Source organism: Argopecten irradians, chromosome 12 (genome assembly GCF_041381155.1).
Source record: "Argopecten irradians isolate NY chromosome 12, Ai_NY, whole genome shotgun sequence".
Lineage (NCBI taxonomy): Eukaryota > Metazoa > Mollusca > Bivalvia > Pectinida > Pectinidae > Argopecten > Argopecten irradians.
Genome location: NC_091145.1, coordinates 19,462,665 through 19,518,327, shown reverse-complemented (window position 1 = coordinate 19,518,327; position 55,663 = coordinate 19,462,665). Strand labels below are relative to the sequence as shown.

Below are 55,663 nucleotides of genomic sequence, written 5' to 3'. Positions count from 1 at the left end.
TTTTCTTCAAATGATAACACCGCGTTTCATATCCTGCTATTGACCCCATCTGACAATGTACTTGCCAATGAAATTAGCGGAAAACCAAAGAATACTCCATTATCTACTATATTATAGTGGTCCAACCCTATCCCAATTGCCGATCGCGATCGCCAAACCTCGCCCACATTCTTTATCAACAAATTAAACAACTCATGGTCACCCATCGTCCTCCAAGATCTGCTGTTGGTATGTCTGTCAAGCGCACGGTTGCTAGTAGATATCATTGGTTAAAGTTTTCTTGAACAGATAGTCATGGTTTAGTGTTTCTAAATGATCAAAACCCTGATAGCATCGGTTCCCCTAACTCATACAGAGAGGGATGTGTGGATTAAATTATTCAAGAAACAAGTAGAACTAAAACTTACATCAAACGGGCCGAGACATTTCGTACCTGCACACAATAGATGTAAACAAACATGTAGACGAACACGTTGTGTTAGTGATATTTCGGACTGAAGAAGGCCCTATAGTGGCTGAATATATATTCCATAGAAATGATTTTGATTTTACTTTGAATTTATTTTGGCCTTTTATTTCGGATTATTAATATACTAGCTTTATACCGTTTTTCCTCATTAGTGTTTCTTAATATTATCACTATTCGTTGTCTCTCTAGCCAGTTGACTATAATTTGTGCTCAAACACTATATTGGATGTAATTCATGACGGAGAAAAACATGTTTTATGTTTTCTAAATTATTCTTTTTCGTCTTTGTTAAGGAGTCTCCCTACAAGGTTACATTTTTAATTTGGATTTTGGCCTAGTAATCATATTGGTATTAGTACTATTTATTTGGCAAATCATGAAGATAAGGATGAAAACATAAATGATACGAACAAGCATGAAAACTACATGATGTGTTGTTCCATATCCCAAAATTAAAGGGACAATTCAATAGAATAGTTTGATAATATTTCAATATTTTATGTGACATGTTTCATAAAGATGCTCCATCGCCGACAGAGCATAAATGATACTCGTCATTTGAACAATAACTGGTGTTTAATCGTGTACATATATGTATAAAATAATGTATTTTGCTTTCGGTGCATGTGCAATCAGTACTTCATTCCATATAGGACATAGTGCAAAGAGATATAGAACAAGTCATTTATGCCATGTTTTGTTTCGTTGTAATGTAACAAAATTAGGCTGACTTGTCCCTTTAGGGTAAGATTGTGATTATTTGAGATCATTCTGTCTACTATTTAGTCTTTTTGTAGTAAATAAGAAACATTATGTTTCCATTATTCTGTACAAATATTTTTTTATTGACAATTTGTCGACATCTGTCACACTAAATACCACGCTAGTGATTAGGGCCATAGCATAACTTTAAAGGTACACACAATGATGGAAAACATTTTTGTTCATTCTAAAAAAAATTACCTATAAATCGAGTTTTTGATAATTTTGTAGAATTCCAAAAGTTATTAACTTACTGCTAATAAAACACATAACATCACTTCCTTAACAACTTAAAATAGATTAAACAAATGTTAATTTACATTACGCGGGTAGCTTTATGTTTGCCGAAGTCGCCCTAATTAGCGCATAGTAGTTGACTTTGGCAAATGTACATGGGAATATATAACCAAAAGATACGAAAAGACAAAGAGACTACTAGACTAAAACATCAAATGATAACAGGAAGGCGGAGGTCAATAGTCTTCAGAAAACAAAGGAATTATTTAAGTAAATAATAGGAAACGTTCTAAGATACAGCGGCGAATTTCAAACACAAATACCATATTCGACCCAATAAGTGTCCAGGGCGCTTGAAATTAAGTAAGTCATGATCAGGGGTTGCTTAATTGTTACAAATTTGGACTAGCCTTTCATACAATTATTTTACAAATTAAGCCATAAATCAATTTGTAAAAGAAATCGGTAAGAAAACCAACAAAGTTTTCATATTTTCAGTCTGCATTTAATTAAAAGTAAGTAAAATTGAAGCCTAAAGGATTAAAGGATACATATGATTACACCATTTCAAATTTCCGCGATCATAGCAATGTACCGCAAAATCGCGAAAATCCCATTCCCGCAAAAATATTTATAAGGTATGTATTCATCAACAACAAAAAAATGGATAAAAAAGCAGCGCAGCATATACAAAATAAAAAAAGAAGTACAGAAAATGATTGACGACTGTGTATTTTGCTGTGTTTGCTTTGCTTTGTATCTTCAACTGAATAATTACTTTTGATCAAATAGGTACGAGCAGTAATTTTGACGTTTATCCTTTCCATAAAGTATTATTCACGTTTGAACGTTTTTATATAAGTCTACGACAAAAGGCTATCATACTTGTATTGAATAGGGAATTAAAGCCTAAATCGATATTATGCAACATATGATATATATAAGTTACTATAAGAAGATTGGCAGATAGTTTTTTTTGGTCGTGAAAAGGGTGAATCTGTTTGAGCTATCGTGTCGGCATGCAAAGTGTAGCGATTTGTTACATCATTCAATGATATTTTATTTTATTTCTGAAACACCTGTTACAGGAAGTCGTCGGAATTAATTACACGAATCCATAAGGGCATCTACCTGCTTATATCCAATTGTGATTTAATGCTAACGAGTTCCTGGTTTGATATTTAAACATTACAAAAATATAATAATAAGTGAATAGATAGATATACAATATTGATATACACCATCTGTTGGCTTAAGAAAAAAAGAAAAAAACAATAAATATATGAAAGGCTATCGGCTGAATATTTTTATTCAAAGATGAATCTTTAACAAATGGTATTATTTTAATTTAAAATTTCATAAGGATATGACTACATGCAAAGTTTATACAATCATACTGTTTCCTTATGTTGAAATTATACATCTTTCAAACCTTATTACGTGTACAGTAAGTAAACTCATGTTGGAAAATTCTTAAGAGCTATTGATATTTTGACAGTTAATGTTAAATATTCCCTTTTCAGAGCAAATTTCTTAGAGAAAACTTTGGATCATCTATATAAACAAGATTTAGGACAGAGTAAGTGAACATCAAGAAAAAAACAGTCATCACAATGACTTGCATATTCTAAACTCTATGAGAAAATGTCTTTATCAGTTAAGTTTGATTTTTGAATTGTATATCAATACCTGAATTCAAAATTGTAAAAGTTATTGCATTAATTTGAAAATGATATTGATTCATTAAACAAAATTATTTTTGACTTTTTAAATCATTATTTCTTTACACTCCTAAGTCCGCCCCCTATATTTTCTATTTTTTTTTTCTTTTTTTTTTTTCATTTTCTTTTCATATCTCTCATTTTACCTTTTTGTTGTTATGGAATGTACTGTAAATATGGAACGTCAGGGGGAAATTTACGCTTACTCGCCTAATTACAGGAATGCCTTTTTACACGCGAATTTCCCCTCTCGCATAACATTTTGTTTCTATATGAAACTATGCTGCAAAAGCTTAATAGTAATAGTTATCGCGAAAATAACAACGTCGCAAAATGTTTACACACGGAACACGCGAGATAAAACTCGCGAACATATCCACGTTTACAGGATTTAACATTATTGTCATATGTTTTGAGGAGATCATCTAATGTCCCGATGACTGTTTTATCTTCGTAATATGTATAAAGAAATAGAACAATAACACTGCCACATAGTGAGTATCGTGCTATAACAATGATTGAACACGAGTATACTACATGTATGAACTATACGGGAAGATTTTGTGAGTTAATTTCGTCAACCCTATATTCTGATAGTCAAGTTGATTTAAGCATTCATTGGTTTCACTATCCTTAGAAATAACACTCCTGATGTTCCATTTACACTGATGGTTTAGGTATTGTCAAATAACGCACCATGACGACAGATGTATATTAAAGAGGTTCTGACTTTTTCTTCTTCGGAATAATTTGTTATTAATGCTATATGACCAAAGCTTTTATTGGTTTTCTATAAAAAATACCTTAATTTGTATTTACTTCTAGTCATATTTGCTATGATTGACGGCCTTACATTCCCTTCATGCACAGAATAACAACGCATATCAACTTCAATAATAAATTAGTGATACGAATTATCCCAAATAACACGTAACAAAACACTTGACTAATTGATTGTTGTATATTATCCAAAAACACCTGTTTCTAGTCAGTTTGTACATTACCTGGTAGATCTATTGGGTTTTTTGCGTTTTTTTATTTATCAATTGTATAATGAGAGTGTTCGTGTTTTGTAAGCAATGTTGTAAACCATGATTTTTGTTTATTAATTATCGATTTTTATGCTCGTTAATTGTTGTTCCTCCGATATCATTTATAATTATCATGAAGTTCATTTACATTATATTTATGACGAACGTTTATAAGCCTTGTTGTTTCCATGTGAGTTGTTAGAATCACGGCTGCACTTTTAAATATCTGCTTTTATCCTTATGTTGTTTACGATAAAAAAAATGTAATTTTGTTTTCCTTGAAGTTTCATTCATAGTATGCCTTAGTTCGATTGACTGTTAGTTATTTAAATTCTTAATTATTATAATCCCTTATTTTTCCACAATTCAATTTCGATATCTTTTGTTTTGTAGAAGACGTGACGTCATTCTTTTATTTCTAGTAATCACCTTGTGATGTTTCAGAGATAAAGATAATTGATCCATTGTTATCTGATTCCCCGATTAAGATATACATGTATTGGGGTTGATGTGGCTCCGTCGCAGCAGCTGTGGGTTTCCATGGCGATGAGAACTATTCAGTTATATTTTAGGAGTTTAATTGACCAGTGGCCTAATTTGATTTATAAAAAACCTATAACAATACTGCAGTCTCATGTCTTATCATCAGATATCTAAACGCTAGTAATGACCTGTAAATGAGTTTGTCCTGGTCTATTAATAAACAACTTGACATTCCTTATTATGTTCTTACAATAGAAAATAATTATACTGTTGGTATTTGATAATGTTTCCAAATGCATGGATTTGCCCGAATGGGAAAAAATATACAGAATTAAAATATAATATGATAAGTATAATAAAATATAAATCAATAGTAAGACCCTCCGGGATACTATTTCTAGGTTTACACTCAATATATATAGTTGTTATACATTCTGATGGTAGGCTGTATATTTCCTAATGAACGATGAAATACTGATTTTAAAAGGAAATCTAATCAGAGAAAGCGGAACAAAATGTAAATGAGATGTATATCTAAGTTGAATGAAAATCGTTAACTGTTAAAGGAGACTGTGAATTGGGATATATGTACACACGTTCTTTTTGACGATCACTTTCATCAAACATGGACAAAATCAGGGTACAGTCTATAATGAGAATCTGGTACTTTTGGTAGAAGTCAGTGTCCAACGAGAAAAAAAACCATCTGATTAAGACCATGAACTCGCAACCCAGATGTGGAGTAAACGGTAGAATACAGGCACGCGTTAAACGCGCCCATGTGGACTCATGTAGAGGTGGAAAATAAGTGGAAGTATGTACAGGTATGTAGCATCTTTAAAACAAAATGGTATTGGAGATACGGTACCTTAAGTCCAAGTGACTAGACCACTTCGAGCTAGAGATGAATTGTTTGTAGCATAATGACATAAGTCCAAGAGGCTAGACCCCGCGAACTAAAGGTACGACATCTTGACCATTCGACCACCACCATATTCCGAGATGGCAGGCCAATTACAGAATGTTGGTCACCTTCACCTGTTTTTCACGCGTAGATGTAGTGGCTTTGAAGGCTGTGTGTGCGAAATAGATGAAACGGGTAATATCGTCCGTTGATGTAATCAAAATAATCAAACTACACTATGATTGACTGTGTGGTCTGAAGTTTGGCGTCGCTGTCTCTGGATTCCCAAAGGAATTTCCCTATCTTCACGGTCTAGGAAATTTCCGCGAACTTAAATACTCGCGTATAAAATGGGAAGACTGACAAGTATTTTTTTATTATTTGAAATTGACAAAGTCACTAATATTTCTCTGCAATTTTGCTGGTACCGATCATTTTCATTGACTTAAAAATCTCTGTATCAGCCAATAAAGGAAAAAATGGCATCGGCGTTTGTAACGTCGCTTCTAATTGACTGAGATGACGGCGTTATGATTTCATAGACACAAGAGTCCTAAAATAAATTTTGAATTTTGAAGAGAGTATCTTTAGTAAATTGAATTATAAGGATTAATTTGAATAGATTTTGTATGTTTTGGAGATATAAAAGAACAAAGCTGAGTGTACTCTCATAATAAAACTCTCAGATTTTTGTTTTAAATCTCCATAACATAACAAAAATCAAATTAATCCTTAAAGCTGACAAAATGAAAACATTCGTGTTGAGATAAAAAAAGGGAATTCTTTGTAGATGACACCTATATTTATCGTCCATCGTTTATTTGTTGGCGGACATTTTTTTCTTTTAGGGCACCGAGATTTCATCTCACAGCGAATGTTTTAACTTACGTTGTCAGCCTAAACCATTAGCGATCGCTGTTTCTATATCCATATCAACGCTCCAGAAGAAACAAGGTCGCATAACGCATGTCTTTTATCTGGTTGAAACCTTTCAATAAAGGACTATAATTATACCATGCGTTTCTATTGAATGTGGACCTCCAGTTAGAGAGTAAGCCCATACATCAAAGTGATCATTTGATACCGTAACTGGTGATGCAGAATAAAGATCACAGTGTGATAACACTAAGTTGTAGACAGAGACAACAATAGGTCTATGTACTGTACACAGTAGAATCGATTAATCGTTAACTTTCAGTGAGAGAAAACGAACAAACTGAGCTAAGGGTGGATAGTTTGTATTAATCCGAGAGAATACATTATTCTGCTATACATATATATCAAAATAATATCATTTATATGATATACGTTCAAAATGAAAAGGGAATAAATGTTTGAATACTATGTGTTAATTTTTTCATCAAAAATAAGTTTTATTAATTAAGGCTAACGGTAAAATGTGTCATATTACAAAAACCTGTTGTGGACTTGGTTCATTCCTATTGTAGCGACACCTGGTGCATGGTTCTCTGACGTAGTGCATATATTTTGATATAATTATGCTTAATTATAGTTTTACAATTAATATAATGTGGCTATTTTATTACATTAATTAGTACTTGTTTACACGATTTCGTCTTTGCATATTACAGAGTTAGCTCCCTTGCGGGTAGGTATCACATTGTTACGTCATTATTTTGTGAACGAATTTCACATCGTTCCTCTGAAACATATGACGTTAGTTCGCAAATCCATGACGTCACAATCAATTCCTACCTGCAATGGCAGATAAGTCTGCATGGAGTGCTAGACGAATAAAATATGTAAAATATGCATATCTATGTTTCTATACATACAATTTGTATATATTGCCACATAAAATGTTAACATGTTCGCCTTTAATGTTAACGGTACACGATGTTTATGGTAAGTGATATACGTCAATAAAATATCGAAATAGACCCAAAGATTGAACAAAACCAATCCAACAATACGGTCAACAAATGTTATCTTTTCACAAAATACACAAAAAGGGACTATATTAGTATGCAAATCAAAAATATACTGTGCCATACAAATGCTTCATTGTCCCATCGACAGCCAGGGCCATATAAAGCCACCTTGTCATTCTAGGACGTTTTGATAATTATGTAGACAAAAATCATACAGGGAGATGCTAATGTTCCGTGGAGAAGTTTCCCGCACGTTGTACCTATATCTATGCATAATTTTGATTTTAGCTGCCTTCAGGAATTTACAGCAAGCAATATGTACTCGAGGATACGTATGTGGATAAAAAACACATGTACTTTTCAAATTCCAACATATATATCTATAGTGTAAATGAATCTTAAACATTATCATTAAGTACTTGAGATATCATGTATTTTAATATTTGCGTTACTGTAACATGAAACTGTAATTTCAATAGAAACGGTTAAAAGATCTCCAGACCAATAGAACTTAACCTTCAAAGAAATGTTTTGATATATGCTTTGAAAAGCACAATACAATTGTAGTTGTAGTGTAACAATTTGGCACCATAAACCTAACGATGAAGGCTACATATAATACATATGAAGTAAGATATATAAAGAAAAGATTAAAAAGGGTACAGTAGAATGCATTTTATGCAAGATGTAAATTGTAAAAGTTGATGTATATTAGCTTAAAATATTTCAATGATTTGCTATCGATAAATGTTACAAATGTAAACTTTTTCATTCATATCCTTAAAATTCAAATTAGGTTTGTGCCAAAAATAGTGTCAAGCAATATATGTGTGTAATACAACATATTTCATGACATTCACATCATAATCAAAAGCGTAATATACAAAGATTAAAAACCAAACACAGCATTAACAAAATATTGGTATCCATGTATGTAGATTTATGAAACTATATCATTCTCACTTTGATTTTAAATTACAAATTGTATATTTTGATTTGACAAAATATGAATATAACTATTAATCTAATTACTGAATATTGTTATATCTGATATTGAAGTCTAGTTTAACGTATACTCTCTCCAATCCGGACGTGTACATGTACAATATAAGAAAAGAATAACATAGTTATGACGTCGAAAACGAAGAAATAATTACTTCTATATAATCCGTCTCGTCAAGTTAGGAAACTAGCTGACAAGATAAATATATAATATTTATATGTATCATACAAATATTATAATTGTAGAAAAATCAAAGTAAAGCAAAATGAAGGTGAAAGCGTTATTTTCTGTAATGATACGAATGTAATAATAAACAGAAAGGAAGGAGAAAAGGTAGAAAGCAGAAAGTTGGAGGTAAAAATGATAAGGTTGTGGTAGAGTCCGGTTGGATAGTCCTATACTGTAAATGTGACTGTAAAATATTTTACATTTTGATCATAGGATAAAGCAAAGACTTACAGTCTCCATATCACTGGGTGCTTCAGGTTCCACCTGATCCTCAGCTCCTAGGACGAGCGGCACCAGAAACAGTAGGGACAGGATTGCCAGGGAACGGGTGGTCTCCATGGCGACCGGGAGGAATGACAATGTGTCGGATGCACGGTTGATTCTCCTCAAAGCCAGGACACACGTTACACCTGTCACTGTGGGTTGATGGGATTTATATTAACAAGGGGCGGAGAAATCAGGCGCAAGTCAACAAGGCGTGCATCCCTAGTATGGATCTTTGGGACGTCCATACGAGCGGTCGACATCTGGTACAGTTCAGGTATTGTCATCTAGGACTGTGTGTATACATTTATGTTTATCTACTTTGTTAACAAGGCAGCCTTATAGATATAATGTTATGGAGTCTGTTCACATTTTTGTGTAGTTTGTTTAATTTCCTTTCTTTTTGTAAAATTTTGGTTGCATTCTATCCTTTTCTACTTTTGTATATTTTGTTTGATTTCTTTTCTGAATTGTTGACACAATGTAATGGAGTCTATTATCATTTTTGTCTATTTTGTTTAACTAGTGTTCTAAATGAATTATTTGTTTGAAGAATATTATAAAGTCTATTCACAAGTTTTGTCAATTTCGTTAAGCTTTTCTAACACTAACCCTGAATGTGTTAGGAAACTTTGTGAACATGAGAAATCAGTTGGTATCATTTTACATCAAAATTGGATAAAACACATCTGTAACAACATCCTGTAACGAATTTTATTTTTGTTTGCTGCCGTAAACCCAACTACCTCATGAAATGTATTTTTCGTTATATCTTCCCATTGGAAACACAAATCTAATTCAACTCTATTCAATTGGTTTTAAAGAAAGTTTTCAATATACTTAGGAAATGTAGAACATTGTAATTTACTTTAAACATCCTAAACTATGAAAATATTTGCTAAGTAATAGCTTCAGCTTTTTGTTATCACATTGCCGCGTTCAACGCCTTACGATTAAAATACAACCATACAAATTGTCAATGATAAAATAACTGAATAATTTAATTAAATGTACGAAGAAAAAATCTTTAGTACTAAAGTATCTTTACTTTATCACATTCTTATCGTTCCTGGCACGTTCTCTATCTTAAAAGTCAGTCAGCAAATATGATTTTAAGGGGAATGATTTGCTGCTTCATAGACGCGATGCGAATCGTCCATGAAAAAGAATGTCCGTCCGTGTTTTGTCTATGGCTTTATAAACCCAAAGGTATTGAGAATAATGATTAAAATAAAACTTGAATAAATCAGTGACTTACGAATTAGGCATTGATTTTCATGCTGTTACTTATTTTAGCAATAAAACAAATTCAGCTGTAGCGCATTAATATCGAAGTTAACAGTTCAGTTAGGCCAATGAGTGTGGCTCTTTTCTTCGTGTATAAAAACCCAACGTGAATTCTTTCAGGCTATGCGAACTAACCTCAAACTTGTAACCAATAGAAATTAGTGTAACACATTAAATTGAATTACACTCACCACTTATTATCACCTTCTGAGTAATTTGATTAGATTAAATTAAAATAATTTTCATAACACGGACTGTCATATGTCTCCAACTAGCCGTCGTCCTACTTACCACGCGTTAGTTGACTATCATTGATTGATTACGAAGAAAATCTTGCACCTATTTGATGTTACAACTTCATATCAGTCCGATAATAAGAATTTTCTTATGGTATGGTTATTTTTTAAGAAACTTCTTGTTTCGGAAAAGTAGTGGGCTTTTAACGGTAATACGCGATGTTACATGTATAAGATGACTGTTTTCCTGAAACACTTGTGTGCAGTTACAATGACCTCTGGCTTCAGGTATCACTCATAAACGTTTATACAGAATTAGATTTACTGTCATTTACTATATGTACTACGAATTCATTCTCACTGTATTGAAATAAATCATAATATTCGAAATTACATGTGATTACATTGAAACACTAAGTTCATGTATACATGTACATTTGAATTGCATGCCTAAAGGTATGCAATAATTCATATACAAATATCTTTGTTAGCTAGGAAGTATGAAGATTTATGCCCTTTTTTAAATTAACTTGGAACAACTTTAATATTATCTGAGAATATGTAAGCATTTAAGAAACACGGTTAGAAATAGTCAAGGTTCAAGAACCCCCTGTATGGTTTAAAGACAAAAAATATAGATGGCAAAATTGATAAAATTGCCATTTTTTTCATAATCTATGAATAATCTATGAATAATGGTTACCATTGCAACTGTAACTACAATACTACACGAGCATTATACTTGTTGTATCTAAGGTGTGTGTACTCGATGATTGAAACAGAAGTGAAATTTTGAAGGATGTGGCGTCAAAAAGATTACAAACCATATAATACTCCCTTATATATTTTCGCCTGGTTAATTTAAAAAATATAGTTATAACAGTAACATTCGTCAAGAAAGTATCACCTGATCATTGCAATCTGCAATAATTTTATAAACTGAGTCCAGTTTTAACATTGTCTCTCTATAAATATATCTGAGTATATGACAAAAATCACACTTTTCAACCATGACATGACAAAATCGTCTGTATTGTGCGCGAAATACATGACAAAGTTTAATACAATTAAGTATCAATTTTATTTCAACGCATTGGTGAAACACTTTATGGTTACGTGAGTAACTTGTATATTTGGATTCATTGCCGTGATTTGAATGTCGAGCAAATATATAATGTATACCGTATTTGAAACGAACGTTGAACAACTGCCAGTTACTTACCGTACATCAGTTATATTTATCTGAGAGTATTACAGCTTTTCTCCGCTTTTGACACTCAGAACGTTTAACGTAGCTAATATACTGACCTCAGCGGATATATATATATATGACATAATACACTAGACAAGTTGTTATGGCGAACTCAACGGACAGTGAGCGGATGCCTGTACTACCATTAACAATATTCGAGAAGAGGTATGTTATATCAGAGGTGTCACTTAAAAAAAGAAGAAGAAAAAAAAATATTGGAATGCATACCAATTCTGGTGATTTTGGTGTCGTTCAAACTCGAAATTTTAGTGAAAGATGTAAACAGAAGAAATTAGACAGGGACCTGGCTCCGATTTCTCGAAACAAACGTGCAGACTTAAGCTTTCATTCTTATGTAACTTATGTAATGAAATAAATGACTTAAGTAAGGTTTTGAATTTTAAAGTTTGTTTCCAGAAGTCTAGACCAGATGGTTGTAGATAAAAATGTGGAAGTCATAAACCCTGGTCAGTATGTTCCTCGATATAAAAACCGTTAATACAATTTACAGTAAATAAGATTATTCTAAACGTTTCTTTTAATGTATTGATTCAGACGGATAATTTCGTATTAAAAACTAAGTACTGAACAGGATTGGAGGACATCATGATAAAATGGCACCTAGCTCCGCTGGATCTTTTGATCATTTTCCATCCATAAGTTCAGCGATATAACTACAAGTCTTAACCCTAACCCTTGCAACACCGCAACAAGTCGCAACCCTAAACTCAATGAAACAGCAATAAGTCACAACCCTAAACTCAACAAAACAGCAATAACTCAACGAAACAGCAACAAGTCACAACCCTAAACTCAACGAAACAGCAAACAGCAATAAGTCACAACCCTAAACTCAACGAAACAGCAACAATTCACAACTCTAAACTCAACGAAACAGTAACGTGTTACATATATACCTGTCTCGTTTCCAACCTCAGCAGCACTACTGTCAATCCAATTCTTTTCCTGCAGTGACCCAGCCACAAGTTACATTCCAAACATCAGGAATATAACTCTAACATAACATGAATACATTGAGAATCACCTGTTGTATGTGTGATATTTACGGTTTGCACCGACATGCTTTCCAGTATTATCATTATCAGTGTATAATGATAGTACAACACGTACGGCGATTCAATTGTCACGAGAATAGTCGCTGGCGTAGCAACGTGGGATCATGACCCCACTTTTTTTTGGGGGGGGAACATATGAATGACTCGATTCCAATCAGCTATTCAATCGAGTTCGTTGACGATGACGGGAGAGAATAAATTATGGGTATTTTAATAAAAAAATATGCAACTGTCGCGAGAATTAATAATATTCAATTACGTGAAAAACTTTAAATTTTATGTAACCTGACTAAGGTTACATAATTTACACGTGCTCCATTATCATTATACCCTCATAACCTCAACAAAATAAAAATATATTCCTTAATTACAAAATGATATCACATTTATGTTGGCAGCTTTGTTTCCTCGTTTTAAGTATTTCTATCCACGAGAAAACTTTCGGTATTTGAGAGGAGACACTAGAAAACTCCGCTCTGTTCCAGACACAAATAATTATCTGATAGTATAATACTTAAGTACATCAAAAAACGTCCTTGGGATAAGGAAATATTTAAACGAAGAGGTAAAAACGAGAGAACACAATGCTGTCTATATCATGGCATGTTAAGTCTGTACTTAACTAGTGTATTGGTGTCTGTACAACTATCAATAGTACTGCAGAGGAGGTACGTTGGAACAGTGGAGTCACTTAACATTAGGAGAAAAGTAGCAGTCATAAGAGAACACAGAATACAGAGTTTTGGTCTTATAGTATGATTCAACGGTGAGGGATGTAGATAGAAGGAATCAGACACGGACTTTATGGTTGAATATTAAACTGTGGTAGTGATGACCCCGATCAGTGTATCCCCAATACTTGGAAAATAAAACCATTTGTACATGCGGGAGGCCGTCGACTGTGGCCTTTGATATGTTCCATACTATAGTGTGTGTTCTCCTCTGTCTGTCTGTGTGTTGTCTGCCTGTCCGGATTTGGTTTCTAGATGATAACTTGAGATCGAATTGATGGAATTCGAGCAAGCTTCACACAATGGAAGCATATAGGAAATACAAATTGGAGTTGAATCTGAAGTCAAACGGTCAACTACAAAGGTTACGGTTACTAATAATAGATTGGTAAACAAGTTACTTTTCCGGACGATAACTCGAACACATCAACATAATTTATTTAAACTTAATACAATGGTAAGATATGAGTTAATACAGCTTCGGATTTCATTTGGGGTCAACTACAAGGGTTACTGTTACTAAAAATAGATTGTTAGACAGACAAAATATTAGTTTCCAGACGTTAACTTGAAAACATAAGAGTGGAATTTGATCAAACGTCACACACTGGTGCCATATGGGAGAATACAGCTTGGGATTGAATTTGAGGTCAAAAGGTCAATTTCAAAGGTCACTGTTACATAAAATAGATGGTTACACAAATTTTAGTTTCAGGGTGATAACTTGAGAACACATCAGCAGATTTGTTCAAATTGCATGCAATGGTAACATAGGAGGAAACATAGCTTGGGATATCACTTGAGGTCAAAAGGTCAACTACAAATATCACAGCTACTGAAAATAGATTGTTTCACAAAATAGTAGTTTCCGGAAAACAACTTGAGAAGACATCAACGGATTTTGATCAAACTTCACATGATGGTAAAGCATATGAGAAAACACCTCTTGGAATTGAATTTAGGGTCAAAAGGCCATCTAAAAGGTCACTGTTACTAAAAATAGATTGTTTCAAAGATTTTAGTTTCCGGACGATAACTTGAACACATCAACATAATTTATCCAAACGTCAAACAATGGTAACATAGGAGTTAACACAGTTTGGGATTTAATTTGGGGTCAAAAGGTCAACTACAAAGGTCACTGTTACTTACATTATATTGTATCACAATTTTTCGTTTCCGGGCGATAACTAAAAACACCTCGATGTAATTTATTCAAACTTCATACAATGATAGCATAACGAAGCAATAATAACTTGCCATAAATTAGAAACTGTAACTGACAAATATGTGTTGCTTGCAACACTCAATGTAAGCTTATTAAAACTGATTTTTTAAATTCCTTCAAAGGTGGCAAAAGTAGATGAAGAAAAATGTCTTCACAGAACTGTGAAAACTTTTTAGATCAATATAGCAGATACTGTGCTGTTTAAATCTTTTGTCGTTGGCGATACGTCTGTGTGTTCTTACTTCCTTTCGCTTGAACACAATTTTACTACCGTTTTTTTTCTCAATATGCACTGAATTGCAATCCATATATATGTGTGGGGACCTAGATGTTTTAAACATCTTGGTTTTGTGGCACAGTGTTGGTAAACCCCACTCATACTTTTCTTTATTTTACAAAGTGTCTCCTTTGTCTGATATGTATAATGCTATGCCTTAGTCAGTATGACATTTTATTTGCTTGTCTACGATATCTTTCATGTAAAATGTATTAGAAATTGTCACCATCCGGTGGCCATTTTCACACAAATCCATTTTTGTTGTTGATATACGTATCATCTTAATAAATGTGTGTCCAGTACAGGAGATTTTATGAAACGAGAATTTGTTTTAGTTTTGCGAACCTTGACTTGAAGTTTTTATTTTATAGGTTTAATAGAAAAGGTGTCTGTGCTGTAAAACTGACAAATCGTGCTAATCTTATATTGATCATCGATTTTCATCGATAACATCCACGATGCAAATCTGACCGCATAACGATTCTGACCAGCTGCTGTTGGTTCCGACCTGACGTAGATATAAGAAGTCTTATGTTGTCACTCACAATGTTTGTGTTGTCATATTCCCAGTTGGATGTCATACAGATAATATTGCTGGTAATGCCATTTATTGAGTTCAGCAAGTTTCGGATGGCTGGTTGTCCGGACAACACACCATATGTTGATCGCGCCGGGTACGAAGCAACAAGTCAATACAGTATGAAATATATTCTCATCAATCACGCACAACTATAACATTCTTGTTGTGTGAGGTACCTATCGTATTCATTATAAAATTGATTGACAGATTATGCCTCGAAAAAGGACCAATCCAATTATGCTTGTTCTCCGCTGAAATGTCAGCCCATATTTAAGAACAATATAATCTGCTATACGTTAACAGACATTTCTTATAGACGACTATGTATATCTTTACGACCTGAAGCAATCTGTATGTCGATTTGTTAATTTTTTTGTGCATAATTAACCACCTTTTTCTTTCTTTTTAAAAAAAAATTATTTTCTCTCTTCAAATATTTTCTTCCTGTTTTCTTATCTTTTTGGTCTCCTTCCTATTAATAAAGTGCAATACACATGTATTTACATTGTACTTATATATCTCAAACAAAAGTGATACGTAACTTTCAGTAAATTTTATTCCCTAGTCTTAATCCTTACTATGAAGGTACAATAAATGTGGAGGTGTAAGGAGAACGCTTGAAAGAAGGAAAGCGATTGAATGATAAACGTTATAGACAGAAGGATTATGGCAGACGACTAAATGTGACAGTGAGGTTGCTTAAAGAGACGATTGCATCAATAATAAAATTAAAATGAGAAGATCATAAAGAGGGTAATGTTGAGTTAAAGCCGCATAATCCGTATCTTTCAGGGTCCGTAAATCAACAAAAGAAAATTAGGGTACATATATTATAAAAAGTTATCAACTTTCCCCTAATTACACACCCAAAAAGTCCCGAGTTCAAAAGAAATTAATGATTAAAAATTCGATATCCAGAGTGTTTGAATATGCATTTTCAATCGTAGACGATCACGTGACTCTCCAGACCAAACGAAATGGCGTGCCCAGTCAAAAGTGTGTCGTTCATGTTAGCAGGAACTTCTACGGAAGAACTTGTTACTTATCATGAACAAGTGAATGTTTTGTTATGTGATGAAGTTAAAGAGTCCCCCAGAACAATATATATACATTATCGTCGTGTAAACAATACTTCCATTCGGTCATTTTGAGTGTTTACAATACGGCGATCGGTTGACTATGCTTTGCCTAATTTCCGGGGGCCACCGGAGGGATTTTTGTGGGAACGGTATTTAAACTTCGTATAAAATACGTGTTGCGATACCATACATCGTACTAGACAAGATAATAAATTGTACAAAAATGTACCAGATATATAAATAATGGTATTGATAAATAATGAAATAGACAAGACACATCGTACTATATAGAGATGAAAATGGTTATCTACATGAAAATCTCTGGTAATATTTTTAAAAATAAATATCTCAGACGATATTTGACTTGCCTTGGATAACCATATAACTTGTTTTATAAAGGTCCAAATGAAATATAATAATAAATCAAGTAAAATAAGCACGGAGAGCAAACTTGACATAATATGCATTTTCGTTCAGTGTCATATGTACTGTGTATACTGTACATGTATTAGTTAAAAAATCACCATGTACCGCCATAAACGAGTATAAAACTTAATACATGTTATTGTATGTATATTTCTGATATTTATGTTGGAAAAGCTCCATGTTCGTTAAAAACATGATGATAAATTTCTGGTGAAACTATAAACATTTGGTTGATTACAGAAAATTAAAAAAAAAATAAAAGAAAGAATGGGGTTGAGGTTGCAATAAGGCGGTTTAATGTGTGTTAAAAGTTCTGAATGTCTGACAAGCAATTATGTATATGCTTTCTGTGTAGATAATGAAGACAGTTCCCTTGGTTAAATTTGTGATGTACATGTACATTATAGCTTGCCAATGAACCATATAGCTACCATATAATATGATGTCCAGCCGTGAATTTGCCTCTGAATCAAATGAATCAGAAACATGTATAATGAAAGACCTAGGTGTTTCTTATACAATCATATTCATGCACAAATAGCACATTCACATACATTGTATAGTGTACATGTACACATATTGTGCATTGAATTTTAAGTCAATAAAAAAAATGACTGGAGTTCAAAATAGCATCCAGTAGTAAATAAGCTGACCATAGCATGTGATTCTCATGTCATCAGAGTAATTGCAGTAAAAGTCATTTTTAGTATGTATATAGTCTAACCTGGTGGAAAATCTAACTTTTTTTAGTTGTATTTTGTTAGTTTATTTTTATATATTTAAGCAATTCTAATTCCTTTAGTGTGATCTTGCTCCAAACACTAAGTGAAGTTGCTAAGAGCTTGTACATGTAGACCTTGATTGACCTGGACTAATTAGAAGTTATTGTCAGTCTATTCCTTTCTAATTCAATCAAAACTTTGCAACTTAAAATAGTCAATAATGAATAATGCAATTTAACAACATGCATCACAGGCTATTATCTCTACAGATATATGGATATTCTTATATATATGTGCAATCTTTGTATTACACAACAAGATTTTTTTATTACACATAGGGATATATGTATATCTATAGAGCCAAAATCCTGAGATTTGACACTGACTTTTGACCCAAATAACCTTTGATCTAGCTCCAGTCTTGTTTGCTATTTATTTTCTGTATTTGAACATTTCTAAAATGAACACTACATAATTAAACAACTCAGACAAATGACATATATTATTTAAATTGGTTTATTGTTCATAAATTGGAATTACATCCTTGTCCCATATAAATTATTAAAAAGTTATACATACTAGGTATGTAAACATGCAATAATCATTACTATTCCTTTTTTCATTTGTGTGAAGAAGAAATAAATAATTTGAAAATATCTTGGTGATAATAGTAAAGAATTATGCTAGGTTTGTTCAGTCCTTCCTTCTTGAAAATAATTTCTTTCTGGTTCATAATGGGTACATTACAAACAGACTTTATTTTTTACTGTCAGTTTTGATCTCAGAGATACATGTAGTTGTTTTTCCCTTTTATTTTTGGGCGAGCTGCCATCACATCTTGCACTTCTGTCATCTGGTTGAAGGTCCCATACATTCTATAAAGAAAATATGGAGTAAATGTCAGTTATGTACATAGATAAATACTGTATACATGTATGCATGTACATAATCTTTCAGTGTAAGCCTACATGTAAAACAAACTAGTTCCAATTGTTTTCTGTCAAACAAAAAATTATAACAATTACACATTTTTTGAACACGTTTATCAAAATCAAACCTCACTAGATACTAAGTTAGTCATTTCAGTAAATTAATTCTTGAATTACAGGGGTCTAGGCATTTTCATGTGAAGAATAATGGTACTAATTAGTGCCAGAATTTATGTAGCCTAAATGTATTGGACATAATATATAATACATATTTTAAAAAGTCAATTACTATTCTTTACTTACACCACTTATGATGTATTGGTGTGAATTTTATATCATTAAGACCAGCAGATAGGATAACGAGTACGTGACTAAGTGACTGTAAGTCTAAAAAAAATACAATCTTACATATACGAGCACTGATGAAGTAAGTTTGAAAGTGGCTTCTTTAATACAGTAATATCAATAGCATACAGTAAAAGGATATATATCACTGATATACATAAATACACAAATAGATATCGGAAAAGATAACACTCCTGACGCTGTAAGCCTGTAACAGTAGCTACATGTATACATCGTACATGTATAACACTGAAGAATGCGATCATCTTTTAAATTAAGTAAACGCGTATAATACGACTCTATTAATGCTTCTGTTGTAATCCAAGATTAAATCTGTTATATGTTCCCCAATTTATCAACACTTTTCCTGATTTCTAATCTCTATTTTACTATGCATGGTACCAATTCCAAAAAGCGACCAAACACTTATAGAATATAACTGTTACCCCTTCGGGGCCCCACTCACCTTATAGAGACGAAGAGAAGTCAGTTTATGTGGTTTTGGTAGATCATTCACAAATCACAGTTGTTGTCATAGCTCGAATTCGTTTCCATGTAATATTCGCAGCAATTCACAACATTTCTTAGTTTAGATAATTTCGTTATTCACTTCAAATCAGCAGTTGATTCTAAGCCGGCGAGCTTTCACTGCAAAGCTCGCTCCATTGCGGTAAACAACTTTTATTTCCGGACATGCGCAAAGTAGCATTTCTAAGCTTTGGAGGCGTTAACTTTTGACTTTCTGTCGGACCGCGCATAAGTCTGAAATAAAATTTTGTATATTTATATATCTTTGGACCTCTTAACTTTCTAGACTTGTAATTTTTGGGGAAAGTTCATAACTTTTTAGGGCTATTACACCATATCTTGTCATTGTTTGTTTTACGGACCCTGAAAGATACGGATCATGCGGCTTTAACGAATGATGGACGGATGAGTATGTGATTGATGGTGTGATAATGAAATTGAGTATGCTATTCGTATGTAAGGATGATTTATTTATTTGTTTGTTTGATTTATTAAAGTCCTACAGTATCAACAGCAAGTGTCATGTATAAGGACGGCCTCCCATGTATGCGGTGTGTAGCGTGTATATGTAGTGTGAGGTGTGTCTTGTATAGTGGAAGTGTTGCCCTTGCTATAGTGTTATACCACTGAAGCTAGCTGCCGAAGTCACCAAACTGACAACGGGCGAACTAGTCGTCCTACTCTATGTATGCTGAGCGCTAAGCAAGAAGAGAAACTACCACTTTTATAGAATATGGTAAGAATGAAGATCTAGAGGAGAGCCAGGATGGTAGCAGTATGAACAATAATTACGAAAACGGTGTGAGACAGATAAGAATGATATATTTCTTTATAATTGTGTATTGAATGAAACTGGAAAAAAGTTGTTAAACGTTTCTGTGCGCTGTAGACTTGTTTCTTCTATTTTGAATGGATTAACTGATTTAAAACAATAAGAAACGACACAATTTTATTTGTATTTGTATTTTTTTAATGTCAAAAATTTTAAATATTTATATCGGTTGCAATATTCATATAATAAGGCTTATTCCAGTTAAAAGACACTCTTCAAAAAGCTAAACTAACATTTTAGGTAAACATGACAACGTTAATCATTAGATAGTAGTTTGGTTTTTTTTACCAAAATGTGTACATAACTACATATAAGTATCGTTTGGGCATGCATTGAAGATTTGGTTTTTGTGTCGCCTGCAACGCAAGGACGACATGCTGGTACATGTATCACTAAATCGGTGTTGGTGGCGTCGGCGTCCGGGATAAGGTTTCCGTGCGATAACTTCAGTATTTATCGTTCGATTTCAACCAAAGTTGGTATATTGCTTTATATCAATAAGATCTCGGATGAGTTCGATACTGGTCAAAATCCGTCAATATTTCCAAGAGTTACTGGACTTTAAATCGTCAATATAGATAAATCCATGATTTCCTCTCGATAACTTTCGTATTTATTGTCCGATTTCAACCAAATTTGGAATATTTCTTTATATCAATGAGATCTCGGATTGATTTGATACTGGTCAAAATCCGTCAATATTTCCAAGAGTTACGGGGCTTTAAAATCGTCAAAACAGATAATTTCTTGGTTTCCGCTCAATAACTTTTGTATTTATTATCAGATTTCAACCAAATTATGTATAGTGCTTATATCACTGAGATCTCTGATGGGTTTGATACTGGTCAAAATTCGTCAATATTTGCAAAAGTTACGGGACTTAATAACTGATACCTTCACCTAATTATTAACAATATTTTCAACTGTCAATAACTATTTTTGTGATGTTTTAAACTGCTGAGCAGGCGACACATCCACTTCCGTACGCGTGGAACTCTTGTATGAAATATTGATTGATGAATTGGTCAGTTTATCCTGATGTTGGCGTTTGCATTATAAATATCATTCTGGTAATAGTAGTACTCGCATATATAAAGAATTTGAATCGCCGACATCCTTAGGAATAATTTGCGAAATAATGAAATGCCTTGTTTTAAAGATTATTTTTGCAAATTCTGTACTGAAGTAAATGTGACATTATAATAAACAATATTGTTGTTGTTGTTTTAAAGGGTTGTGACGTCATTACTCTGATGATATTGTATTATAACAGAGTCACTATACATATCCATCATTTCTGCCATGCAAAACTTTTTTCTCTCTCTCATACCTACAGGTGGTCTCATGTAATAACTCCTGAGGTTGCATTGCATGCGCAATACGGCCTCGTGACGTATCGGCGTCAACTTTACTAGTTTCTCAGTAAAAATTCTACTATGCTTGCTTTACTATAAAAATGTAAACAACTGGATTTGCGTTGAAAATATCCCACAATTTTTATGTGGTAATGAAGGATATAGATTTTCTACCCTCAGAATTACAAAACAAATGTTGAAATACATTCGGTAAGCCCATTTTTTTTTTGCCCTCGAGTAGATCCCTATCCTTCATATCCACATATAAAAGAGTTTTATAGGGTTCAATAGATTGTATTCCACAACCTGATTCATTTATAAATTACCCAAATTAATGAAATTTTAAAATAGTAACATAATGTATAAATAATGATGAAATTTTGACATTTTTATTTTTATTTTGACCTAAAAACGAAAGTAGATTTTGAAGTGTAGTATGACGAAAAATTGAATTAAAAAATCCAGAAATTTTTGCCTAGATTGCTATACACAATATGTACAGAGATACAGTATAGCAAATCTAAAGGTCCACACTTCAGTGGTTGTGAATGTACTTTAGAGTATTGGGATCGATCGATCTGTCGATCGACTAGATCAAGAGGTACATGTAACACTTTCAAATGTTATGTTTATTTTATTGTCATCATTTGGCAGCAGCTTGAGATATACAAATATTTCGGGGTTCATACCACGTAAATGTTTTTGTTTTTATTCATCCGAATTATCAATTTATCAGTATGGCATAGCTCTGCGTAACTCGATTGCACAAAAATATCGATGAAGTGAAGTATGAAAATACACCTGTTACTTTGACAGACATATGAAACCTATATTATACACAAAATAGACTACATAGGAAAACAGACGTCATGACCCATCCTGTATCACATAAATATGACGATGAACTCTGTCATCCTTTTCTTTGTAAGTATAATGCAATAAAATTGTCCCCACATATATATTTTTTACTAAGAAAAGAGAGATCTACTGTAAGCTTCAGATTGATTTCATCGAAAAGGTAAAGAGGTCAAATCGAACCTCGACTTTTTAAGCAAGCGTTTAAGTCTAGTTTTATGTATTTTGATTTTGGCGTCAGCTTGAAACGCAGCTCGAATTTTTTTTGTATTGTACTATAGGTACATATTTTCAAAATTAACAGATGATTTCATCTATATATGTGATATTTAGAAAAAAAAATCTTTAAAGATCCGATATTTTTAGACAATTTTAACATAATAAGAGTGATATCGATGACCAAAGATGAAGTTACAACACCAAACAAATGCGAAATCCTCTGCGTAATCGATGTAAAAAAGTGAAGATTCATTTCGCTGTGTTACCGTCTGGCGCAGTGATAGTCAACTACGTATACCGCGTGGTATTTAGGACGACGGCGGGAAACATAAGGCGACCCGCGTTTTGAAAATAAACATTTTATTTATTTTAATCAAATTGTTCAAAAGTTGGTGATACGTGTAGTATAAACGTTAAGTAAATAACTTTTGCGACTCTACAAAATTATCGATCTTGTTTTATATTCCTATTTTAAAGATTAAAAGCCGTTTCGGAAAGAAAGCGGGCCTTTAAAATGCAGATATGTATTATTTCGAGTGTTATCATTGCACAACACTTACCAACTGTTCAGATCTTTAGATAGTCAAGGTTACATATTTATGGGAAAAAAAATCATTCGATAGACACACTGCATCTTTATAGTAAAGTTCTACTTATATATATACGATGATTATACTACAAACATGTAATTTGACTTGTGCTTATAATTTGTAATAGCTTGTTAAATGGTGATTTCCTGCCAATACAGTTTGCCAACATTAATTGTACAGACGTGTATATATTTTAAGAGTACGTGTAACTTCAAGTAACTCAGGTTGTCAACAAGGCAATCAAATGTTTATAGTATCCCAAGTTTTGTCATAAATATTTTCCTTTGTATCTCACAAAACAACGTTCAGTGATATTTTAGTGAGATCCATATTCTTGTAAACAATGTAAAATTATAGATTGATTGTATATTCATGTACTCTACATGTACATGCCTTAATTATAAATACTTCATAATAAAAAAGTTTTATTCATGAGGTAATTGTTAATTTCTGTAAATATACCTACAATACATCCTAGATTGATATTTCCACGTCCTTATACAAACATGTACCGTGATGATGATGATGATGTACGTGTGTATACTTTTATATAGGCTATATGTTTAGTGTCCTATACAAGTTGTCTCCCCTTGCAGCTATTACTCTTCACGATCTAAAAATAAATTAGGGACTTCCCCCATGTGACGTCACAAGACAACATGGCGTCCACCTTTCACTTCAGCAAGGAAACACCCCCTGATTCGGTTTTTAGCGATATTCAGATGGTCAACAAATTTCAGAATGAGGTAACAGTGCTCCGTGTTATGAAGTAATTTGTTGTTTAACAGACACTAAAGATAATGTGATAACGGTGACCCATGTACAGAAAACGATAGGAAGTTAAAATAGCTTTTCTACATTTATATGTTTAAAGCCATTACATGAACCTTAAAATAGCTTTTCTACATTTATATGTTAGTACCACCCTGCATATGGGTAACAGTTATCTTTTTGAGTTATCAATAAGTTACCCAAATGAGGAATGCTGTGGAAGAAAAATGCATGAAGCTGTTTTAAACTTTGTGTTACCCATATGCAGAGACTGAGTTGTGCCAAACCTGATTATAACATCTGTAGAAAACTTAACAAATCAACAAACAGTTTCACTATTTCAAGGGTGTAGAGATTGTAAGTGATAGGAACCCCTTGAGTATCAAGCATGACTATAGATATACAGTTTCTACATTTTTAGGTCATCTGACCCGAAGGGTCAGAATGACCTATAGTCATCATGTTTCGTTCATAGTCGTCCGCCGTGCGTGCCGTGCGCCGTGCGTTAACTTTTCACATTTTGAACTTCTTCTCAAGTTCTACCGATGCGATTTGACTGAAACTTGCATGAAATGATCCTGACATGGTCCCGACAAAGTGTTGTTATTTTTCGGGTCGATCCGAAATCCAAGATGGCCGCCACAGCCGCCATCTTGAAAACACATTTTGAACTTCTTCTCAAGTTCTACCGATGCGATTTGACTGAAACTTGCATGAAATGATCCTGACATGGTCCCGACAAAGTGTTGTTATTTTTCGGGTCGATCCGAAATCCAAGATGGCCGCCACAGCCGCCATCATGAAAACACATTTTGAACTTCTTCTCAAGTTCTCCCAGTGCGATTTGGCTGAAACTTGCATGAAATGATCCTGACATGGTCCCGACAAAGTGTTGTTATTTTTCGGGTTGATCAGAAATGCAAGATGGCCGCCACAGCCGCCATCTTGAAAACACAATTAGAACTTCTTCTCAAGTTCTACCGGTGCGATTTGGCTGAAGCTTGCATGAAATGATCCTGATATGGTCCTAACAAAGTGTTGTTATTTTTCGGGTTGATCCGAAATCCAAGATGGCCGCCACAGCCGCCATCTTGAAAACACATTTTGAACTTCTTCTCAAGTTCTACCAGTGCGATTTGGCTGAAACTTGCATGAAATGATCCTGACATGGTCCCGACAAAGTGTTGTTATTTTTCGGGTCGATCCGAAATCCAAGATGGCCGCCACAGCCGCCATTATGAAAACACATTTTGAACTTCTTCTCAAGTTCTCCCAGTGCGATTTGGCTGAAACTTGCATGAAATGATCCTGACATGGTCCCGACAAAGTGTTGTTATTTTTCGGGTCGATCCGAAATGCAAGATGGCCGCCACAGCCGCCATCTTGAAAACACAATTAGAACTTCTTCTCAAGTTCTACCGTTGCGATTTGGCTGAAGCTTGCATGAAATGATCCTGATATGGTCCTAACAAAGTGTTGTTATTTTTCGGGTTGATCCGAAATCCAAGATGGCCGCCACAGCCGCCATCTTGAAAACACATTTTGAACTTCTTCTCAAGTTCTACCGGTGCGATTTGGCTGAAACTTGCATGAAATGATCCTGACATGGTCCCGACAAAGTATTGTTACATCTCTGGTTGATCACAAATCGAAGATGGCTACCATGACACTATATCTAATAAATTTCCTATATGTTAAGGCCCTTGGGCCTCTTGTTTGAAATAAAATTTGTTGAAAGAAATTGAAAATGATCCTGACATGGTCCTGACAAAGTGACACCATATATAATTAATTTTTCTATTGCCAAGGTAGTCAGATGACCGTTAAGGCCCTTTGGGCCTCTTGTTATTCTAAATATTTTTTAAAATATTTTTACCATGCATATGACTGTATAAATTGTGTATGTTTAATTAATATAATTCAAATTATAACAAACATTGTACAGCGCATTTCTTTTTTAGCAATTCCGTCAACTTGTTGAATATTCTTTGGAATTTCTGGCTGATCCTGGAAAGGTAATTAAAACTACAGAACTCCATCTGTTCAGACAGTATATACAAAATTGTATATACAATTAAATGAGATATATGCAAATATTCTATTATAATCAAGCACAGTAATTGTATATAATGTATAGATATCAAGTTACATGTACTAAGTACAAGGTGCAGTGTGTATTCTATAACTACATTAAATATTAATGTACATGTTTACCTAAAATGTCTTCAACTTTGAAAATCTTGCAGAAGTAGATTTTTTTCCTCATTATTTTACTCTTAGTTAATTAATATTTACTTTTGAAGTCAATTTAATATTCGTCAAATTTCTCTGATAGTCACAGAAATTGATGGAACAGCTGGTTGAATTTGCCGAGAGTAATGGAGTAGGTGCATCCGCACTGAAGAATGTATTCAAAAGTCTTCTTCTGGTTCCAAATAGTAAGTATTATTGGCTTGTCTACATGCAATGTATATAAAACACCTCCTTCACATGTTTCAGTTCATACCAATTTGATGTATGTACTATACATATGAACAACATGGCAGCATTAACTCGTTAAGTCCTAATGACTTCATATGTTGCCTGTCATATGTCATATGTCTTCTATTTCCCTATAAATAATAAGACTATTGCCAATTTCATTTATAAATAATTAATTTTCTCTTTGTTACTGGCTTTCTGATTGGTCTATTCATTTTTTTCAATCCACGTTGAAAAAAAAATCCGAGAATGGTGCGGAATTCCCGACGTTATCATGACGTCACAATAGAAACATTGACGTTGCGTATTGATTTGGAAAAAATAATCCCTTGGAAAAAATCAATGGAATCGTACGTGTAAATGTATTTCATTTTATAAAGTAGCCTGGGAAATTAATTATAAGTATTGAAGTCACTATTTTTTAATTTCATCGGGGTATGAAATAAATTTGTGTTTGCAAACTTTTGTGAGAATCCGCGTAGCAGCAGATTCTCACAAAAGTTTGCAAACAAAATTTATTTCATACCCCGATGAAATTAAAAAATAGTGACTTCAATGCTTAAATGAAAAGTTAATTATAGCTAGTATGCGGTTTGTCTCTGAATACCAATCAGAAAGCAATGTATTTCTGAGTTTTCTTAACAAAAATGAATTATAAATTTTGTTTGCATATTAATGCACAAACCAAAAAGCCTGCACATATTTCCATACCCTTTTAACAAGTTTTGGAATTTGAGATTTATGCCATGTGAAGGTCGGTGATGTAAGCCAATACGTCAATTTCAAAATTTCAAGAGATTTTGGTGACTTTGGTGACATCATCATCACCAGAAGGTTGGACTACTCAATGATAAATAGTACTTTACCCATGTCATTTGCAGAAATTTAAGTTTGAAAGGCTTTTCTGAAAAAAAATCTATAAAACAATAAAATGTCTCTTCTTTTACAACTTTTTGGCCTTATGGTACTTGTCCATTCTCATAATCAGGCACATGAAATAAAAACCCAACTATATATAATCCATTTTTAACTTCCAATTCTGTATCTGACAGGTGCTCTGAAGAAGAGTCTAAGTCCAGCACAGTTACAGGAAGATTTAGTGAATCTAGGTAAGTTTGTATAATATCAAAAAACTTGTTATGCATGTCATCAAATGTTGGGTCTTTATGTCACATCTGGTTTTGTTAGGTCACAGGGACCTGGCACGAAATTTTTAACCAACAGTATATATATTATAGTATCTTAATGTATGTATATATATATACTGTTGGTTAAAGGCCCACTACCTTTCCGGAGCAAAATTTAAAGGTTTCTTAAAAACATTAATAACAAAAGAAAATATATGTCGATGGCTTAAGATGAGGTTACAACACCAAAAATACGCAAGATTTCCTGTCTAATGTACGATAACAGTGGAGATTCATTTCGCTGTTTTGCCGTCTGGCGCAGTGATAGTCAACTACCGCGCGCGGCATTTAGGACGACGGCGGGAAACATAAAACGACCCGCGTTATGAAAAATTCATTTACGACATTGGATTTACAGTGAAATGCGTTCAAGCGTCCGGAATTGCCTTTCGGATCGTTCAAACCACAAATCACGTGAATAGTTTCAACCAGTCGTATGCGCGTTTATCAAACTGTGGGCGGAGTTTAGTAACAGGGATTGTCTAACTGAGGGCGGAGTTTACCTGTTACAGCTGTTGCACATTCAAAAGCGTACGCAATTTCAATCATTAATACCGCAACAATTTGGCATACAAAATCGTAAAATAAAAACAGCAGTACATGTATGTATTTAGTCACGACCTACATGTACATAGCCATAGTCACAGGTTAAAGTGAGCTGAAATTTGGTGTTTGGTATCTTAACTTGATAATGCTATTTTATTTGAAATCACATGAGCTAGAGAGTCGTTAATTACTTTATACATGCATGTACATGTATATTCCAAACGTCAAATTATGCTTTCTTGAACTACAATAGAATGTTTTTAGACACAACTTATCATAGGTTTGAATAGAAATCTACATACATTGTATTTATAAGCATACTTTTAAACATTACAATTCAAACAACTTTCCTAAAAACTCATACCAGTGATGCACGATAATCAGTTTTTCTGCTTCGTTACAAGAACGTGTCACAATTTATTAATGAAAATGAACACAACGATGGAGGTCACTCTGCCAATAACATGTGCAGACGTGGGATGTCTGCTTCCGGATGAAACATCTATATTAGGCCAAAAAATGTCTGTTTAGGGTTACCCGACCAACCCTTATTTTTTACCCCCGACCCTAATTTTTTTCTGTTTTACTCTAGGCCAATCTAATCTGTTAATACCTTCTTTCTTAGTCAAATCTCCAATTATTCATTGTTAAATAAAAAGTCAAGAGTAAAAGACACTTAATGTTTAATCATTTGATAGATAGGAGCTATATATCTGTTTAGTAAACAGCTCGTGTATGCTAACAAATCTTTCGTACAAAGGTGTGACCAAGTCAAATCAGTAGCTTTCTTTGAAGTCAACATTGTTTGCGCTACACCACATGGAGTCTAACCAATCGAGGTAACTTCCCAGAGATTTCATTGGCTGTCGTAACAGAATGTTACAACATTTGAGGGAGGAGTCTAATCCGGACGCTTGAACGCAGTTCACTGTATTTATTCTAATTAAATAGTTCTGAAGGTGATGATAAGTTTGCTAGTAAACGTATAGTTAATAACTTCTGCGACTCTACAAAATTATTGATCTCGTTTTACATTCCTATTTTAAAAATTAAAAGCCGTTTCGGAAAGGTAGTGGCCCTTTAAAAATTTTGTGCCTGGTCCCAGTGTTATTTGAAAAAATTCAGCAATTTGGAATTAATCACTTTCAGGATTTGAAGAAATTCCATACAAAGATATGCTTTCCTTATATGAACTACTTGTATAATAGTTAAATTGACCCCTTCTTAAGAGAAAACCTCAGGGTAATGAAATTCTATGTGATGATTGAAGATGACATTTTATAATGCTAGTTACATGAATTCACTTTTCCTTGATTAACCCCAGTGATAACATAACAAGTTTTATGCTTGAATTTGCTTTGAAAGTCAGAATGGTATCTATAGTTTACAGAATAATATGTATTTGACTGTTGATTTCATTATTTTAGGTTTATCTCAAGACAAGGCAAGCTACCTCTCCGAACAGGTAATAATTTGTTCTTCTCTAAAATTAAAAAAACAACTATCTGGTCACAGTAATGAAAGATACCATATTATGGCATTTTCATTTGTGGATACACTTGTATGAAGGATAAGGATAGTCTACCCGAGGGTCACAAATATTTTACATTTTGTGATCCTGAGGTAGAATATCCCATCCTTCATATATCTACATAATTCTCGAATACCTCAATATTTCATTACAATTTTACAAATAATTTTTATTTCTAAGAAAAGTGCAATTGCAAGTCAATACAGGGGTTTAGAGACCTCAAAACAATGTGCCTGGGTAAAGTACATTTTAATGTAGATTAGTCCCACCTTCCAGTGATTGTGACGTCATCATTTCACATCAATTTTGTGATGTCAAAATTACCAGGAGTATGTGGTACTAATCGATGATAATTTGTACTTGACCCACATCGTTTTGGTATCTCAAAAAAATGGAAATTGTTTGATATTTTTGATACAATTCTGTTGTTTGCATGTCTGCTGTTTGAAAATAGCGTCAAAATTTTACTAGAAAAATTGTAATTTTGTTGACATAGTGATGTTATGAGGTTGTACTGCATGAGAAGCCATGTACAATACAATAATATGATGCATACATAGCATTCAATATTAATATAAATAATATGAATTACATATGAAAATAAAATAAAAATGTAATCCTGAAACAAGATATGTAGATTATATGCTGCAAAACTGAATGACTAAATTAATTTGATGTCCCTAGCATTAGACTTTACATCATTTACATGTTTACAGTGGAAGGCAAACTTAGCCGCCCTGTCCCGTAGTGCCCTTGGTCAAACGCTAATGGTCAATCAACTACTGGACATAGAATGGAAGTTCGGAGGTCAGTAATGTGTGAGCATGCAAAATTTGTAATCAAAGGGAGACAAATGATGTTGGAGTTCTTTAATCTCCATGTTTGCCTTATGGCATCACTCTATATGCCAGCCATAAAATAGGTGAGGTGTGCATACTGTGCTACCCACCACAATCCCATCCTGTCCTGTCCTGTCCTGTCTTTTGCTGTCCCGTCCCACCCCATGTTGATATATATGAAGTTGAGGCAGACTGGAGTCATTTCAGACTTTTCTAGATACTTCAATGTCATACTTTACTGACTTTATTAAAACTAATAAAAACTTCAATTTCACGGAAGAATTTATTCTCTATACTTCAGTGGCAACCCTCAATGTTGTTCTATCCATCCCTGGATTATGCCATAGAAAAACTGAAGGTATTTCAGGAGAAAACAAAATCTTACCAATCTCATGCCTGTAAATTAAGAGACTCACTATGTAGATTACAGAGAGTGACGTCTAACTTCAAAGCTAAATGTATACAGTGTATTGATATTCAATTCTCTTCATGTACATGTACATCAAAGGCCAAACTATCTGATTCATCTGTTGTCACAAAAAAACCTTTCAGTTTTAATTTTCTATGATGTACATGTTTAGGGATGGATATAACTACAGTGATAGAAACCCCTGAAATATCAAGGATGGGTAGTTCATATTTGTTTAAAACTTTCAGTAAGGATCTTTTACCTTACATACATTAAAAGTTTTCAGCAAGTCTTCAACATTTCAACTTTTTAGTACTATTAATAATCATTATGGCATATACAAAACTAGGATATATATTATTTTTTAATTTGAATTTTTTGTTGAGCAAATGATTGAATGACAACTGAAGTTTAAAAAATACATTCTTATCAATTTTGAATAAATTCTCTAAATTAATATTTTACGATATTTTACAATGTTTTACAATATTATTATAGTGACAGCTGGAAGTAGTGAGGCAGACAAAGTAGGGAACACATTTTTACAGGTGAGACTTTAGATTATTCTTAGCTTTATCATGCTGTACTTTGTAAAATATCAGAAACCCAAGGTCAGCTCCCACATGTCAGACCTTCATGTAAGTAGCTAGGCTGTACTGAAATAAAATAATTATGGAAGTCTATCTTCCAGGAGGTCAAAAATTTTCTAAACATCTATAACTTTGGTTTATCTAGATATACATATCTTAATACCATATGCCACATGGTGACCTCAAATAAGAGAGAGAGAGAGAGAGAGACACACACACACACAACCTAGCTCTCACACACAATCTAGAGGAGAAATAAAAGTAAAAAGTGGTTTAGGGGTGGGGGTCGGTTTAGGATGGAGGTCTTATTTTCAGGTATTTCACCTTAATTTCAAAATCTATGAAATTCGGTTGGGGAGTCCTATTTGCAGAAGGGGTTGATAAACTATGATAAAAACAGAAATAAAGTTTGTTTTTGTAAAACTGCACAAAAGCAATACATTAGTTACAGTAAATATATTTTATGATAAAACAGACAATCTTAAAACACAACATGGGCAATATTACAGGAAGTTAGACTGTCTTTGTTTTAAATCTTGAAGCATTGTCAAATCTGACTGAAAGCTTTTAGTTGCACATATTAGAAAATAATTTAAGTATTTTTTTAAATTGGTTTCCAAATGGATTTCGCCAATGGTATGTAAGGATCAGTGATATTTTGGTTTATATAATTATATATTTAAGTATTAAGCCTTCATCTATAAAGAAGTATTTTGAAACACAGCTGGCTCCCAAAACATGAATATGCAATGTGTTGTACAGATTTACAAATTATATTTTTATACATTCAAGGGAGTCCTTAATTACCACAACTGTTTAGAAGATTTAACACAATTAATGTAAAACCAAAATTAGATTTAATTTACTTGGCAAGCAAAAATTAAAACTCCGAGACGAGTTTCATACTTTTGATCACATAACTACAAAAACCTACATAACAAAAAGGGGAGACCGCCATTTTATCCTGCTGTCCTCGTAGTCTTGACGTCACGTCATTTTTCCTGATGTCATTTTATTGTTTTTGAATGACATCATAATTAATTTCCAGCCAATGAAAATCACTCCAGGTTATATTACACTAGTGACATATGCAAAAATAGTACACAGGCGAAATCACTGGATATCAGGCGGATTATGTGATAAATGTAAATTCGCAAAATTAACATCTACATTACTTAAATAATGATATGAATTTCCATTGAATTTTTAAATCTGTGAATGTTAATCTTCACAAACTATTTTTTGAGATGGAAATTACAAAATTAAGTAGTAACAAAAAAGTTGTTTAGAGTAAAAGTTTTTTTTTCGTTATTCAAAACTTTCTGTTTTCAGTTGAAGCTGGTGATAAATACAGGCAATGGCACCAAGAACACATATATGGGTAAGTTATTTTACACGTGTGATACCAGAGTGGTTATTTGATATAGAATTGATCAAACAAATTCAATATCTTGATATGCCACGTGCCTTTAAGTGAGTGGCATATCAAATTATATAATGAATTTAATAAAAATTATATTATAGAGTCACAAGTGTAAGATTCTATTCATTACATAATTTTGATGAGATAGAAACTTTTAATTTCGTCTTTATATAAAAACTAGAAATCTGGCTCAGATGTTAGGTTTCCGTCTACTGAGACAATCATGCAACATCAAATATATAAAGACTATGATATCAAAACTACCTGTGACATTATGATATGGCTGGATGGACAGTTATAAAGCTAGCTTTGTTCTGTACAGTAACAGTACGTCAAGTACTTATGGATACACGTGCGAGCTACAATGTAATTTGGTTCTCAAGAATAGGTTTTGTAACAATATTATAATTTAAAATTGTAATTGGATTAGAAAACCTTAATGAAACAATATTGTTTCTTCATTAAAATTGACATTATTTTTTATTTCCTTTACATTTCTTTCTTTTTTCAGAATTAACTCTACCACAGTTCTACTCATTCCTCCACGAAATGGAAAAAGCCAAAGCCAGTCTTGAATACCTTAGCTGATGGATTTGTCAAACTTATTGACCAAACACTGACCTTTGATCAGACCATCACAGAGGGAAAGACAACTGGTCTGATATTCACAAGTTTGAACAATAAGCAATGAAAGCAAAAGTAGATTTGTTTTGCACCATTTCTGCGGATGATTGTGGAATAACGACATATTATCCTGCAAGATTTGGATAAGCCAGCTTCTAGTACAATTAGTACATGTATGATAGGTTCAGAAACGATACATGATAAACAGACTTGAGATTATATGAATATTTTCAAGCAATTCCAGAATTAACAAGATATACTTGTTGTACCTGTGCATGTCTGTAATGTTTATGTATGAGAATATAGAAGGTTCATTTTAAAATCAAATGAAGATGCGCAAATGTAGATACAATGGAGGAAGAGAGAATGCTGATTGTCTGTAATTCTATGTTGTAATGTATGATACATTACAAATATTTTATGAAAATAAATTGGACATTTATTTATTTAATATTAACAGTACAAATTTGGTATTTGTTGTTTTTATCAGGCAACTGGATAAATATGAATGTCACATTTTCTAGACCATAAGCAAGCAAATGACAGTCTCCCTTGTGTGCTTGACAATTTTAAATACATTAGGAGGTGTTATATTCAGTGATTGATATAGTTTGTTTGCGTTAAATTTCAAAATGACAACTATGAGCATTTAAGAATGTACAAATGTATCACATTTTCGTGGTAAATGATATCAATAGTTCCCCGAGAATTAATTAAACCACTAAACTACTGTAAGTAAATTTGTACGTGCTAGCTGCTCATCCCATTACTCATGTTTGTGATCTAGACACATTATATTATACTCTGTACATTTCATCCTCAATACTCCAGGGGTTCCAATCAATTTCTACACTACTGGGCTATCTTATAGCAAAACTGGAGGTAATAGAGTAAAACATGTAATTTAGTCATTTGATGTACATAGAGTAAAACAGGTAATTTAGTCATTTGATGTACATCAAAAGAGCTGTATAAAGGAACACTGTGGTTGACTGTGTGGCTTTGAAGTTGCGTCGCTCTCTCTGTAGTCTTCAAAGGAAATCTTTGCAGGCCTGTGATTGGATCAGATTTTTTCCTCTGAGCTGCTTTCAGTTTTACTATGAGATACATGTAGTCCAGGTGTGTAGAGATTGTAAGTGATCGGAAGATCTGGAGTATCGAGGATGTGTACATGTATGTCCAGGGCATCCTCGATACTCCAGTGGTTACTATCACTGACATTATATCCACTCCTAAACTATTTCAAGGCAAAACAGGAGCCAGTTCAGGAGGGAAAAAAACCTGATCAATCATAGGCATGTAGAGACTTCCTTTGAAGATTACAAGGAGAGCGACGCCTAACATTAAAGCCACACAGTCGACCACAGTGTACCGTTACTCAATTTCTCTGATGTACTTCAAAACTTCAAAATTACTAGTACATGTGTCTCCTGAACTGCCTTCAGTTTTATTATGAGATATTCCATGGGTGGATATAACGTCAGTGGTAGTAACCCCTGGAGTATCAAGGATCTTGGCATATATATTAATTCATAATGTTGTTGGAATAGCTATTGAGCAGTACAGGTATTCCCAGTATAACTTTGGCCATTTTATCAAACCTGGGCACCACAGCTCCCCGCAGTAAAGGAACAGAAAAGGTTTGAAAGATGTTCCAAGCTGGCACATATCATTTGTGCGTTAATAATGAAATCAACACCAATGTTTGACATACACCCAGTATGCGATCAGTTGCTAATTGACATGGAGCGAGACTAGCAATTGGAATCCACTGTCGTTCAGGAATTATGTCGCAGACTGATGTGAAAACAATTCTTACAAAATTTATAAATCTTCCATGGAATTCTTTTTGGATGCAATAATTGAAGAAAGAAATAAATACGAAGTTATCATTATGACTAATGCTTCCTCATATGGAAGCTCTTCGAACAACGACGATTTGGTGATTATGGATGTTGATCATCCCTTGAGTATAATGTCATTTCGAGATTATAAAGATCCGAAGTGTCACCGACTTATAATTATACAGAATTTTCCAGAAATATAATGTGCACATACTGCACAATAATGTTCACAATAATGCAATGAGTTCTAAGAAAAGGAAATTATGAACAATTCATTGGCAATAAGTATTGCTTCCATCGTATTGGTTAACGAAATTTGGAAAGATAATTAGCATCTTATTGTAAAATATTGTGTAACATAATTTCGTTGTATTCCACGGAACTAAAGAATGCTATATTTTAAACAAGATTAGTTCATGTAAATCCATTTTCGCAAAGTTTTCAGGTTTTGAACTAAAACACTTTTAAAATAAACAAAAAAATAAAAAATGAGAAAAAAAAAATAATGCAATCAATGCCGGTGCTTCGAATTAGATCTTTGAACAATACCAAAGTGACAGTTTAGCGTGTATTTCTACTGGTTAAGTTAGGATTTTACTTTGGTTATATATTAGTCATGCTATCTATTATCACTTGCAGCATTATTTTTTATTGTAAAAGAAAACATGAACCGATCGTCTGCTCACATATAACTGGAAATTAGGTATTGCTATTTAGATACGGACATTATAGCTTTGTAAAACTTTTTCATTGTTGGATGTCCAAAACCGATGCTGATTAAAGCAATCCTACAGTATTTTAAGGAATACTCTTAGAAGACACGATAGTCGCCTGCACATACGCATCGCTTGAACATACGGCGACACCGATCAAAGATATTAGTTTAGATGAAGAGGGTGACGCTATCTAGACGAAGAAGGACATGATTCGAATTTGGATATCGACACTTAGCCAGAAAGGTATGTATTTTTTAATGATACTGAAATATTTGTGCCTCATTCCCCTATTTTGTCTGACAAATACTTACAGGGTAGTACTTTACCATTTAAACGCATATGTTTTGGTATATGACTTCCCATGTATTGTCGCACCGTAATCTCATAATGTTGGTTTTAGTGCAAGCATTGGTATTTCTTATAAATACAGTACAATTTCACAACTTTCACTATAACTTAATCAACATAATGATTATTGACAACTTGTTACCACTCATGTTCTTTTAAAGCAATATGAGCGTTGAACTGGCAATAATATCAGAATGTTCAAAATGGTGAACTGTCTACTTGATGGATAGGAGGGTCGCTTTTCAGTCAAAGTACGATAGAAAACATTCATAAATATGTGATGTTTGGGAAGTAGTAATTTAAAAGCCCACATTTTGGTACAAACGGTTATAATAACCCTTTTCTTCTTACCCACGTTTTAATTTGTATTTATTTACTTAGTCCCTAGTCGCAACTTTTGTTTTTATCGTTCCAATCACAGGCACTAAAATGTAGTCACCAATATTGATTAACTGGAGTGTCTAGAATTTCATAATAATTTGCATACGGCGCCAATCAGTTTTGTTGTCAGTGTATTAGATTCGATTTGGAAAAATTAAACTGTTTTAAACCTGGTGCAATTTATTTTCTTTGAACGAACGTGATGTTTTACCATTTAAAGCATGTCGTGTAACTTAGTCTACTCTTGATTTTTAGCTCACCTGAACCGAAGGGCTGGTGACCTTATGTCATTGCGCGGCGTCCGTCCGTCAACATTTCCTTTAAATCGCTTCTACTCATAGAAATCTACGTGGATTATAACCAAATTTGGGAGGCAGGAGGGTTGGGGCCTACATGTTATAGGATTTATAGAGGTAAATCCATTAAATTGCCACTAATCATAGAGTTCTGCATGGATTGTAACCAAATTTAGCCAGAAACATCCTTTGGGAAGGGGAACAGTATTTGTATAAATTTTGGCTCCGACTCCCTGGTGCAGGCCCAATAGGGAAAATACGGGTAAATATTTAAATTCCTTCAGAAAAAGAATAATGATCCTGTATTCAGAACATTACTTCGCATTACAAACCAGGTGAGCGATACAAGCCCTCTGGACCTCTTGTTGTTTTGATGAATTTGGAAATACATAAATGAAAGCCTTTCATACAGATTGTTTTTTTATTGAACTTAAATATGAATCTGCAAATTATTTGAGATGTTCCTTATATGAATGCATTTCAAATTTTGATTAAGTCTTTTAAAGAGCTTTCGCTATTGGTTTATCTTACTTAGTCGTGTCCATAATTGATAAAAAAAAACAAGTGTTACTTTCGTGTCTTTTTTATTCTTGTGAAAAAATATTCCTAAGACCAAGCACCTCTACATGAAATGCACGAAATCTTCATCGCCTAACAATACATTTAACCTGTGTAGAAACCACATCCGATTTCAACACAATAAATATAAAATGCAACAAGATTTACAATACAGACTTGTTTACTAAGCATTGTTGATATTGAAATATGGCATGTCTAAGAAAAAGAAACCATTGTGCCAATCCAATCGCTTTCTACACTTCATGAACTGTTTCATATTGTTCGAAAGCGTTCATACAATGTAAAATGTCATGTAAAATATCAACTAGCAATTTTGCAAGACAATCTTTAATTTTCGCTCTCTCCTCATATTTAAAATGGATTTAACATTTTTGTATGCCTTCATTTCATGAAGCATTATTAAAAAGTTTTGAATTCTTTAAATACTAACTAAAGGCACATCCCATAAATAACAAAGGTTTGTCAAAGTTATCCGATAACAATAATGCTAAATAATCTACTATTTTTAGAAAATAATATATTCTAAATAACACACAGATTTCTGATTATGGCAAGACGGTCATGTTTTCTACGAAATAAACATAAACTAGATTAAGTTAGCGTTTTGCTTAAAATCGATTAAAGTATAATGTTTTCTTTGTATTTCTTTTCAATATCTCATTATCTCAGTATAGTATTGTAATCCCCTAAGATTGTGCATCACTGACTTTGATGACTTTTTTCACTTTGACACCCAAAGTTCTAGTTATCTCTTATCATTATATGAGTTAACTTCTATCTATGCCATTATATGCTTAAAGAAGAAAACTATGACCCGACTATTGCGTCGAGCACTCATTTTCTGTATAGTTTTCTACTAGTCTTAAATACTAAAACTTATTATCAATGTGACACTTTGAAACCTTAAATGCAAAAATGTGGAGGAAATGGTAAGAGTATTCCCACGGTTATCACAAAAAAATCCCATAGAAACATTACACAACAAATTGAAAAAAAAACTCTTAAAATTCATAGTAAATTAATAATAGTAAATAAGGCACACAGAATGGTTGGAAATATATGCTCTGCAATACCATACAACAATATAGTTTCATGTCTATATGAATGCATTAATAATTACAAACAGATTGGGAGGATGTAGTGTCAATCTTCTAATGGGAATTATGTTGACATTCTTATTTAAAAATCAGGAAAAGTCAAATTACATAAATGTACATATTTCTTTGGCCACATGCAGTAATGTTTAAAAGATAGTCGGAAATATCCCTAGTAAAAATAATAAATTTAATTCATTATAAATGCTTATCATATTTCCTTTTACACTTGAAAGAAACGTTAACAGTCCGAAATCACTGTCTTTAACTTTTTGACAAATTGATGATTTGAATATATCAGCTGATAACAAATTTTGACAAAATATTTACACAGAAAACTTTTTCAAATAAGTCAAAGAGAAGCAAGATAGCGACATATCAAGATATTGCTATGTTCACGATAAGTAAATAGTTCGAAAGTGTACGGCGGATTCCACCGAAAACTTTGTCAAGCACCTGTTTAGATATCACAAATGGTTGGTTTCTGATAGGAATATTCCATTTGAGCTGATCGCAACTGTTAATGCAGTATGAGAAAAGACACATTACTCATATTTAAACATCTTAACAATGTTTTTTTTATAATTTCATAGTGTCAATATAAATGGGTTTTTTTCGCGTAGGTTTTAAAGACTAGACCAAAACATCCATTTTAAGCTGTAAGATGTTTTTGGTGCAATGCCATTAATTCTTTGGTAATTCTTTAAAATAGTACTACACTGATTTCATACTAATCTTGTTTCTGAGATATGAATACATCGCTCATGTTTAATCTTGATAAATAAGATTTCTGTCTTCATCTAATTGGTTGCAGTGATGTTCTTAAATAAAAACTTCCAATTAAAATAAAAATCAACAGCAAATCGGAAGAAAATGCCAGGCAATGTATATGTACATGGAATATAAAAAGAAATATGTACATGTCACTCAAAGCAACATTCTATATACTAATGACCACAATAACATAAACAACAAAAAAAGTATTGTTTTATAAAACATTAAAACACGTTTTCTATTATAACAATATCACAGTGTTTTTAAGCATGACAATATAATTTTTAAGGCAGCTCATGGGGCAATGTTTGTTCATGAAAAGGAGAATGGGGGCGTGAAACGTATTTTCTAGATTCTATTGGCGGAAATGATGAATATAATAAGGTATATATAATCATGTATAAATAAAATTTCTGTAAAAAGGTAGCATGATAAATAAATAATGAAAGCAACATTACAAGATTGTACAAAATATGAACAAATATACATGTCACAAATAACGATACCCTGATGATAACTGTAAACGTGGACTTCGCGGTGTGGAAATTCTCGCTTTTTCGTTTTAACAAATCTCCGCGAACATATGCAGTGCAATTATCACATCGCAATAATCATATATATACCCAAATATCATAGGCCCATAACGCGAAAATTACCATATCGTGAACAGTTTTGAGGCAGACGCAGCAAAAAAAATCCACATGGTTACACAATCTAAATATCTAATTAACGTAGTATTGATAAACATATTTCAGAACATTATCACAGCGTATTCTTGCTAAAAAACGAACGGAACGTAGTGGTTCTTCACAGTCAATATTTCTTCACGTGAATTAATTCACAATCACGTGAAATTCACGAGAAGAAATATTGCCTGTGTATACCAAATCATTTGATATCTAAAGCTTACAGACAACATTTTGACAAATATGTTCAAATTATGGAAATAAAGTTTTGAAAATATTTTTCGTAACATTCCATAGATTAGTAATAAAAAGACCAGAAAAACCTGATAATTCCTGTTACAAAATAAACACTTACCCGTTAAGAAATTTTTCTCAAATATAACCAATTTACATGTAACGTCCGTTAAACAACAAACGCCAACGGAAGACCTCTTCGCGTCAAATGTTATTGAAATTAAACAAATAATATTTTTTTCATAAACCGTTAACGATAGAAACTTTAATGCCAAAGGAAGGACGCTCTCGCTTTGTATCTGATCTACACTATAGATTTAAATAACAATAAAAAAAATCAAGTACGTATAAAAGGTATTGATTCAACAGTGACAAACAAATGATAACAATACTATCTGAACACACAACACAATCGAGGAAGGTCATAACGCTTTGTTTACCAAATAGAACACATTACATTAATCCGGATCATATAATTATGCTGCATAAACGGACAAACATACCGAGGGCGCTACATTGTAGTGTTATTGTATTTAGATGCTACAGTTCAACAAATACTTATACGTTGTTTTGAAAATGTATACGTTGTATGACATAATGTGTTATCATATCATGGGAAATCCAAGAATATCTAGCTAGACAAACACCTTACACTATTTAAGCTTTTACCTTGCTTGAAATTACTTTCATTTAATCTATATGAGTCATCTTGGTGTAGAAGACGTTTCGCGGAACTAAATTTATCTGTGATAACATGGTTTATAACCTTACTGAATACTGATGCTTAATTTTTATCAAAACCAGAACACCAAAATTGTACATCACTGAATTGTATACAACCAGTTACTTTACAGTCAGCCTCACTCAATTAGTAACCACCTGTATTAAACAAAAACTTGTCATATGTGACTATAAAGCATTTGTTCATGGACACATCATACATATATAGAAAATGTATCTATATAGTAAACTGTAGCAAGCTCTCATATGTCATATATGACCATAACTTTCTAGTCCTTGAAAAGTCACATATAGCAGGTTTGACTGTATTTTTGTAGATATGATATTTTCGCTATCACTGCAGCGAAAACATGATCCGATTACATGTCCTTAAGGCCATAGCTTTCTGGTCCCTTGAAAAGTCATATATGGCATGTTTGACTGTATTTTTGTAGATATGATATTTTCGCTATCACTGCTGCGAAAACATGATCCGATCACATGTCTATAAGGCCATAGCTTTCTGGTTCCTTGAAAAGTCACATATAGCAGGTTTGACTGAATTATTTTCGCTATCACTGCAGCGAAAACATGATCCGATTACATGTCCTTAAGGCCATAGCTTTCTGGTCCCTTGAAAAGTCACATATGGCATGTTTGACTGTATTTTCGTAGATATGATATTTTCGCTATTACACTATCGCGAAAAAGGATACAGACATAAAACTGCAAAACTTTTGACATGCGAAGATTATACACAAATAAAACAGCACTACGAACAACAGGTATACTGTATAGGTTATCTACAGCTTCCGTACGGGGTGTACTCTATACAGTAGGATACTTTCTTGGAACGAAGAGCTATGTCCGAGTGATGGCGATAAACCTGCATGCCCAAATTAGGAAATCTGTCAGCAAGGAGTTGCTCCTCTATAGGTGAGGGAAGAGGGAAATTTGTTCTTTCTTTTGGCCTTGACACAAGCATGTAGCGACTGCAATAAAACAAGGAATTATTTCATTAATAAGTACTACTGTTTAGTTATTCAAAATTGCATTGCTTTGAAATAAAGACATATTCTGTTTTCTTGGACTGTTGATAACTTGAAGACTGCTAAATCGCAAAGAAAGTTTTTTCCTGCCAGAAATAAACCCCTCTGTTTTTAATTTAAAGACTCTACATATTTTCAACTGAATAAGAGACACATGTAAGAACTCTATGTCTTACACATGTAGCAAAATTAATTCTACATTAACGTCATAACAAATATCAATAAATGGGTAATCGTAATCAAATGTCAATCAAACATGAGCAAATAGAAACAATGATACGTTTATACGGATATATATGGAAGAGTATACGAATCTAGAAACTGTACGGGTACATACTACTTACCTGCACTTGCTTGGTATGGATCTACTTGTCACTGGCCTGTAGGTTCGGCTGGGGTTTCGCGGGTCGATCATTTTAGGCTCCACGTTGAAATCCACCACAGACCGTCTGGGTGACGGTTTAACTGATGGGGGTGCATTTTTGCTGATTGCAAATCTATAAAAAAGAAACTCGAATATCATTTTTTATTCGTCGCTCTTTATTCTTTAACTTATTAATCGCAATTGAGATACACATGTTTATGCTGTTGTTGCTATGTTGTATTAGTTTCTTAAACAAATTTCAGAAGTAAAGGACACGGTTTTTTGAATTCGTTTGATTTTATCAAGACTGCTAATCTATGCTACACTTATCCCCGACGATGGCAATACACTTATCACAATCCGTGCAGTCAACCGTGGTCTCCGACGATGGCAATATCTTAACATATCCGTACAGTCAAACGTGGTCTCCGACGATGGCAATACCTTAGCATATCCGTTCTAATTACATGGATATTATACCAGTCATTAGGAGGAAACATTGACCAACCCACCTGAAAGGCTTCTCTGTTTTCAGTTCAGACTTGTTAACTACCGATGGCGGTCCGGGTAGGGGAACGAATGCCGTGTGTGGCCGCTGAGGAACAACGGTTTTTGGCGGAACGGGAGAGTATCTTGGTGGCCCAGGACTGTATGTTCCGAGGGACGACAGGCGTTCCAATTCTCTTTTAGCGGCGACGGTATACGTATCTGGTCGATCTGTCAATGATCCTACAAAGGAAGTTACTCTTTAATGCAATCCTAAGGGTATGTTTAGATCTGATGTACATATAGTTAGCCAATGCATTGTGAATGTACTCACTTCGGGAAAACATATACCTATCATTATGTTAATCTGTAGACTGAATAGCTTATTATTCAAATATATGTCATCAATAAAATGAAAAAATCCAATGTTTTTTAAGTGAAATATGGTTTGAAAGAAAAAATAATGGGGCGCCCGATGGGGAACTTACCAGACTGTTGCTGTAGCCCATCCCCTGAAGAGTTATCTATAATAACTTCTCTATTCGACATCATCCTTTTGGCGCCTCCTCTCTGAGACTCCCACGCCTGACGTTTCTGAGCAGCACTCTTACAGCGTAACTCTTTCTGCATTCGGAGCAGCATATGTCTACAACAAGAAGGCCAAATTCAGACACAGTACAAAGCCATTTTTTATCTTCATTTTTTTTTTAAATTTGGTTTTCAAATGCGATCGAGCAATGTAATATTCACTTTCAAAAAAGTATTGATTTGTTTTAGATATCGAATTTTTAAAGTTTTATTTCGATGAAAGTTGTGATATTAGCTTGGCATAGCTGTGTACCCAGAATCGACGCTATATATTATCAGCGATATCTTTTCTCAGTTGTGTCAGTATTGATTTTGTTTATGTAACAGTTATATGTTATGCAGATAATAAGTGCTAGAGTAGAGCCTGATATAGCCATAAATCACATTTACACAAGCTCCATGTCAACATTTTGTATGTAAACCACTCGTCCTTGTGTAATCTCCTTAGTGATTGGACAACCAATCGCTTAGAAAATTTAATATACTTCTTTTTTTCATCCAGAGGTAGATCCAAAATCAATAGCCTATACATAAAACATAATATAAATGGCTTTTTGATACGCAAACAGCATTTACGGTGACTGGGCATTATATGAATATAAAACATATTATTCTCTGAAAACATATGTTACTTTATAAATATTTTAGGATCAATTGTTCAAGTGGCTATATTTTAAAAACATATACAAAGTTTTATTTCTCTTTTTTTTTACAAATTAACTGACAATTTTTAATAAATAATATGATAAATGATATTTAACATCGAATTTTACCATCTGTTACATGAACTATTCGTAGATACTTTCATCTCATAGAAATACCATTCGTGGTTAGCTTACGGACGAAAAGAAAGATGTAAGAAATAGTCGTTATTTTTATATTCATGGTCACATAACAACCACGGAAATAATAAATTATTCTACGCAACGAAACGTTCATGTTATAATATAATTCAACACATATTTATATGCATGAAATTTAGCATGTAATATCATCTCTTAAAACTAGTTTGTGTCTCTGATGATGAAATGCTGAAGACGTTTCTCAATATGGCACCCTTTCATGGAATTGGAAGTAATTTCAAAGGTAATATCGATATCTAGAGTTATTGAAATAGTTGTAGTTATGATCAACGATGTCCTGTCACCATAATAAGAGGAAGTATAATTTCCTGGTTGTATAATATAGCGGCATCTTGAACGACACTTGCTCTTGCCAAAGTATTGATTTTACAATATTAACTATCAGACGTAATTGATATTTGGTCCAGAGCACTTATCTTTGTAAGGTTACAAGAACAATACCTCCGATATGTAGGGCAGGACAGATATTGATTGTAAGTGTTCAGACTCTTAAGCCTATTGTTTTCGGTTGCTATGGATGCAAAACAACAATAAACAAACACAACGTTAAAACTCCAGGTACATGAAGAAATATTAAAGATTTCAACGCCTTGTTTACCCATTGAATAACGTGTTTGATTTTAAGAATAATGACTAAGCGAATTAAATGTAGTCTGCTTCTACAAATCATATATTACTCAGGTGTTCACTCAGTGTCGTCACATCATTTCGAGGACTACACGTATTTGTTTTCTCAAATTCAAAGAGTTGGGGAATTTATCTCATAAATAGTTAGTACACGCATATTAGTTTTTAAATCGCAAATCTGTTGTCACGTAACTATGGCTAAGTTCTTAGCCTACAAGTTACAGTATATTAACAAAGCCAAGTTACGGTATATCAACAAAAATATCAGTACTAGGTACTGTGGTCATTGAAAATTATGAATAATGTATCACTATTTTGTTTTACTTTACCTTTCGATAGCCCTCTCCTGCCAATTTCCTTCAAAGTTAGTACTGTCATTTTTGTATAGTTTGTCTTTCGTTAGCGTTGCCGGAGTTCTGAAGACAAAAACAGGTGCTTAATATTTTAAAGATGCTCCACCGCCGACAGGGCATAAGCGTTACCCGTCATTAAAACAAAAAAGTGATGTATAATATTGTTCATATTTATGTATCTAACTAACACAAACATGCATATAAAATAATTTATTTTGCTTTTGGCGCATGCACAATCAGTATTTAATGGTGGCAATGATGTAAATAAGTAACTTTAGTAACCGAAGAAAAATACTAATACGTTTGCTCCTGTTTTTTAAGGAGAAAAATACCATTCGTTGGCGATGGGGCATCTTAAATGTCCCTTAAATATATTTAAGGTATTTATGGTTAGTTTGAATGAAGTTGGTTGTTTTTAATTTTGAATTATAAGTTAACTTACATCACCCACGTACAATTAAGTAAATGATTTTTGTTCAAGAAGGCAGAACATATTTTCAGCGCTTATCTAATAGATTAAATTGTGTTACAATGTCATTCAATGGAATTCAAACGCATGCTTTTGTTTCTTTCTCTGTACAGAATAATTATTATGGACTTACCCCGGCATACCCTGGTACCGGTCAAAGGCGTCATCAAAAGCGTTCTGTAGGTCCTGTGGGAAACAGATAGGAAAGTTAAAACTACACTGACCACTATTTTTTCTATTAGGATTAGATATTTGACTAAATCTTCTGGTAATTTGTTAAAAAGTAGTTATCTCAATAATATCAATAAACTCCAAACAGAGCTAACTAGGAATATAGATACATTTCTGTCGACGGGTTTACAGTACTCAACTAACTATTTTTAGGTTATATTGAATTAAATAATCAAATTACCATCCATTTCACCTAAATTAGATTCTACCTCAAATGAAGTAAATTTATGCATCTCACTCAAATCCACTAAGTCCACGTCATTTGCAATGGAATCTGCTAAAATGAACTATTTTATTTGAAATAAAAACCGAAGTATATTGCATGAATAATGCTGGGTGCTTCTTACTAATTTGTGAAGTGATAATAGACCGCTTCAAGTGTGCCATATTGAAGTGATTATCCAGATATGAAATTAAATTATCATTATTATAATCAGATTTGTTCATGCAGTTATCAAACATTCTTCTAAAAGTGAACGACACCATAGCCAGGTACGAATTGATTTCTTATAAAAAGCCATGCATTCCACTTTTAAAATGATTTCACCATGTTCTCAAATACCTAATACAGATATATAACCACCGTTAGCAGAATCATTATTATAAACAACAGTAAACAAAATTAGTTAACAAAATCAATATAGCTGATGATACCTTATACACAAAAACATTCACAGCAAACAATGACATCAAACAGATTATCCGGATAAATTATTTTCTTTTTAAAATCTATTTTATGAAATCATATTTAAAACCAAAACCCACGATGTAGAACAAATAATGAATCTGTACTTGAAATTGAGTTCAAGACGTTGAATACTCAATTATGTTTTCTCCGTATGAAAGACTTCAGTAAGTGAGAAGTGGGATATAATTATGTATGTCTACAAATACACAATAATCAATATTCAATCAAATTATAAAAGATTGAAAAAAGGGTTCGTAGATCAAAAGAAAAAGTAAAACAGCAAGCGCACAAAAATGAATTACCAACACACATAAGTATATAAATGTATAGAAACGTATATCACGGTAATTCTTTGATGCTGCCAGTCAAATATGAGAACCGAATAGCGATAACGGGTCAGCCTGAATGTCAAGAACTACTTGGGAGAGAATGCACAGACCTGCCGAACCAAGGACGACGGTCGTAATGCACTTTTACTATCAACTGTTAAAACTGGGGAGAAGGAGAAAATCGACGTAATTATGCTCAAGTCGAGGTGAATGTATACGTAAGTTATTGACATATTTATAAAACCTTATCGTAATAAACATTTAATAAAATAATAAACGAGCTTAGATTTTCATTTATTTTACCATAAGAGTACTTATAAATCTATAAATCATGTTTAGGTATGAGATGAAACGACAGGTCTTTTTCAAATATGAAATTAAATCTCCGGCGACAATGGCCAGACCAGGCAAAGTGAGATTTGAGTGTAAGCGTCCACAAATGGGTCATATTCCCAACATATTAAAGTATACGATATAGTTAAATCGTAAACTAACTATCCAAATATATTAACTGTTTCAGGCATACACCACAGTATCTTAGATATTTTAAAAGAAGGATGATATATGACGGTTTAGATAAAACCATGGAGAACAATGGAAACGGAAATTGAACATAATACACTATATATTATATCCAGGTAGTAAGTAGACAATAAACTCACGACATCCGATGGTAAATCAAATTAAGATTACAAATTTAAGCACTCAAATAAGCAGTATATTTGTAACATTACATCTATTAAAAACAAGTATAAACATCAAAGCACACACAACATTCCTTTAAATGCAATTAGTACATGTCCCCGCCACTTAGGTTAATGCAAAATAAAACATTCAAACAAGCAGATAGCGTCTGATCAATAAGTTAAGTATTTATGTTATTGTTGCTGAGCACACAATCAGCATATGTTACTTACGTCAATGTTGTCAGGAAGTTCTAGTATAAGCTCCAACTGTGTGTCGGATGTTTACATTTTATAAGTTTTCGTACATATTAATATTTTTCTGCGTTTTGATGCATATGTTAAAATTGATTATAGTGTCACATGAGTAACTTTTAGTAAATAGGATAGATTACTTGTGTAATCATTCAATTTTAAGACAAAAACTAACATCTAGACTTTTATAATTTGTTAGTACTGCTAATTGGCAAAGTTGTGTTTTTCAAGTTAATGATATACAATATTTTGTCGCGTCATGAACCTACATTGTATGTGATTGTATGTGTATCACCGTAACAAACAATCATTTCAACAGTTGGTGAAAATGAGTGTTGTTGCACATTTTAGAGTTATGTATATCTTGAACTTCGCCACATTATAAAGAATTATGCAATTTGTCTAGTAAATGAAGTTATTTTGGACGTATAAATCATATTAATAGAGATTTAAATAGAACTATCTAAATCTCTAATCTTAGGCAGTATGGAAATTTTAAATTGTGATCGATTGCGACATAAATGTACAGAAAACGTGCGTCAACTATACGTGTATCCATATGTTTTAACAATTATGAATACTGTAGTGACATGAGGATGATGACATGAATCATTGAGATCCTTGGTCTACTCAACCACAGTATTTAGGAAACATCCTACCTACAGCACAGTTACTAGTACTACAAACGTCTTCGAAATGTCAAATGTCAACTTTCCAAGAAAATTATTGACACTAAGCTGATGTCATGTCGTTGCTAGATATTATGAAATGTCGCTAGTGTTACAACGAAGAACTTAATTTGAATAGAACATATACTGTGCTATACAAAATTAACTTACGTGCTTCTGTGTAATGTATATGTACATGTGTGCATTACTTACGTTGATGTCATCTGGGATGGCAATGACGAGTTGAAGTTGTGTATTTGATAAAGACACCATTTTAGTTAAGAAGTCTAATTATAGTAAAATGGTCATCCAATAAGTTCAAGTATACACAACTACAGTATCCAATACGGTAAATATGTTTAGCTTCAACAAATATTTATGGCCAAGTATCCATACAGGAAGCAGTTAGACAAAATGCCTTTCACACGTTTCCATCAATATGGTAAACATATAGGGTGATAGTCATAATAAAAGCAAACATCCTGGATATTTCCGTGACACAACTAGAATTTCGGTTCTGTACAGACCGTTCCATGTAACATTAGATAAGGTCAATACCTCGACACTAATTGAGGCTATACATCAGAAAATCTATACAATTTCAATACGCCAAAAGATGGCCTTGTATCACACACGTCGCTGTCTTTTCAATTCTGTTCCCTCGGGAAAGATTGAATTAGATACGTATATGCCTCGGCTGGTTATAAAGTCCACAAAGAATCGCTTCATTGTTTATTTTTCATAAATACCAAGAAAACAATCTCGATGAAGGTTAGATTCTATTACACACATGACATACCCAGAGAAATTAAAATGTCTCTATCACAAATCAGTGATAAATCGTACACCCGTTATACTCGCTTGGTATTCCGTTAAAAGTCTCAAGCATACATATCTATACATATTATAGTTCACATTTGGTTGTCAGAACCATCGCAGGTTAAAAATCTCCATTCTGGTGTTTCGGTCCCCGACGCGATGGGATACCGCCCTTGTCGTCAAACATACTGTTCAATCCAATTGAAACAGAATCGATTCCTTTCTTACTTTTAAAGTTTTCGACAAACAAGAAATCACGTGATAACGAACTACATATGTATAAATATAGTTCTATAGGGGGCATGAATATCGTTGAATTATTAATGTCGTATATTCTGCCATTCAGCTGAAGCACAGTGGTATCCCTGTCTTGTTGATTTTGTCAGCCACTCGGAATAAAAGAAGTCACCAGTCCATATTTATCTCGGTTAGAAAACAGGACTCCTGTCCATTATTTGCAATACAAAGTCTAGTTCAGACTTCCTGAGCCTCTCGTATTTGTGTTTAAGTATTATACCGACATTACTATCGAGGTGCGTGTATACAATTCTTAGGCCCTGGATTCAAAGCTTAGCTTAGAAAATTACATGTACGTGAGTCGCCAATGCTGGAAAGCATTTTTGGATTCAACCATGTCATACATAAAGAAATGGAGAGAAGATTTTGCGCATACTGATCACGTTTTATCTTCCAAAAGTTCCTAACACTAAAATTTAAATTTTCGCGTGACTGTAAACGAGAGTTAGCGGAAGTAATCGTCATGGCAGGATACATGTATCTTATGTCTTAACTGGGGGTATCATATCATGTTAATATTCAGACACCTTAAGGAGGATATTTTATCATATCCAGATATTAAGACACATAAAGGGAGAATATCGTATCATATCCTAATATTCAGACATATACAGGTTGTGAAGTAATTAACACGACAGGAGATGAAATTTTGATCTGGCCGCTGTCTCATTTTCCCCTAATACTACTAAGACTTATTCAGTCTGTCACAGCGGTCAATTTTATCTTCAAAGTTTCAAACACTCGCATTACTTAATCAAGTACAGTGTATATCCTCTACTGATAAGTATCTGTAATCGGTAGGTCTTTAAACCTATCATGGTGATATATTAAAACTCATGTAGAAGATGGATTTAACGTGGCTTTCAGTACATTACTTGAAGCTTTCCCCCTTTTCAGTATCCCTGGTGTAATGTCGATCGCGACAACTGTTTATCTTCAAAATGTTACGTTGAAACTAATATCTTCATACTGTCAAGATATTTAAACGAGGAACAGAAGTAATAGACATGACAGAAGATTATACTTTAATCTTGGTATTATCTACTTTCATCTTAATACTCATTGTTATTTGGTCATTTACAATGGTCACGTATAGTTCAATTATTCATCTTTGATTTCTACCTAATCCTAAGTATTGAGCTCTATCCTGGTAAAAAATTAGTATCTATGTACAAAAATCTGTTAATCTCAGATTGTCTTTCATAACAGTCATGACGTAATAACAATCTTGCTAATACAAAATTTGTAGATTTGATTTTATATACAGATAGCTGGTGTCACCATTACTGAACATTAATCAGACTTCTTACATTTCTAAAAATCCACTGCTCATGTTTTAACTTTGGTTTGATAAGTTTTTTAAGGATGTGCCAGATTTGGATGGAGGAGGAAAGCCAGGGTTCCCAGAGAAAAACCACAAACTAGCTGTCAGTAACTAGCAACTACTCCAACTAGAATTTTGACTCGCGACCTAGAGATGAAAGGCTGCTCATCATATAAAACCCACATTGTTCTTATTTATAGATAAAAATTCTCTTCAGCATGAGTTATCGATTGTTGTGAAGACAAGATATAGACACCTACACTACTCTGTTGGTTCTACATTGTCTCGCTTCCAAGATGTGATTCCTTTACTATCGAGGATGATAAACTGTCGCATTCTGCTGTTGTAGGCCACTATTTAGTCAAATTATAATAAATATTTGTTTACTAAATACATGTATTAAACAAATCATTACACATTATTGCCACAAAATTGTAATCATCAAACGTTTAGATCTTATCAGTAAGAAATTTGTACATACATTTCAATTAAATCATTTTTTTTTTCATAAAACTTTAACCATTTTGCTCTATTTTACTTAGAGTATGAAATATACAGAATTATTGAAATCATTTAGATCAAGTCTCCTCTTACCATAAATCACCAGTAATAAGCCCCTCACCTTTCTTATCAAGTCTTTTAGAATTAGGGTTTGAGGACCTACAATATACTTACATCCCATAATGTCAGCATTTTTCTTGCCATGCTCATATGTTGCTCTAGGCTGTATACCAAACGGAATACTTGTATAATGTTCAGATATAAGGATCTGTTTTCCATCACTTTCGTCTGTACCAGCACTTGACAGTGATGTCACAGATTCAGTTCTTTCAAGTGTTTTTTCAACTTTTTCTTTTATTTTTTCAAATATTGGATCTTCATGATCATCAATAAGTGTTTTGTCTTCATCTTCATTATCATCTTCTTCTGCATCAGCATCATTTCCTTTTTCCAAGTCCTTGTCTATTTCTCTTAGAATTTCCTCAAACTCCTCCCCCTCTGGCACAACTGAAAGCTTATGTGTGATAGGACGAGACAGCAAATCTGACTGAAAGCTGACGGAGGGGGCTGGCTTTACAGCTACATTCACATGCAGAGCATTTTGACTATCCACCTCGCCACTCCCGGAAAATGCCACATGTTTAGTTTGAACTGTGGGAGGTGGAACAATCATATCTGTGGCAGCTGCCATTATCTGCAGAAAGATAAATAAAACAAATGTCATTCGATATAATACAAAACAAATATTCTGAACTTAATTGTAACTTGTCTTCAAATCTTAAAAGAAGAAAAAAATTAACCTCTTATCAACAAAAAATGTAACAGGGAAGTCAACATTATGGTGTAATACATATACAAGGATATATTGTCTCATTGTAGGAAAAAAAAAAGAGGTAAAAAAGTTGTCAAAAAAAGAACAATGTGTTCAAACAGGTTGAAAAACATGTTCATATGTACATCAATGTTAACTATTCTGAACAATTGCTATGTGGTGATTTTTCATTATATCTATATGTTTGTACATGTAGCGGGATTGGACTCAGACTGGGTCGATCATCAGTGACCAGTTAGCTCAGTTGGTAGAGCAATCAGCTAGTGTTCGGAGGGTCCCCGGTTTGAATCCCGGTCTGGCCGCTATATTTTCTCTTATTATGTTACATACATGTAGTCTGTCATTGAACGTACATGTACTTCATTGCTGAGAATCAAAACAATCATAATCCTAAGTATCACACATAATCACAAACATGTATTTAATTAGTTTCTGATTAGTATTCTGTTAGTTTATTTTAAAACAGTTTAACTTCATGTGCTTAACATTTGATTTGGCATTAATTTTAATTATGTATACAATTTGAATTTCACACAAAAAAAAAAAAAAAAAAAAAAAAAAAAACACATTTACCACTAGGACTGAAAATTTTTTTAGGTTATTTGCTTAAATAAATTAATTCCTCCGCAATTTGACTTGAACGGTCCTGTGGTTATTTGCATTTTACATATATTTGTAAGGGCGGACACGAAGTGCCACTTCTACATACATGAAAACATCAAAAAAAATTCAATCCTACACACTGACAGCTTCAGTTTGCGGCTGCCATTTTTTTACCCACTGTAAAAAATCCCATCAGCGTGAATGCGATGCTTTAAAATCAGTTCATTATATAATCAAGCGGTTCAAACGCTTGTAATGATCCAACGAACGTAATCTTCATCCGAGAGAAGCTCAGTGCTATTGCTCTCTATTTGTAAGCGCTCAAGTGATAGACCACCTTCCAATATAATCAGCTGACCAAAAACGGAATATCTGTTACGGAAATAAAAAAAATCTTCCTTCTCTTATGTGGATTTCCTTCTCAAATGGGGGTTTTGGGACAAGGATAGAGTGTGAATACATGTAGATGAATACAAAATAAACAGAAAATTCTGCTCCGTTTTTTCCATAAATTGAACTTTTTAACAGTAATTAATGGTTACTGGAAAATCTGGCTGCGCTCTTTAAGCCTTGCCTTCAGTCATATTATATAAATGCTGCAAGTGTAATACATATGTAAATCTACAATATATGCTTCATTCAAGATCACTGCATGGCATATTAAACATGTATATTTCTACAGCCTTAATAATACCTAATTGACAAGTAACCATTTGTTCTTAAACAAAATATGATAGCTTAAAATTATTATAAGTATCAAACTGGGTATATACTGTACGTAGGATATCACATTTCATTTTGCTACAATCACATAATTATCATACTCTATACACCTCTATACACATGATATCCTTCACCTAATAATTATATGGATTAATACAGTGTATATTTTGTTACGTTGTGTATAGACAGAGACGTCAAACAGTACACTGAATGAAAACAAGACGATATTGGACGAATGCCGAGACTAATTGACGCTTCTCATACATCTAACAACTGACTAGATCATTTTACACACTATATAAAATTTTAGTGCTTAGACTTGTCAAACACAAATTCAACGGATAGAATGTACAAAACCTCAGGTCTGCTGGTAACGAGAACATGAAATAAAATGGAATTAAAGAAGAAGGAGCTCATTGTTGTGCCTTATGAAGGTATATGTCACCTCATTATGTACTGATTATCAGATGTTTTGAACCGAAGACAATTTTGATCTTATCTGTCATACACAACACATGGTAGGCTGGCGATATTACGTACAAATAATACAAAATGATGTCACCTGTGCTTGATTCGAACTGAAAAAATATTCACCTGTCCACCAGTATGTAAGAACAACTACATGTTAAAGTATCCATAAGTTTGTAGTTTCAGCCAGTGCCCGCCATCCTCCATATTGTTTACGGATAGCAACGATTGCAGTGACGTCTCGCGGAATTCGTAAAAGGGGAATAACTCTGGACACACTGTAATATACCACATCGATTCTCGGTACTCAAAAGATATTTACTCGGGGAAGAAAATTAAAAAAAAAAATAAACCATACGCTACGAAATTTTACTTTCAACATAAAATTACACCATAAAGTAAATATGTAGATTATATTAATAATAAGAAAAAAATGGCATCAATATTATTTTTACCAAATGCATGTATTTCATATTATGACCAATTAAATACATGTACATGTACATACAGTATGTACATGCAGAAACATAATGCATACATGTAGGCCTACATATGTACATGTAAGTGAACTTAACACTATCTTCGATAAATTAAATGTGAACTTATGTTTCTCGATAGAAAATAAATCCATGACATTGCTAAATATGTTTCGCAAACAAAATGTTCAATGTAAAATATGATCTCTTGACAATGGAAGATATATAAGGTGCTCCACCACCAACAGGACATTGAGTTATTTGACGTTACTCATCATTTGAACTACGTGTATAAGTGTTGTTTACTCATGTAAATGTATGTCCAATTAACACAAAAATAGTCCAAAATAATT

The 55,663-nt window shown here is 33.2% G+C and overlaps 4 protein-coding genes across 5 annotated transcripts in view; 1 reads left to right on the top strand and 3 right to left on the bottom strand.

The window, feature by feature from the left end:
• The window catches only part of LOC138336321 (uncharacterized), a 12,675-nt gene extending 3,499 nt beyond the window's left edge, over positions 1-9,176 (bottom strand). Inside the window, exon 1 of the mRNA XM_069285759.1 lies at positions 8,962-9,176. Coding sequence (XP_069141860.1) covers positions 8,962-9,069 — 108 coding nt within the window. The 5' untranslated portion in view covers positions 9,070-9,176. The remainder of the gene's footprint in view (positions 1-8,961) is intronic.
• Positions 9,177-24,127: 14,951 nt separating this feature from the next.
• Positions 24,128-34,399, top strand: LOC138336260 (COMM domain-containing protein 7-like). Its single transcript, XM_069285675.1, has 9 exons — positions 24,128-24,287; positions 26,274-26,327; positions 26,648-26,750; positions 27,846-27,902; positions 29,954-29,991; positions 30,774-30,864; positions 31,804-31,853; positions 33,228-33,276; positions 33,830-34,399. Exons 1-9 carry the CDS (start codon positions 24,201-24,203, stop codon positions 33,904-33,906), a joined length of 606 nt encoding a protein of 201 aa, XP_069141776.1. The 5' UTR covers positions 24,128-24,200; the 3' UTR covers positions 33,907-34,399.
• A 5,280-nt stretch (positions 34,400-39,679) lies between these two features.
• LOC138335982 (uncharacterized) lies at positions 39,680-51,612 on the bottom strand. 2 transcript variants are annotated; one of them, XM_069285213.1, is made up of 7 exons: positions 49,481-51,612; positions 46,547-46,599; positions 45,921-46,007; positions 44,002-44,159; positions 43,540-43,756; positions 43,008-43,160; positions 39,680-42,606 (listed from the first exon to the last, which is right to left on the bottom strand). In XM_069285213.1, exons 1-7 carry the CDS (start codon positions 49,538-49,540, stop codon positions 42,414-42,416), a joined length of 921 nt encoding a protein of 306 aa, XP_069141314.1. In that variant the 5' UTR covers positions 49,541-51,612; the 3' UTR covers positions 39,680-42,413. The 2 variants fall into 2 exon arrangements, with proteins under 2 accessions (XP_069141314.1, XP_069141315.1); XM_069285214.1 differs by lacking the exon at positions 49,481-51,612 and adding an exon at positions 48,579-49,441.
• A 356-nt stretch (positions 51,613-51,968) lies between these two features.
• On the bottom strand, positions 51,969-55,179 carry LOC138304987 (uncharacterized). The gene is made up of 3 exons (XM_069245405.1): positions 54,961-55,179; positions 52,383-52,902; positions 51,969-52,060 (listed from the first exon to the last, which is right to left on the bottom strand). The coding sequence occupies exons 2-3, from the start codon at positions 52,897-52,899 to the stop codon at positions 51,969-51,971; spliced, it is 609 nt and encodes a 202-aa protein (XP_069101506.1). The 5' UTR covers positions 52,900-52,902; positions 54,961-55,179.
• Between the last annotated feature and the right edge of the window lie 484 nt (positions 55,180-55,663).

Bases quoted from the DNA above. Each gene is read 5' to 3' on its own strand.
- LOC138304987 (XM_069245405.1), bottom strand. From the start codon at position 52,899: ATGGCAGCTGCCACAGATATGATTGTTCCACCTCCCACAGTTCAAACT. The intron at 52,061-52,382 runs GTAAGTATATTG...TTGACTAAATAG, and splicing joins AAATGCTGACATTATGGGAT to TGGCCTACAACAGCAGAATG.
- LOC138336260 (XM_069285675.1), top strand. From the start codon at position 24,201: ATGGCGTCCACCTTTCACTTCAGCAAGGAAACACCCCCTGATTCGGTT. The intron at 26,328-26,647 runs GTAATTAAAACT...TTTCTCTGATAG, and splicing joins TTCTGGCTGATCCTGGAAAG to TCACAGAAATTGATGGAACA. The intron at 26,751-27,845 runs GTAAGTATTATT...TGTATCTGACAG, and splicing joins TCTTCTTCTGGTTCCAAATA to GTGCTCTGAAGAAGAGTCTA.
- LOC138335982 (XM_069285213.1), bottom strand. From the start codon at position 49,540: ATGGTGTCTTTATCAAATACACAACTTCAACTCGTCATTGCCATCCCA. The intron at 46,600-49,480 runs GTAAGTAATGCA...TGTTTCCCACAG, and splicing joins CCATCCCAGATGACATCAAC to GACCTACAGAACGCTTTTGA. The intron at 46,008-46,546 runs GTAAGTCCATAA...TTTTGTCTTCAG, and splicing joins CGGTACCAGGGTATGCCGGG to AACTCCGGCAACGCTAACGA.